The sequence below is a fragment of the Hibiscus syriacus genome, unplaced genomic scaffold (assembly GCF_006381635.1).
Source record: "Hibiscus syriacus cultivar Baekdansim isolate YM2019G1 unplaced genomic scaffold, ASM638163v2 tig00110151_pilon, whole genome shotgun sequence".
NCBI classification, from domain to species: Eukaryota; Viridiplantae; Streptophyta; class Magnoliopsida; order Malvales; family Malvaceae; genus Hibiscus; species Hibiscus syriacus.
The window spans coordinates 2853460-2925548 of record NW_024062603.1 but is presented as its reverse complement, the minus strand read 5'-3'; the positions used below and the strand labels follow the sequence as shown (position 1 = coordinate 2925548).

At 33.2% G+C, this 72089-nt stretch overlaps 1 pseudogene; it reads right to left on the bottom strand.

Annotated features, from left to right (window-relative positions):
- Positions 1–58097: 58097 nt before the first annotated feature.
- Positions 58098–64995, bottom strand: LOC120215665 (annotated as a pseudogene).
- Between the last annotated feature and the right edge of the window lie 7094 nt (positions 64996–72089).

The following is a 72089-nucleotide window of genomic DNA, read 5'->3' as shown; positions in this document are numbered from 1 at the left end:
ATTCAGTGCTAAAATTACAAAGAATAAAAATAAATAAAACATGGGGACAAATTTAAAATAGAATAAAATTGCATGGCCAAATTAAATTAAAAAAAAAAGATTATAGATCGAAATATAAGCATGAATAAATTACAGGGACTATTTCCTAATTAGTCCTTTTTTCTAGCCTAAAACATGCTTTTAAAGAAAAAAAGTGAATTACTAAATCAGTCCAAAAGTATTTAAAAAATTTAAATCATCACTACATATGACTAACATGCAATAACACGCTAAAGTTAGGGGGACTAAACAGAAATTATCCAAAAAATATATAACTTGAATAAGAAATTGGTAAACTACAAAATCGATCCCTATATGTGACTATTTTGTAAAAATACGCGCAAATTAGGGGACCTCAGCGTGATTTCCTCATAATTTTTTCTTATAAATACAACTTTCTTTATTTTTACTTCATTTTAAAAGATTCTAAAAAACCAAAAAATCTTCCTATAAATACCCACTGCTGGCCACTTTTCCACGCCTCCGACCGTCGTTCGATCACCGTTCCATCCGCCACATTCGACAATCCAAACCTCTAAACTTCCCAAAAGCCTTCTAAAGCTCAGATCTAACCTATTAGATGCATATCCGAGGCTAAAACCACCTAGAAAGCCTTCTAAACACCGCCCAAAAGCCTTGACTTTTCGGTTCCCTCTCACTCCGGTTGCCGCGAAAATGAATTGGTTGCACGATTCAACTCTCCCCAGGTAACTAGATCTAACCCTTTCTCTTTGGTTTTTATTACATTCAAGGTTTTTTTTCTTTGTTTCAAAATTGAAAAACTCAAAAAAAAATATACCTCTGAATGCTTTATGATTTTATTGCTTTCAAAAATCTGAGAAGGGGGAACCCTTTTTCTTTATAACTCTCGGGTATTTATAACCCCTGATTACATACTTTTTTAAACATACAAAATAACCATAATTGCACTATTTTCCGTGTGGATTTGGTGTTGTTTGATTTGGTCTTGTTGCTTGCTGACTTGGTCTTGATGTGGCAGGGAACTTGGTGTATGGTTGGTGTCAGTGTCGGAGGCCGTGGAATGGTGTAGTGAGGCCACAAATCTGATTGGAGGAGATGGGTAGCGACAGATGATCCTTGGTGGCAACGACAGATAGTAGCTAACCCTAAAATTAGGGTTAGAAAAAGTTTGTAAAGTATGGGCCTTTAGGGTTTGGTAGTTGGGCCCGAGCATGGGTGACTTGGGTTCGAGTCTTGGGTGTAAGGGGTTATGAGCCGGTTCTGTTTGGATATAAAATAAATAAAATATAATAATAATAATAATAATAATAATAATAATAATAATAATAATAATAGCGGGACGAAAACGTGTGTCGACAACTGTTATTCATTCCATTGTTCTTTCGGGAAGATTGAATCGAGGCATACTTGTTTCACTGCTGCTTAGGGAAGATCAAATCTTGAAAGAAGGAATTTGTTTTGTTGTTTATTTAGGGAAAATCAGATTTGGGGTCGTTGATTCATTCCATTATTCTTCAGAAAAGATTGAATCCAGGCAGACTTGTTCCACTACTACTCAGGGAAGATCAAATCTGGAAAGAAATGGGATATGTTCCACTGTTTCTTCAACGAAAATCAGATCTGGAAAAGTTTATTCATTCCACTGTTCTTCAAGGAAGATTGAATTGAGGCATACTTATTCCATTATTCCTCAGGGATTATCAAATATGGAAAAAAGGGATATGTTCCACGGCTTCTTAAGGGAAAATCAGATCTAGAAATATTGATTCATTCCACTGTTCTTCAAGGAAAATTGAATTGAGGCAGACTTGTTCCACTGTTCCTCAGGGAAGATCAAATATGGAAAAAAAGAGGGATCTATTTCGTGGCTTCTTAAGGGAAAAATCAGATCTGGAGACATTGGTTCATTCCACTGTTCCTCGGGGAAGATTGAATCGAGTTCGATTTTCTTCTCTTGTCTACAAGGTTTTGAAATTTAAACATTGATCCTTGTTAGTATGTGTTTGAGAATTTGAAAACATCATACCACAAAGTCTTGGGAGGATAATCTTTGAAAAATGATTTCTCTTGTGGGAGCTTGTTTCGTAACCTTCAAACATTGGAATCTAAATTGGTTACTTTTATATTGGGTCTTGACATCTCCATCCTTTCCTTTTGGAAGACCGGTAAGTACTCAATTACATTTGTCATCATCATGCATTTTATGAATGTCATGATCCTATTTATACCTAAAATGTGTGCAATGGTGCAATTTTTATGGTATTTTCTTTTTCAAATAAGAACTCTTTTTGTGACCACCTTGTAATTTATTCAAATCTTGGGCTTGAAAATCAATAGCAGCTCGTCCTAGCTGATAATTCTGATTAGACACTCTTTGGTCGATTATGACTTTGATTCTCTTTACTCTTGAACCCGGACACTACTCATAACCAGCTACTTAATCAGCGGCAAACCTCTTGGATTATCCCACCTTGCCGAGCTTTTACGTTTATCCCAAGGCTTTAACTTTCTATAGCCCATCATCACGTAAGCCTCATGCTAAAGCCATTTTCAGCTTCGGAAATACTTGCACTTTTCGAAAACTTTTTATACAAAATACACAATGATCTCATGTTTTCCAAGTTAATCTACACGTTTTTATTTTCAAATTAGGATGCTTGCAACATGGTTTTAACAAGAAAAAGAGCCTCTTTTTATTTATATGAATAAAGATTATTTGGGTAAATACATGGCAAACTTTTAACTAGAATAATCAAAAGAAAATATAGTAGGCATCCTCAGATATCAATAGTATGAATGCTTTTGAACTGGCACACCGTAGAATGACTTTAGCGCAGCTTCTATTAAAGGGATCTTGAGAATTGTGACAATAATCAAGGGTGTGAAGTTCCCCCTGTACTACCAAATTCCACGAATATTGGATGTCTTAAACCATTATTTTATTCTCATGTATTCTTTATTTCTTTTCCGGCTATCCAAGCATTTTTATCCTAGTCCTAACCCTGACCACCATTTGATGTCACTGTTCAAGTATTCATAACTAATTCAGAACCTCCACCATGCACAAATTCTAAATTTGAATAATTCTCAAGCCGCTTTTTACGGGTTTTCAACTTGAGACCTCTTTTGTTTTCAATACGCCCTTTATGGGTTTTTATCTTGAACCCCCTTTTATTTATTCTTTTTTCTTTTTTCTTTCTTTTTCTCTTTTTCATTTTTCTTTTCTTTTTCATTTTCTCTCATTTTATTTTTTTTTCTTTTTTCTTTTTCTTTCTTCAGGCGAAGTATTTCATGACAACGTCAAAATTCACAGGGTTAGGTAACTCTAGTCCATCCATATTGGCGAGGATCAAACCTCCTCCGGAAAAGGCCTTCTCCACAACATAAGGACCCTTCCAATTCGGCATCCATTTACCTCTAAAATCCTTTTGAATTGGCATAATCTTCTTGAGTATCTTGTCTCTTTCCTGAAACTCTCATGCCTGAACCTTCTTATTATTTGCCATCATCATACGTTTCTGGCACATTTGCGCATGATAGATAGCTTTTAATTTTTTCTTCTATATTAGAATCAGTTGGTCATAACTAGCTTGTATCCATTCTGATTCATCCACCTTAACCTCTGATAATAACTGAAGTGATGGAATTTCAACCTCGATGGGTAACACAGCTTCCATCCCATAAGCTAAAGAAAATAGAGTTGCCCCAGTTGACGTTCTGACCGAAGTTCGATAGGAAAACAGAGCAAATGGTAACTTATCTATCCAGTCTTTACAAGTCTTGTCAATTTTTCTATGAGTCTCTTTATGTACTTATTGGCTACCTCTATTGCTCATTCATCTTCGAGCAATAAGTTGTGGAATTATGATGTTTATATGGAAATACTAACATTCTAATTCCACCATCTTATTGTTTAAATTCAAGGCATTGTCGGTGATGATTCTTTCGGGTAACCCATATCGACAGTTAATTTATTTCTTTAAGAACATGTAGACTGTTAACTGAGTGAAATTTGCATATGAAGTCGCTTTTACCCATTTGATGAAGTAGTCTATTGCCATCAAGATGAAATGATGATAATTTGAAGCTTTGGGCAAAATTTGTCCAATGACATCCATGCCCCACATAAAGAATGGCCACGAAACAGTCATCACATGCAATAGATTAGGAGTGGTATGGAGCTTGTCTCCATAAATATGGCGTTTGTGACATTTTCTGGCATAATTGATACAATCAGTTTCCATGGTTAACCAGTAATACCTAAATCTCATTATTTATCTTGCCATTGAATGTCCATTAGCATGGGTACCATATACTCCCTCATGCGCTTCTTTAATGATTGTTTTGGCTTCCTTGGTATCCACACACCTCAATAAAACTTGATCATGACTTTTTTTGTACATGATCTCTCCATCAAGGACATACCCTACAGCCATTCTTCGAATAGTTCTTTTATCATTCTCAATTGCCTACTCGGGATAACTTTTATACTTGATGTATTGCAGGATATCATAATACCATGGATTTATGTCCTCTTCCTCTTCTATGTTGTAGCAATGGGCTGGATACTCATAAGCTTACATCTCCATTGGCATCATATTTGAATGTTCATTGACTTTGAAGGCTGTTACCAAAGTGGCTAGAGAATCCGCCATTTAATTCTACTCTCTGGGAAGTAATGGAATGTCATTTCTTCCAACTCTTTCATAAGCTTCAAGTCAAACTTATGGTATTCCACCAACTTGGAATCATTCATTTACCATTCACCTTTATGTTGATAAATCACCACGACTGAATCTCCATACACTTTGAGTATTTTTACCCTATGCTCAATGGTAGGTTTGAGACCAACCCAAAATACATGCTTCATATTGAGTCATATTGTTTATGCAATAGAAATTCAGTCAACTGGTGAAAGGATAGTGTTCTCCACTAGGCGAGACCAAAATTGCCCAAATTCTATACCCCAAGGCATTTGAAGCACCATCAAAATTCAACTTCCAATGTTCATCAGTAGAGGAAACTACCTCTTCAGCTAAAATAGCCATCAAATCTTCATATGGGAAATCAAAGTTTAGCAGTTCATACTCTTTAGAAGCTCTGTTGTAATGAAATCTACTATAGCACCGCGTTTAACTATTTTTTGGCTTACATACTAGATGTCAAGCTCAGACAATAAATCTGCAAATGAGGTAATCTTTCGGATAAAGCAAATACAACCATTAGATATTTTAGAGTGTGATCCAATATATATTGTATGAGCCTTCGAATAGTCCAAACTAAAGCACATCACAATTTTTCGATTGGTGAGTACCTTGCCTCACAATAAGTGAACTTTTTGTTGAGGTAGTGGATTGCTCTCTCTTTTTTTCTCAATTTGGTCATGTTTCCCTAATACACACCACATTGTATTCTCGAAGATTGACAAATAAAGAATTAATGATTTGCCTGAAATTTGTGGCATTAAGACCGGAGCATTTGACAAATATCCCTTTATTGCTTCAAAAGCTCCTTAGCAATCATCGTTCCATACCCCTGTGTTATTTTTATAGAGAAGGAAAAAAATAAGATCACACTTCCCGGTTAATTATGAAATAAATTTGGCGATGTACTTTAATCTTCCCATGAATCCTTGAAATTATTTTTGTGTTTGTGGGGGTGGTAAATCCTGAATAGCTTTGACATTGTCAATATCAACTTTAATCCCCTTTTTTCTCAGTACAAACCCCAAGAGTTTCCCAGATGGTTACCCCGAAGGTACAATTGCTTGGATAGAGTTTTAGCTAGCATTTTCTTAATCTTTGAAATAGTTTCCTCATATTCTCTATGTGTTCTTCCTCTCTTTTTGCCTTAACAATCATATTGTCGACATAAACTTCTATTTATTTATACATCATGTCGTGAAACAGTGTTACCATGCTCTCTGGTAGGTTGCCCATACGTTCTTTAACCTAAACGACATTACCTTGTAGAAAAATGCGCCCCACTTGTTGACAAACATAGTATTTTTCCCATATCTTCAGGATGCATCTTTATTTGATTATAACACGAAAACCCATCCATGTATGAAAATAGGAGTTTCCATCAATATTGTCCGCGTAGATGTCTATGTGTAGCAAAGAAAAATTATCTTTAAGGCTTTCCCTATTAATATCTCTCTAGTCAACACACATATGAACATTCCCATATTTATTTTGGTACCGAGTTGATATTTTCCACCCACTCAGTATATTTGGCTACTTTGAGGAACCCAACATCATATTACTTATTTACTTCTTTAATTTTCAACAGCATTTTAGGTCTTATCTTTCTGAGTTATTGTTGTACTTGTTTACATTCTGGATGTAACAACAATTTGTGTACTACCAACTCAGTATCTAAACCTGGCATGTCCTCATATAACGAAGAAAACATATTCTTGTACTCTTGAAGCAGTTCGATCAAACTCAGTCGTCTCTCAACATATAGGGTGGTACAAATATTTACTTATTTCTTATTTTCATCTGATCCAAGATACAAAATTTCAATGGTCTCTTCATGACGCAAAATCTATTTATATTCCTTCTCCACCTTTTTTAGCAGTTCAGAAGGAAAGTCACACTCCTCATGATTATCATAACCCTCGATTTCTCTGACATATAGACAGCTTGAAATCTCTCTCCATGTCAAAGTCATCAGCATTCATTCTATTGGTATCGGAGATTACTGAAAAAGTTTTATGAACTTCAAGCAATTCCTCGGCAGTCCAATTATTTAGCACGAAACTTGGCGGTGATGGATAAATGTCTATATCTCTTCCTTCATCAGCCTCATTATCTGATATCGCATTAATGCCCAAACCTTCTGTGTCCTCATCAATTGCAATAACCCCTGCCCCTACAAGGTTTACTAGTAGGTTCTGAACCATATTTGGTTGCTCGTTGTCACCAAAGTTGATGACATCCTCTTCCTTAATCGTTGGACAAAATTTTTAAATACAATGCAATTCTCTATTGAATTCCCTGAAGCTTATGTGTGATATTCGCATTGGGTATTAGCGTTATACCATTTAGGGTAGGGAGACTACATCAACGATGTCTGGTAATGTGACACCATATGCTTATTATATAAGATCTGAAATAAATTCTTGTAGGTCATGGGGATCGAGTCAAATTGAAGCCTTTCCCTCTTCTGTCTTGGTTTTCTTTCCCCTTTTCAGGTAGAGTTCTATGTGGATGATCCTATGGCTTGAGGTTGATTCATAATAATGTTGTTGGAGTTATACTTCCTCACATTACTAATTTTGTTATCTTTCATTTTCATCTCTAGTAGATTTTCCTCCGTCAAGCTTCTCACTCTTGATTTCTATTTCAATCATTTATCCTGCTATGAACAAATCAACAAAATTCTTGGATGGGTCTCCTATGAGGTGGCCAAAGAAAGGAGTTCTTAGAGTGTTTACAAAGAGCATGTTGGTTTCTTCTTCCTCAAGCGGTGAATGAACTTGTATAGCCACATCCCTCCACATTTGGGCATATTGCTTGAAGCTTTTATTAGATATCTTCTCTATGCTATGTAGCATGATTCGATTATGTGTCACGTCTTTTACGTGCTTATATTTATCTAGGAAAGCGTTAACCAAATCCTTATAGGATTTAATCTGAGCCTGACTCAACTGATTGTACCAATAGATGGTTGATCCTACCAGGCTCTCCAAGAAGTAGTAGATCAATAGTTGATCATCCCCCACATAGCCGGTCATTTTTCTATAGGACATAGTGATATGTACAGAGGGACATCTCGTGCCATCAAATTTTTTGAAATCTAAAATTTGGGAGGTATCACTAGATCATGAATCAAACTTAGCTCTTTGACATCGATCCCATACATGTTAGCGTATTCTTTCATGGCTTTGATTTCATCTTTTAGGTGTTTTCATTTATCCTCAAATTGCTTACTCTGTTCTTTTTTGCCCTCCTTATCAAAATCTAGGATATCTTCAACCGGGTGCGGATTTACAGAAGTGCCAGGTAAGCTTATGTGTATTCTTCCTGACTGAGCAGTCGCTGCCTGCGATGTTGTAACATGTAGTGGTGTAAAGCCATGGGATATAAGGGTTATTCGGAGGAGCCAATAGTGGGAGCCTTTCCACAATCAACCCATGGTTTGAAGCCCAGGGGATACGTAGGTTCTTCGATAGTAGCACCGACAATCAGAGTCTCTTCACGACTTGTATTCTTTCCTTGCAACATACATGCCAATTTTTCCATCATATCATTATGAGCTTTCAACATTTGTTCACGCATCTCCTCTTGAGGTTTCCTAAAACTCTCATGCATTTCGAGCTGAGGCATCTCAATTTGGGCATTTCTCTCATCCATTACCTTTTTTCGTGTATGGTATGGATGTTTAGAAGTTTCTGTTGTTCTTTCATACAACCCTTTTGTTAATATTTTTATTTTATTAATGAATATGAAAATATGACTATTTATGAATAAAATACAATGCAAAAAGTAAATGTAATGTAGATGCCATGCAATACGAGATGTTGATTCTGGAACAATTCCTTATAACAACTCTTTATATTGGAAACGATGTTTGGTTGCAAGGCTTAAACATATCATAGATGAATCTGAGCTATCCTCCTAATTGTTGCATATGACCCATTAAATCTAAAAACCTCTGATATTCTTCGGTCTCGGGCTCCAATCCTTCGCTTACAACATTAACTTCATGTGATAGGTCAACCAAGTACTGAGTAATTCCTTAAGCATGTTGCAGGTAGCTAGTGATTATGTCATTTTAACGAAAATTGATGTGTGTGTACCCAATAAGGTCTGACACGTACTCAGTCTATCCCCATTTGTTATCAGGGAGTGCTCGGACCATCGCAGATCGTCTGCATTATCTTCTAGCTCTTTTTGAATCATTTGTTCCACATTACTAGCCTTCTATATGGACATCGATCAGGATCAACACCATGGAATAAATAATGCAATGCAAAAATGAGAACAAAATAAAACAAAAGGACAAGAGAAAATTAGTCAGTAATCATAAAGAAATTAATCGGATATATATAATTTGTCGACAAAACCTACCCACATGATGGCTACCTAATCATGCTTTAGTAGATCCTACACAAACAGGATTTCTACCCATATGCATTGTTTATAGAAAATCCTAACCTCATGCAATCTAGTTTGCATGCTTGCTTTAAAAAACAAACCTAACCACATGATCTCTAGTTTGCATACATTTATTCAAAAATTAAAACTACACTACAAAAATAAAAGGCTAAAAAAATCTTTTTTCTTATGTACTCTCCTCACGAGATTCTTAAGATCTGAGTAAGGCTCTATCCAGATTTTAAGCTCATTTATGTAGGTTTTGGCTTTAAAGAAGAGGTCCTCAAATTCTCCTTGTCGATGCCCCCTTGGGCTACTGAACCATCAATTCTGGCTCATCATAGGCGTCGTAACCGGTTTTTGCCCGGGCACGAATATTTTTTTACTTGGCGGGGAAAATTTAAAAAGAATAAATAAATGATTTTTATAAAATAATATTTTGGGAGTCGCCATTGACCTCTTTTGGGTTAGGTAGGTCAAATACCTAAAAATAATATTTTAAAATAGTTTTGAATAAAACATTATTTAAAAGATAAAACTGATCTGCTTATAACCAAAAATTATAGTAAAAAAGGATTTGTGGTCGATTACGTTTAGGGAAGGATTAACACCCCTAAAACGCCCAAAATCGGTACTTTATTAATTATAAATTGTCTCTATTATCATAAATTTAAAAATTCAAAGATATATTTAATTTATAATATTGTTATTTGAAATTTATAATTTTATGAAAATATATTAATTTAAATATAAATAAGATATTTATTTATTTAGAAATATCAGAAAAGGGCTTCTAGGTGCTTTAAGACAGCTCCTTTCTTAACATTAAAAAATTAAATAAATATTAAAACATTATAAAAATAATTACAATATATAAAGTAAAATATTTGTTTATTTAAAAAATATTAGAAAATGAACATCCAGTTGCTTTAAGACTGTCCTTTCTTAATATTGATAAATATATTAAAACATGCTTAAAATAATTTAAAAGTATTTAAATTTATAAATAGGATTTTGATAATAAATAAAATAAATAAATAAATATTATTTATTATATATATATATCTATATGACTAAGTAATAATAAAATAATAATGAACATAATAATTTAAACATATATAAAAAAATAAGGAAATAATATTGCAAATAACTAAAATATAAAAGAAATTAAAATTATAGAATTAAATTGTAAGATATATAAAACTTATGATCAAAATTAAAATTATATAAAAGTCAATTATTAAATTATAAAACATAAACAATTAATAGCTATAATTATAAATATTATGTAGTATATACATTAAAAGTGTAATTTAACCCTAAATATTAATATGGGACTAAAATAAATTTTAATAAAATTATAAAGGATTAATTATAATATTTACCTAAATTATTAGTTGGGGTTAAAATAAATATTATTAAAAGTGTAATGACTAAATACATATTTTACCTTAATTATTTATATAAATATTCGGTCAGGACTAAATTATAATAAAATAAAATTAAAAGACTAAATTAAGACATATAGAAATTGATTTCAGTTGCTAAAATAAAAATTTACAGAGTCATATTGTCTGCGCGTGTGGTTTACTATTTTGAAATTACACCCAGACCCCTCATCAAAACGACATCGTTTTGATGAGAGTATAAATACCCTGAAATTGGCCCTTTAGGCCAATGTTCTCTCATTTCTCTTTTTTCTTTCTCTCTCCAGACGAGAGAAATTTTTTTTCTCTCAACTCTCTCTTCAAACCTCCAAACGGAGGATGGCCGACCACTGGCCGACAGTTGTACTCCGGAACCGACACCACCGCCGGCCACCACCCACAGTGGTTGAAATATAAAAAAACACCCCAATCTTAAAGATCTAAATACCACGAACCCGAATCCGATCTCCTTTTATCCTAAAAACCCTTAGATTTTCTTTTTCTTTCTGTTTTGTGGATTTGGTTGTTGTTTTGTTGCTCGTTTCTCTCTGCTCTTTCTTTGCAGGTTCGATTGATGGCTTTATAGCCATCACCGATGCTCATCTCGAACCGACTAAAAGGGTTGTAGTTTGGTGAGTCACCAAACTATAGTGGTGACTCGCCGTAGCCCTCAATGTGGACAGTTCTCTTCAAGTCTTCTAGAGGCTCCCGTTGAAGCGTGGCAGCGGCTGGTGAAGATGTCAGAGAGGTGGCTGGAGTCGTGGCCCTAGGGTGATGATACCTTAGGGTTTCATATAGAAGGCTGTGGGCCGTTGGATCAAGCCAGATCCAACGGCTGAGAAGAGGACCGGCGGCTGGAGCTGTGATCAAACTTTAAATGGGTTTTAGGGTTTCTATTAGGTTTGGGCCAGTCTGTTTTGTTTGTAACTGGGCCGGTCCATTTTTTATTGGTCCTGTTTGTAAATAATATTTTAATAATAATAATAATAATAATAATAAAATTAATAATAATAAAATAATAATCAACCGAAAGAAAAACGAGTATCTTCAGCTGCCCCTCTTTGCTTATTCTTGTGTTAGCAAGAATAAGCAAAGATGAAAAGATAATAAGTTTTTTTTCATTTGACTTCACTTGATTATGATGGTTATGCATAACAAATTCTTCTTTGGGATTAGTTCTTCTCATTATGAACTTTTCCACTAGGGATGAGAATTTATCTCCTTCTGTGATATAATCCAGCAAAAAATTGAACAAATTCTTCTCCTTCTTCAGATGAGTTATTCTAATTATGAACTCCTTCTGGAAATGTTGATACTGATCTATCTCTTTCTGTGATAGAATCAAACAAAGGTTAAACAAGTTCTTCTTATTATGAACTTCTTCTTCCTCTTCAGATAAATTCTTCTCATTACGAATTTTCTCTGGAAAAGTTGATCCATTGAGTAATGAATTCAAGCAAAAGGTTGAACAAGTTCTTCTCATATGAACTTTTCCTTCCTTCTTCAGATGCGTTCTTCTCATTATGAATTTTCTCTGGAAAAGTTGATGTTGATCTATCTCCTTCTGTGATAGAGTCATGCAAAAGGTTGAACAAGCTCTTCTCGTTATGAACTTCTTCTTCCTCTTCAGATATGTTCTTCTCATTACAAACTTTATCTGGAAAAGTTGATCCATCGAGTGATGAATTCGAGCAAACGATTGAACAAATTCTTCTCATTATAAACTTCTTCTTATTTTTCATATGAGATATTCTCATTATGAACTCTACCTGGAAATACTGATCCATCAAGTGATGAATGTGAATCTTTGCTAAAATCTTTAAAATTCCTGTCAAAATTCAACATGGATAAAATGAATGAAAATGCACCTATTTTTGCAAATGCCTAAATATGATGCATGAATGTTAAGTTCATCTTTATTTGATTTCAAAGTGGTGAACTCAGTCTTCCTTCACTTGGTCAAAATGTCATTTCAAGCTGGCATTTCTGATTTGGAAGAGTAATCTTTGTGTCTTTTTTGTTTCATGAAAGTCTCAGAAGAAATGTTTCATTCACAAAATTCTCATTGAGATCAGAATTATGACCTTGTTGCCCCATCTTATCATGGATAACACGGTCTTTCTTTGCTTGGACTTGTGTAAAAATCCAATAAATTTTTCTTCTTTGAAGAGTGTAGATGTAGATATGCTTGAATTTTTGCATGATGTCAAAAAACCACTTAGAGAACAAAACTCAATGGTATAGGCTCTTGAAAAGTCCGCACTCATGCAACATGTTGATTCTGATAACTAGTCATCTGATTATGAAGTGATTTTTCAGGATGATTTCACAATATTGATAGTTCTTCTGATACCGAGGAAATCCTGAATTCAGATTATGATGAGGAGAGTAAACTGTTATACTTGATGAAAATGGGGTATTCAAATGTTAAGTCTTCAATAGTCATAGAGATGTGGTCCGGATTCATCAGTTGCAGATTGACAGATTTTATATGTGTTGCTCAAATGGCTAAGGCTACTGACGCACTTCTTCCAGTAGAAGATAGGGAGCCATTATGCAATGATCCCAATTATAAAAAAGGTGAAACTTGGGCTATGATTTTCTTAGAAAAAGAAGAAGCAGAGGTAGCTTGAAAAGAAGCTTCTTAATGAAGACGATAATGCAATTCATCTTCCTAATCCAATGATTGGTTCTGGGGTTCCTACCAAACCATATCAGATAACTCAAAGAACACTTCCATAAAATGCTATTAGGCCTCCTTATTTATACTATGAGAATGTGGTATTTGCTCCAGTTGTATTTGGTCTGAAATGTCACGGTACTTATAAAAATGTAGAGCTAGAATTTGTAGATTCGAAGTATTTTTATGCTGCTGCAAGAAAAAAGGGCTATATTCATAATCTGCCAATTGAGAACAGATTTCCTCTTGTTCCGCTTCCAAATGACTCTATGATGGACATAACTTATTTGTTTTTCAACAGTGATTGCAAATGTCGATAAGACTTACTTTATATTCCATGCACTTAAAAGTATTAACATGAAGTAATGGCTAGAAATATTTTGTTTGTTTTTAAGATTATGTTAATCTATTTACAGGATGTTTATGTGAAAAATAAATTGAATTTCGAACAAAAGGAATTGAATTTCAAAAAGATAATCTTGGAATAAATAATAAATATATAAAAATGTATTCAAAGCCATGGCAAACATAAAAATGATAAAAATTCAAATGACTCAACAAATCATTAGCATAAGTATTTCTAAACTAATCAACTTGATGTAATTTAGAGCAATGAGGTAAGCTTATGTCTGGAAGATTTCAAACGTTGCCATAATACTTGTAGATGTTAAGTTCCTCCCAAAATATCAAGCTCTTAAGAGGGTTTGATTTCCAGATACCTAATATCAATATGCATTTGAGCAGCCCTTTCAAGTTTTCAACTCAAATCCTTCATTTGGTTGCAAGACGCCCTTTGCGGGTTTTCATCTTGACCCTCCTTTTCTTTCATTTCTCGTTTCATCATTTTTTTTCTTCTTTAAGCATAATATTTCTTGACAAAATCCGAGTTTATTGGTTTTCTCAGAACTTTTCCATCCATTTCTGCCAAGATCAACGCTCCTCCAGAAAAGGCCTTTTTTATAATATATGACCCTTCCCAATTAGGCATCCATTTCCCACGAAAATCTTTATGTATAGGCAAGATCTTTTTCAGCACTAGATCACCCTCTTGGAATTATCTTGGATGTATTTTCTTGTCATGAGACTTCATCATCCGTTTCTGATACATCTGTCCATGGAAAATAGCTTTCAATCTATTCTTATCAATAAGGTTCAACTGATCAAATCGATCTTGGATCCATTCAGATTCATCCAATTTTACCTCTCTCAAAATTTGAAGTAATGGGATCTCAACTTCAATTGGCAAGACTGCTTCCATCCCATATACTAAAGAAAAAGGCATTGCCCCAGTAGATGTTCGTACAGTAGTTCGGTATGCATATAAAGAAAAAGGTAACTTCTCGTGCCAATCTTTGTAAGTTTCAGTAGTCTTTGTAATGATCCTCTTGATATTCTTATTCGCTGCTTCAACTGCCCCATTCATCTTTGGGCGATATGCCACTGAATTTGCATGCTTGATCTTAAACTGTGCACAAAGTTCAGTCATCATTTTGTTGTTTAAGTTCAGAGCATTATCTGTAATGATTCTCTCTGGAAGCCCATATCAACAAATTATTTATTTCTTTATAAATTTACAAACTGTAGACCTCTTAATATTAGCATATGAAGCAGCTTCAATCCACTTGGTAAAATAGTCAATTGCCACTAGGATGAAACAATGTCCATTTGATGCTTTTGGTGTGATTTCCCCAATGACATTATTCGCCACATAGAAAATGGCCAAGGTGCAGTCATTACATGTAAAGGTGATGGGGGTACATGAATCTTATTAGCATATACCTGGCATTTATGACATCTTCTTGCAAAATCAATGCAATCTGTGTGCATGGTAGCCCAATAATATCCATATCTCATTATTTTTCTTGCCATGGAAAGACCATTTGCATGTGTTCCACATATCCCACTATGGACTTCCTGAATGATGCTTCTGGCTTCGCTAGTATTTAAACATCTCAATAGCATTTGATCGTTGCTTCTTCTGTGTAAAGTCTCACCATCAAGAAAGTATCCAGCAGCCATTCTTCTCAAGGTTCTTTTATCAATTTCAGATGCATTTTGTGGATAGCTTTGATACTTGATATATTGCAAGATATCATGATACCATGGCTTGCCATCTTCCCCTTCTTCCACACTGTAGCAATGTGCAGGAATTTCATAGACTTGCATTTTGATTGGCATCATATTAACTTTTTTATTTGCTTGAAACATAGCAGCTAATGTAGCCAAAGCATCTATCATTTGATTTTCCTCTCGAGGGAGATAATTGAAGGTGATTTTCTCAAATTCTTTCACTAATTCGAGAGTAAAATTTTGGTATTCCAGCAATTTGGGATATTTTGTTTCTAATGATGAATATCTGTATATCGTGAGAAATTTAATTTTCCTTTCTATGGCAGCCTTCAATCCCATGACACAAGCTTCATATTATGCCATGTTATTTGTGCAAAAGAACTCCAGTCTGCTTGTAAAAGGATAATAAATATTTTCTAGAGAAATCAACACTGCTCCAATTCCTCTTCCCAAGACGTTGGATGCTCCATCAAAATAAAGCTTCCAATATTCATTATTCGTTATGATTTCTTCATTCATGGATATGCACAACAAATCTTCGTCTGGAAAATTAAAACTCAGAGACTGATAATCATCGGATACACGACTGGCCAGAAAATAAGCTATGACACTTCCTTTTATCACTTTTTGGTTGACATATACAATATCAAACTCGGATAATAACATTTGCCATCTAGCCATTTTACCTGTAAAAGCTGGTGATTCCATCAAGAATTTTAAAGGATCAAGTCTAGATATCAACAAATTGGTATGATATAACATGTATTGTCTGAGCCTTCGAGTAGCCCACACCAAGGCACAACATAATTTTTGTATTGGTGGGTATCGAATTTCACAATCAGTAAATTTCTTACTCAGATAATAAATGGCTTTCTCTTTTCTTCCAAATTTATCATGTTGTCCTAGTACACATCCCATCGAATTTTCAAAGACTGTCAAATAGATAATTAACGGTCCATCAGGCACTGGTGATACTAAAATAGGGGCATTGGATAAATATTTCTTAATAATATCCAAAGTTTCTTGACATTCATTATTCCAGACTTCAGGATTGTTCTTTCGGAGTAATTTGAACACTGTATCACATTTGTCAGTTAATTGAGAAATGAACCGAGATATATAATTTAATCTTCCCAAAAAGCCTCGAACTTCTTTCTTTGTATTTGGTGGTGGAAGATCTTGAATTGCTTTTACTTTATCTGGATCAATCTCGATTCCTTTTTTACTGACTACAAATCCCAAAAGCTTTCCTGATGTCACCCCAAAAGTGCATTTAGCGGGGTTGAGCTTTAATTAATACTTTCTCAATCTTTGGAAAAGATTTCTCAAATTTTGAATATGTTCTTCTTCGGTTCGGGACTTGGCAATCATGTCATCCAGATATACTTCAATCTCTTTGTGCATCATGTCATAAAATAGAGTAACCATTTCTCTCTGATACGTTGCCCCTGTATTTTTCAATCCAAATGGCATTACTTTGTAACAGAAAGTGCCCCACATGGTTACAAATTTTGTTTTTTCCATGTCTTCAGGGTTTATTTTTATCTGATTATATCTTGAAAAGCCATCCATGAATGAAAGCCATACATGTCTTGCAGTATTGTCCACCAATGTGTCTATGCGAGGTAATGGAAAACTATCTTTCAGACTAGCTTTGTTGAGATCTCTGTAATCCACACACATTCAAACTTTGCCATTCTTCTTTGGTACAGGAACTATGTTGGCTACCCATTCTGAATATTTGGCTGCCTGTACGAAACCTGAATTGATTTGCTTCATCACTTCCTTCTTTGTGAGGTAAAATTTGTTTGTCTTCTTTTTCTACCAGTCTTAACAATTAAATAGGAACATCACATTCTGCTTCATCCTCACACTCATTGATTTCCTCCAGACATATGGGCCGCTCTAAATTTATCTCATGATTAAATTTAGGAATAAGCATGCTATTAACATCGTGACACCTGCAAATTTAAATCGGATATATTTCCGAAAGGATATAGTAAATTTATGAAATAAATGAATGTAAAAATGTAAAGAATGTAAATAATGATTTCCATTTGAGAATTTTAAGAAAAACTTCTTATATTTGATATTAAGTGAACTTAACATAATTTCCCTTACAAGATAACAAAAAGTTTTTATATTCAAGGGCTAAAACATAAAGATTAGTTCTGAGTATTACTCTGTGTTAATACTAAAAACTACAGGGAGATCTTCAGTAGTCCAATTGTTGAGTATTTCTCCAGGGAGATAAGGGCGAATCCCAGCCAAGTATTTGTCAGTCTTGTTGTTATTGGTGACCATGTTGATAAATAATCCTCCTATAGTTTCTTCAACTATGCTTTGATCTTTTGTCAACTTTCCTTCTTTAAGAGCATCAACAAGCTATTTTTCTACATTAACCGTTCCTCCTGATTTGAAATTGGTGTTCCACTGAGGGAAAAACATGTGTTCCCAAGGGATTTCTTCTCCTTTCAACCTTGCCTTTCTATCTTTGCATCTTCTTTTCATCTCTTTGTTCTTTTGCTAAAAATTGGGCTTAAATCCAAGCCCAAAACAATCTTTCTTCATCTTCATACTTACAGGAACTGAACTCCCTTGAAGATTCTTTCCCAATCCTTTCCCTGTTTTAGCTCCAATGCCTAGAGTCTGTCGTACCGTCATTTTGGTGCAATCAGACAATTTGGGATGTGGAATTTTGTTTCCCTCAGCAATAAAGGTTGTATTAACAAATTCTAAAGCTCGGAAAGAGCATTCAAGAGCATCATCGTTTGTTTCAATATACGTAGCATCATTGTTACAGACACAATGATTTCTTCCTCTGCTTTTACACAGATCAATTGACCATCAACAACGAATTTCAGTTTTTGATACAACGATAAAGGAACAGCTCCTGCATAATGGATTCACGGCCTCCCCAAAAAACAATTATATGTAGGGTGGATATCCATTATCACAAAATCAATGTTGTATATGACTGGTCCGATAAGCAGTGGTATTTCCATTTTTCCAAGCACCTATTTCTGAGTGCCATCGAAAGCTCGCACTACATTATGATAATTCTTCATGTGCGATTTATCTACTGGAATTCTTTGAAGTGTAGCCAGAGGCATTAAGTTAAGAGCAGATCCATTGTCAATCAATACTCCTGGTAAAACATGACCATGACAATGTGTGGTATTGTTCAGAGCTTTCACTGATCCCATTCCGCCTTTTGGTATTTCATCATCTGTGAACGTTATGTAATTGTCAGCGGATATGTGCCCCATAATCCTGTCAAGCTTGTTGAGGGATATATCTTCAGGGATAAAGGTTTGATTAAGCATTTTCATCAAGGCGTTTCTGTATGCTTCTGAATTCATCAACAAATCAAGAATTGAAATCCGCGCATGTTGTTTATGTAGCTGTTCAACCACACTATATTCTCTATGTTTCAGAAATTTCAAAAATTCTTGAGCTTGTTTCCCTGTTACTGGCTCATTGAATGCTGGTGGGGATTCATCATCAAATACCTTTTGGGGTATTACCGTAGCTTTTTTTTTGCCTTTGTCTGTTCTGATGCATTCAATGACTCGGGAGAATAACATCTCCCACTTCTTCGACTTCACTTACTGATTCAGATGTTAAATCCACACTCTGTAATTTTTCTTCTGTTTTTTCCAGAGAAACATATCCTCCTACCATTGAAACATTGGTAGTATAATTCCAAGGTACCCTGAGGGTATCCTTATATGGAAATGGTAATGGAGTTGTGATAACCACCTTTGACTTTGTTGGAGCAGGATTCACTGTAGATGATTTCACAGTGATGATCACAGGATCACTTGTTATTTGTTTAGACATAGAATCTTCTGATGCATAAACGTCATCTTCTCTTTTTCCTGGTTCTTCTTCAAAGAACTTTATCTATTTGTCATTCATTAGTTTTTGTAACAATCCCCTAAATTCAGGGCATAGTTGAATTTTATGTCCTTTTTTCTTGATGATATTTGCAATAACTCTCGCCTTCATCATTCTTTGGTTCGAATTGTTGCTGAATTATACCTGATAGGGAGAGTTGTTGAAATATCCATCCAAAAGGGGATTTAATCTCAGAAACATCAATTTTGGTTTTTCTTCTACTTTCTTCCTAAATCATGTTCACATTTTTGTCTCCTTGATTTGACAGCGGATGATTTGATATAGCTGGTGAATTGAATTCCAGCTTTCCAGTATTAATCAAATTTTGGACCACCCTTCTGAATGCCAAAGAGTTTTCAATAGAGTGACTCGTAATTCCGTCATGATAAACACAGTGTGCTTTCACATCATACCATGGAGGAAATGGTGGTTGCATGGGGATCAAAGGATAGGGCCTTATGACGTCTTTCTTTAACAGTGAATCATAGATCTCAGCATATGGTACTGGTAATGGTGTAAAAGAAGGTCTTTCATTTTCCCTGCGAGATCCTCTGGATTCCGTTCTATTAGTGCTTGTTTCCTCCTTCTTAATCATTGGTATCGTAACACTTTTTGAGGTATCCTTGTTGTAAGCATTCACATTGTTAACTTCATTCTCTTTTTTCTTGTACATGGGTCTTTTGGAACTATACCCCTCACTTGATTCCATTTTGCCACTTTTCATGACATTTTCAATGAGTTCTCCAGATATTACCAGATCTGCAAAATTTCTGGTTGCATTTCCTATTAAATGACTTAAATAGGGAACCTTTAAAGTATGGACGAACATCACTGTGGCTTCTTTTTCTGATAAAGGTGGCTGGACTTAGGCCGTTGTGTCACGCCATCTCTGAGCGTACTGTCTGAATGTTTCATTGTTCTTTTTCTCCAGATTTTGGAGAGTCCATCTATCCAGGACCATATCTGTCACATGGCAATACTGTTCTAGGAAAGCCTTTGCCAGATCCTTCCATGATCTAATGTTGGCTTTGGTCAGTTGAGTATACCACTTTAAGGCTGGTCCTGCCAAACTATCTTGAAAACAATGAATTAATAATTTCTCATCTTTCACATGACCTGTCATTCTACGGAAAAACATGGTAATATGGGACGAAGGTCATGTAGTACTGTCATATCTATCAAATTCATGACCTTTGAACTTGATGGGGAGGATTAGGTCCAGGACCAAACTCAACTCACTGGCGTCAAATCCATAGAATGATTCAGTTACTTCCACGTATTTTATTCTTTCCTCTAAGCTCTTGATCTGTTTGGTCAATTCTTCATTGGCTTTTTCTTTCTCATTCAAATCTGGAATCAGATGCTCAGTATTAAATTCCTCTATCTTCACATCTGAGATAAGTGGATTTTTTCTTGAAGAAGCGGGATCCACTTGTTGACTTTCATTAGGTTTAGTCTCTTGAAGTGCCGATGTGCGAGCATGGATTTGAACTGGTGTGATACCAGAATGATAAACCGGTTCCGGTGTGAAACCTAAAGGATACATAGGTTCCTGATCTAAAGGTACAGGATTTTCATGCATTTTTCCAGTTGTAGCTTGCTTCCTGAACATTTCTTATATTTTCTGCATCATACTGCCTTATGAATTTGCAATGATGGATTCAATCTTTTCTAACTTCATTTTCATTTCTGCTTGTTCTTTATTATGCTGTTCTTCAAGACGTTGTATTTTGTCCTCCATGATTTTCTTAGTAGCTTGTCTAGTACCGTAGTGATGTTGAATTTCTTTTGGCCAGAATAACTGCGATTGAAAACCCTTTTGATATTATTAATTTTTTAATTTATTTAATGAATGTTTATTTTAATGCAAAGTAAAAACTATAACGAAAATAATACAATGAATAATAAATGTGTGCAAAATGAATGTATGCAAAAAGGTATTGATCCCAAAAACTTAACTGTCATAGAACAACTTCCATCGGCATACAAAAGTTTCTTTATAATAGTTTATAACTACAAATACGACATAGATTTCCTATTAAGCTCTATTATTTCTTTCATCAGCCATGACATCTTCTTTCCGAACTTAGAAACTGGATCAACGTGATGCTCAATAATCTTTGCTTCTGTAGCTAACTCCCCAATATATCTGGCAACTTCACTCATTTGTACCATGGCCTCGAATACCATACTACTTCTTTCTTCATGGAAATCAGTAGATTTTTTCCATTGTTCGTTAGTTCCCTCGATAGTCTGCTCTAGTTCAGTGATTTTGACTTGACAACTGTGCAGAGTGTTTTCAAGATCTCGGATTCGTCTGCGTAGTGAAGCGTTCTCCTCATAACTCTCTTTAAGATCACTAGGTCCTAGACGAACCTTCTCTTGGAATAATGATTCTTCAAGTTGTAAGATATAAGTATTAAAATCTGAGTTTTTGTTTCTAGATTGATCCATATCCTCTTCAAGCTTTGTTCGTGCTTCTTGTGTCCTTTGATTAAGCTTCTAGATTTACACATTCTTGTTTCTACATCGTTGCATCCAAGTGCTGGCCACTTCTTGCTCTACTTCAAGTCTGGTGATGAAATTCTTCCTTTCCAGCTCCCATTTTTCTTTTTCAACATCGAACTCTTCAATCCTTTGGCCCCTGACTTTAAGTTCGGCCATCATATTATTCATTTCAGATTCAAATCCTTTGAACATGGTGTTTTTCTTAACCTCAAAACCCTCAAGCATATTGTTCCTCGTATTTTCTAATTCTTTGGCTTCCCTTTCTTTTTGCATTTTATTCATGATCTTACGGCTTTCAGATTTGTTCTTTATAATTTTCTCTCTTCTGTCAACCTCAAAATCCTCCATTTTCTATTTTCATTTCTCAAGGCTTTTGAGTAAACGACTATTCTTTTCTTTCAAATCTTCAACTCGACATTTCTCAATATTTAATTCTTTGGTCATCTGAACTGATGCTCCCCGGGATTTGTGTAGCTCATGGTAATTTTTCTTTAACGTTCTGAACTCACCATCAACTTTTTCTTTGTTTTCCCTTAGCATTGCACATTGCGCTGAATGAAAGTCAATGTCAACGCCCAACATAGCTTTATCTCATCTCATTTGCTATAATTCTTTCGACCAACCTTCTCTTTCTGTTTCAAACTCAGCTCTTAAGATTTCAAACTCTGATGGAACTGACCTAATGCGATCTTCTATAGAGATATCCTCATTTTGATCTGGTAGAGGGATATTTTCATTTTTCCTGACAGACCTCCATTCCTCATAATCAGGAGTTAGCATTACCTTTGCTGCTTTGGCTCGAATACAACAAGTTGTTTTCCAAGCTATAATGACATCCATGATGTTTCTTTTGTAATTTTTTCTATGAAAAGCGAACTCAGACGAATGTAATCCAGCAGTAACAGGAACAAATTGATGACCCTCGTACTGCCTTATAACCAGAAGTGGTGCATATTCGATTTCTCCCCACAAACCAAGTAGCATCACCCAGTTGTAGTCACCACATTTGTAAAGAACTCCCATTGAATTTTCCACGGGACACGCTAAATGATATCATCGCTTTGTAGATTTCGAAGGGCATTGATCCACATCTTTTTCGTGACTTCTTTCGGCCATTCTTGCTCCAAAACTCTTTCAACGATGTGTAGTTCGTACTAAAACGATGGTATGAAACCTTTTTTGTCCTCAAAAAATGGCTACGGATCCATACATATAACAATGGTGTATATCTTAAAAATCGTCCACCTCCTAGCCTTCTGCAAGCGCTTAACGATCGAAAAGTCTCCGCTAGAATTGCAGAAGCATGATTGATCTTTTTTGGAAACTGCTCGAACAAATCAACTACTGCAGACTCAATGTATCCCAATGCTTTCGGGAAGATGACCATACCATAGATACCCAGAGCAAAAAGATCAAATCTTACTTTATCATCTGGATGACTCTGAATAATTTCTTTGATGTTGGTCCAAGCAATGCCTTCTCATTCGCCCTTTTGTTTCGTGCGGGATACCACCCATTCCTCTCGTACTCCTGCAATCTTTGCTAATTTAACTCGAAAAGGTTCAGTTTTAACTGACCTTGAATAAATTCGATTCTCCAAAGCCCCTTCTATATGTAGCAAAGTTGTGTATTCTTCAATAGTAGGAACCAAGTCCTCCTTATTGAAAGTGAAGCAATTATACCTTGGATTCCATAATTGAATTAGGGCTCGAAGTAAGTCATTATCAACTTCGACATAGAGCAAATATGGGATGTCACAGTAAGACTGGTAGAATTGCAGCTTTCTATTTGAATCCCAACTCTCCCAAATGCCTCGCAAATCTTGCATATAATTTCTTTTTAGCGAAACCGGAGCATAACTTGCCAACTCAGGTACATAATCATCATGCATACTATCTCCCCCTTGTCTCTGTAAGTCTTCAGCCCACTGTCTTACTTCTGAGTTTGGAACTATTTGATTTGAACACTTTTTATCCATAGATGAAGGTTTTCTAATGAGACGATTAACTTGAAGATCAATATCTTTTATCCTATATGATGCTATGCAAACAGAAAAAATAAAAGAACACACAAAAAGAAATGAATTAGTTCACATAATAAGGGAAAATAATTTAATAATAATGTCTACCTAAATATTTCTATTTAAACATGCTTTCTACATACTTTAAATAATTTAAATTCACATGCAGTTTATTCAACAAGAAAATAAATTAATTAATTAAAAGGAAAAAGTTAGAATTCATTTCTTCTGTGTGTACACCTATTTTTGAAAAAATTTCGGCATGGCTTCAGATCGGAAGAGTTTCTAGAGTTTATTATATGCAGAGTTTTAGATCTAAGAATAAAGGTACCCGAATTGTCTTTGTTAGTGCCCCTTGGGTTGTTAACCCTCAATCCTAGTCCATCACATACTAAATTGGATCGAGTTTAATTCGAGGGGATACACTTCTCTATGCCTGACACGAAGAATAAATTCTCACGGAGACATAGAGTATATGAACCCCAAAAGCTATTTGCTAGGTCTGACATGGAGAATAAATTCTCACGAAGAATTCGCTTTCACTCCCACTTAAAAGGGACAAACTTGATTATAAAGCTTATGTTATGCAATGGAAGTGTTGTGTGTGAGGAGAAATGTACAAACCTCTGACAGACAATAATGAAATTTAATACTTGAAAAATAAAATAAAACATTAATAAAATAATATATAGAAATATTATAAAAAAAATAATAAGTATATATAAAAATTTTGAAAAGAAAGAATTATAAATTAAATATATGAATTTTTTATTTCTAATTAATAGAGACAATTTATAATTGATTTTAAAAGCTTGACCAGTGTCCCCAGTGGAGTCACCAAACTGTCGTAATCGGTTTTTGCCCGGGCACGAATATTTTTCTTTTTTTTTACTTGGCGGGGAAAATTTAAAATGAATAAATAAATGATTTTTATAAAATAATATTTTGGGAGTTGTCATTGACCTCTTTTGGGTTAGGTAGGTCAAATACCTAAAAATAATCTTTTAAAATAGTTTTAAATAAAACATTATTTAAAAGATAAAATTGATCTGCTTATAACCAAAAAATTTAGTAAAAAAGGATTCGTGGTCGATTACATTTAGGGAATGATTAACACCCCTAAAACGCCCAAAATAGATACTTTTATTAATTATAAATTATCTCTATTATCATAAATTTAAGAATTCAAAGATATATTTAATTTAAAATATTGTTATTTCAAATTTATAATTTTATGAAAATATATTAATTTAAATATAAATAAGATATTTATTTATTTAGAAATATCAGAAAAGGGCTTCTAGGTGCTTTAAGATAGCTCATTTCTTAACATTAAAAAATTAAATAAATATTAAAACATTATAAAAATAATTACAATATATAAAGTAAAATATTTGTTTATTTAAAAATATTAGAAAATGGACATCCAGCTGCTTTAAGATTGTCCTTTCTTAATATTGATAAATATATTAAAACATGCTTAAAATAATTTAAAAGTATTTAAATTTATAAATAGGATTTTGATAATAAATAAAATAAATAAATAATATATATATATATATATATATATATGACTAAGTAATAATAAAATAATAATGAACATAATAATTTAAACATATATAAAAAATAATAAGGAAATAATATTGCAAATAACTAAAATATAATAACTAAAATATAAAAGAAATTAAAATTATAGAATTAAATTGTAAGATATATAAAACTTATGGTCAAAATTAAAATTATATAAAACGTCAATTATTAAATTATAAAACATAAACAATTAATAGCCATAATTATAAATACTATGTAGTATATACATTAAAAGTGTAATTTAACCCTAAATATTAATATGGGACTAAAATAAATTTTAATAAAACTATAAAGGATTAATTATAATATTTACCTAAATTATTAGTCGGGTTAAAATAAATATTATTAAAAGTGTAAGGACTAAATACATATTTTACCTTAATTATTTATAAAAATATTCAGTCTGGACTAAATTATAATAAAATAAAATTAAAAGACTAAATCAAAACATATAGGAATTGATTTCAGTGGCTAAAATAGAAATTTACAAAGTCATAGTGACTGCGCGTTAGGCCAAAGTTCTCTCATTTCTCTTTTTTCTTTCTCTCTCTAGACAAAAGAAAAAAAATTTCTCTCAACTCTCTCTTCAAACCTCCAAACAGAGGTTGGCCGACCACCGCCCGACAGTCGTACTCCAGCACCGACACCACCGCCGGCCACCACCCACAGTGGCTGAAATATGCAAAAACACACCAATCTTAAAAGATATAACTACCACGAACCCGAATCCGGTCTCCTTTTATCCTAACAACCATTAGATTTTCTTAAATCTAAGAAAATACCATCAGTATTTTCGGTTCTTCGGCAAGATGTGAAGGCTTCGATGATCGCGTATACCTATCGGTAAGTTTCTCTCATTTTTCTTTCTGTTTTGTGGATTTGGTGGTTGTTGTGTTGCTCGTTGCTCTCTGCTCTTTCTTTGCAGGTTCGGTTGATGGCTTTATAACCATCACCAGTGCTCATCTCGGACAGGGTAAAAGGGTTGCAGTTTGGTGAGTCACCAAACTATAGTGGTGACTCACTGTAGCCCTCAACGTGGACGGTTATCTTCAAGTCTTCTGGAGGCTCCCGTTGAAGCGTGGCAGCGGCTGGTGGAGATGTCAGAGAAGCGGCTGGCGTCGTGGCCCTAGGGTGATAATACCCTAGGGTTTTATCTGGAAGGCTGTGGGTCGTTGGATCAAGCCAGATCCAACGGCTGAGAAGAGGAGCGCCGACTGGAGCTGTGATCAAACCTTAAATGGGTTTTAGGGTTTCTATTAGGTTTGGGCCAGTCTGTTTTGTTTGTAACTGGGTCGGTCCATTTTTGATTGGGCATGTTTGTAAATAATATTTTATTAATAATAATAATAATAATAAAATTAATAATAAAAAATAATAATCAACTGAAAGAAAAATGAGTATCTTTAATAGGCTTTTGGATCGAGTTCAATTTGAGGGGATACACCTCCTTATGTCCATACGGAGGTGAAAACCATCATGAAAACCATAAGGTGTGAGACCTAAAAGTGATTCACTATCTCATACAGAAGTGAAAACCATACGAGGGAGTAGTTTCTCACTCATACTAAAAAAAGACGGAGTGGGGTTTTAGCTCAGTTATGCAAGTGTAGATGTAGAGTGTGTCAGGAAAAGCGAAAACAAAGCAAACAACACCAAACGGAAAGCTCAAAATCTTAAACAATTATTTTCTCTGAAAACACCAACAAACAAATCAACACAACTATTTAGTTGTAAAACAAATTACAGGTGAAAATTTTATTCGAACCACACAAGGGATCAAAAATAAAATATGAACAAACTTGTAATTTTCATTTGCAAAGACAATTGATTAATTGACTATCAGGCCGACAATTGATAAAATATTTTATCTTTATCTTTGTATTTTAGTTTAAATAGGTTTTATTATTTTAATTAGGATTTAGAATATTATATTATATTTTTAGGTATTTTAGTTTAAATATTTTTAAGTGTTTTAATTAGGATTTAAGATGTTTTAGCTTGTTTTTAGGATTTTGAAGGCTATAAATACCCTCTTAGGGCGAGCCTAGAAACATATATCTCTAATTTGAGAATAAAATCTTCTTTTTCTCTCTAGCATTCTCTCTATTTTTCGTATACTTTTCTATTATGCTAAGTATGACTTTGGTTATGCTTAGCCAATTTTCTTTCAAGCTGAAGACTAAAGCAAAGGCTCAATTCCAAACGTGAGAATTGTAAGATACTTAAATCGCTTCGGATTTTCTCTCTGTTTTCTGAAGCTTACTTTTCAAATCAAAACTATTTCGACATTGGTTCAGATATTGTTATGGTTAATGTTTGAAGAAGGATTTGCTTATTGAAGCATATTTAACTTCCCGAGAACACACTTAGCAAAATTGTTTGCTAAGAGGAAACTGAGATCGGAATCATTTGTTGTTGAAACGACACAATCCGAATTGGCAGCGAAGAATTGTTCTTGTAAGCTTACGTGAATCTTGAAGAAAAAATTTGTTTCAATGATCCGAGGAATTTGAGGCGAAGCTGAAGTCTGAGGCTGCTTTCACAATAAGTTTCTCTTTATCTTAATCTCTTTAATTTGTTTATTTAATTATTATTTTTATTTAATTCTTATTTTTTATTTTAACCATAATTTTTTAAAAAAATCCCCTTTTATATTTATTACTATTAATATTTATTATTATATTATTTTTCTTTTTTTCTTTTTTTTAATATATCTTTTCAACTTCATCTGGAATTCTATCTTTTTCTAAAATCAAGAAAGGGTTTTATTAAATCAGAAACACCACAGTTCCTGTGGATCGACCTTGCTTCTCTATACTAGATTTTCATTTTTATTTATTAAGAAGTCATGAATTATTTTGATAGCAAAACGAAGGTTATCAAAGAGGACATTCATATTTGACATGTCCCTTTCTTTGACAATTGAAGCACATCAGGGGACTCTTCTTCTTGGTTGATTCATGTTTCACTTCCTTGGAAATCATGAATCTCTTGAGTTCTTTCAAGAGCTTGGCCATCACATCTTCTTGTTCATCATCGTCTTTATCCACCTCATCACTTGAATATTGATAGCTTTCATTGTTGGACTTGAAGGCAATGCCTACCTCCTTCTTCTTCTTGTTTTTCTTCTCTTCATCTTTTTCCTCTTCCTTCAACACCATCTCATGAGTGAGAAGGGAACCAATTATCTCGTTGAGAGAGAGAGACTTTAGATCTCTAGCTTTGATAATAGTCTTCTTCTTCGATTGTCACGACTTTTGAAGAGAGTAGATCATCTTCCTCATAAGCTTTGATGACTTCATCGGGTTTCATCTTGAAGTTCTCGTAGCTATGGTTAAGAATACTTTTCTTTGATTCCCTCACTTCGTCGATTCCTTATTGAGTGACTTGGAGCTTATCCCAAATCTCTTTGGCAGTAGAACAAGAGGATATTCTTCCATATTTATTGGGCCTAAAGCACAAAAGAGAATATGTATAGCCTTAGAATTAAGCTGGAACTTTTTCTTCTCTTCATTAATCCAATCGTCGTATTCACCGGGTGGAGTGGAGTAACCCCACATGATTAAGTTTCAAGCTCCTAGATCGTATGCTCAAATAAAGAACATTATCTTATTCTTCTAATGTGCATAATTTTCTCCATTGAAAAAGGGTGGCTTGTTGACCGGTTGTGAATCTAGAATATGTGAATCTTCAATGTAATAGGCACCAGAGGAAAAACTCATTTCTTTTCGGTTGCTTTGGGAATCGGTAGAGCATCTTCTAGGATCGTCTCAAGGATGTTAAGCATTCTAACGAGTTAAGCTCTTATATCAATTTTTGGGATTTGTGGAAGATCGAATCAACAATCGAAATGGTTTGCAAAGAGGGGTCGAAATGATTTTTGTGTATAGTGAGTAAGGAGATTGAAAGATAGATAATTGCACATCGATTTATAGTGGTTTGAATTCTCAACCAAGTCTACATCCACTACCTTAGCTCCTCACTAAGGATTTTCCAACAAATTCACTAATTTGTTCTTTCTTTTTCAAGGACAAAGAGATAACCTTTACGAACTCCCTAGTTTTTACGGGCTAAACTAGAACCTTTCCCTACCTTTTCACGGGATCAGCTAGAACCTTTCCTCTTTACAAAAGGATAAAAAAAGTAAACAAATAACCCTCTCAAAGGTAGGTGTTTACAAGAATTAAGTTCACAAGAACAATATTTACAAGAGAAAGATGAAATAAGAATGAAAAACTTCTTGTCTTGTGTTTGATTGCTTGGATAGTTATTCTCTAACTTCTTCAAGTGTCCTCAGCTTATATTTATAGCTTGAAATGAGATTGAAGTCGTATATAGCCGTTGGGGATGTTTTGTAGCTATTTTGGGTATTATTTTTCTGTAAAACAAGGAAGTCCATAATAGGGGGTATCAGTAGCCCTTCAAAGGGTATTAATACTTCCTTTGTTAAATTCAAATCAAACTAGTCGTTGCTAGTTGTTGGAGCTAGGGGTATTGATACCCATGCAGGGTATTGGTACCTAGGGTATTGATACCTATAGGGGTATCGGTACCTTTTTTTCATTCGAAGTTTGAGCCTTTATTGGGGTATTGATACCCAGTCAGAGGGGTATCGGTACCCAAGGTATTGATACCATAGGGGAATCGGTACACATTCATAGGGGGTATTGATACCCAGTCAGAGGGGTATCGGTACCCAAGGTATTGATACCATAAGGGTATCGGTACACATTCATAGGGGGTATTGATACCCATTCATAGGGGTATCGGTACCCATTTGCATTTTTGCTCAAATCCGAATTTAATGGACTTTGAATTATTTTTCAAAACTTTGAATAAATTCAATTCAAGTAAAAAAACATTTTTCCATAATTTTTATATGAAAACTTAGTACAACATAGATGTAATGAATCGATCTAAGTGTGTATGATATACCTAAATCCATGAGAGCCTGCTTGCTCATATGATACAAACATCAAGATCAAATTATGATAATTACTGTATACTTTGAAATGGAACCCCTGAAGAGCTTTAAAAATAGAATTCCTTAAAGTTTCAAAAGGATCTTGATCGTTTAAAGGAATATGTGATATAAAGAATCTTGAAATCAAGTTTTGTCTATTTAAATTAGAACAATTGAAAAAATGATACATCAAATGAAACACATTTTTCTAAAGTTTCCTCCCTCTTGATCTTCAAAAGAAGAGTAATGTCTGTAACACCCATAACCCGTATAATTATACCTATACAGATTATAGATGTCACCCGAATTTCGAAAACCATTTCCATTTCAAAACGCCATTTAAAATTTATTTTCTTAAAATGGTAAATGATATTATAAAATATCATATCATATGAATTATGTTTCATTATAATAAATTTAAGGTAAAATATTTTTTATGAATAGTGAACTGTGAACAGTGTACCGATGTACTGCTATAGTAACGTGAACAGTGTAGTGATGCACAAAAACATCAAATTAAAATTGTGTATCGATGCACTGCTACAGTATTTTCCGAAAAAATACATAAAACTCATAAAAACTTAACCATTCTTCACTATAAGGTTACCATTTTGTTTCCAAATTTGTTCAACAAAATAAATTGAACATTATTAATTACATGCCACTATCTAAGTCAAATTCCATAAATAGGATGTCTTACTGATATTGAAATATACTCCTCGATGCTTGATGTCCCTTTGAACTTTTTATTCCACTACTGTCTTTTTACCTACATGTGAAAATCATCACACGCTAAGTATATACTTAGTGAGGCAACAATTCATGCATGAATTTAAATGTCAAAATGCCGTAAAATCATTTTTCCAGCATATCCAATATTTTACAATGTACTTACCATTTATCCCATAAGCTCGTAAGCTTATTTTACCAAAATACTTACCATTTAATCCCATAATCTCGTAAGCTTATTTTACCAATGTACTTACCATTTAATCCCATAAGCTCGTAAGCTTATTTTACTAATATACTTACCATTTATCCCATAAGCTCGTAAGCTTATTTGCATGGTTACAATTTATTAACCAATAAACCATAATCCATAGACAATAACCCAATATTAAACCCTGAGGACCCTGGGTGTTCGAGTAAAATACTTGCACCGTAGTGCTAAACCTGTATTAAGCTTACGCCATAGTTCTAATCCGAATATGATACATAAGGTCGTGCCCACCACCTACACTAAGCTTAAGCTATAGTGTTAATCCGGACATGATACCTAAGGTCGTATCCACCTTTCCCGCACTTAGTGCCCTTTCACACTATAGTGCTATTATAAACCTACAGCTGTTATACTCTATGCCATGCCAACTATACCATGTCCCTCAATGACTTACTTGGGCATATAGTCTATTTTATTCCATTCATCCATGACAAAGTATATTATCAATATTTAACATTCGGCAGTTCATACCCGAAAACATTTATGGTAAAATATCACATTTTCATGATCAATGCATTTTAATTTCATACCGTGACATTTCAATGTCATGTAAAGATATAAAAAATGGCATATATCATGTTGATATAAACAAGGTCGACTTATCGCAAGTCTTCCTAATGATGTATACAATATCCATGTATAATGTCATGCATGTATTGCACTCACCTTGACACTTTATATCTTTCAAAATATGTGCCTCACTATTGTCCACAATATACCATTTTTATACTTGACTTACTTCAATCACAAATCAATCATGATCTGTATAAATCACAAATTCATAATGATATATATGTTAGTATTTTACTAACATAAACATATCCCATAATAACTCCTTAATATACTTGAAACTCATTTTCTATAAAAATACTTAACTCTTAATATTTCATTTTAAATTGGAACCAACTTTTCCAATTTACACAAAATGGTCCTTCACCACGTTATCACTTAGATTCTTAATTCCAATAATTCCAGTATTGAAATTATTCCATTAAAATGCTTTTACAAAAGCATAATTACATGTAAGTACCCCAACTATATGAAGTTGTACTTAAATCACTAATCTTTTCAAACTTCTAAAATAGTCATCTTTTACATCCAACACTAATTTCAATTCCAAAACAGCATTTTCCAGTGTAGTACATCAACTATTAAATAATTTTACAACCATTCATAACTTTTCCAACGTCGTAGAATTGGTCCCCCAACTTTTTAAAAATTACAAAATAGTCCCAATTTTTTTCTAAGGCTTGTAGAATACTTTCTACATCATTTCCAGACCTTATATAATTTTCCATAATTTTCTTACTTAAATATATCCTAATCGAATTCTTTTTCCTTGAAAACTATGTTTTCATGATTTTGCTCGATTTTGATTTGATTCAAACATGAAATCAACTTTCAATCAACCTTATAATATCATTAAAATCAAATCCCTAATCAACTCTCATCAGAACACAAAGTTCTACAATTTCCTCTTTTGACCGAATTTTAAAGAATTATTTATAGGAAGATTGAACATGTTATAACCATAAATCAAGCTAGAAAGTGAATCTACAACCTCAAAAACATCAAGATTCATCATCAATTTCATGATCTCTATCATGAATATAAACCCATAGATTTGGGATCTTTTAAATCCAACAAGATTAGAAAGAAATATTGGTACCAAATGATAGTGTTTTTCCCGTAGATCACTTTCCTATTTCACGGCATAACCCGAATTCCAAAGGAATTGACTCAAAAATGGAAAATAAATATTTTCTTACCTTGGAAGCTATCTCACGTCCTTTGCTGGAGACGATGAACATCTTGGCATGATATTTTAGTTTGATATCATGCTTATTATCCTTTAAAATAATATATAATTCATTAATTTGGAAAAATACCAATTTACCCTTAATGAAACTTTATAATTACCATACAACCTATATACTTATCCTTATCATCTTCCAAATCAGACAAATAGCAGCCTTATCATCTTTCAATAGTCAAAGATGAACAAAATAGTTTTCCACTTTACGTTTTGCCCTTGTAATTTCCAAAAATTACAATCCAGTCACTTTAATCAAATGATTCAAATTAAACATGGAATTAAACCATTGAATATTATTTTTCAACATTTTAAAAATGTGAAAACAAATTTTTTATTTTCTTATTTTAGTGATCTATTTGAAATTTTTACAAAATTACATTTTGGTCCCTAAACTTTTCAAAGTTTATACATTAGTCACCAAACTTTACCAAATTTATAATTTGGTCACTAAATAAATCCATTTATGGAATAACATTATTTTTGGGAAAATCAACACTTGATTCCTTAAACTTTTCCTAATTTTTTACTTTGACCACCAAACTTTCAAAATTTGCATTTTGGTCATTATCTAAATTTTGGGGGTATTACAATGTCAATATGACGAATTAATTCAAGTTGTAATTTGAAAAGATGTATTCATCCATATATCTTTTACTTGAACATTTGAAGATTGTATTCAATATTGAGTTGAAATACGCAAGGATCATATGTGATATTATTATGAGGGGGAGTAATTACACGTTGTACTCTTTTTCCCTTAACCATGGTTTTGTCTCACTAGGTTTTCCCAATAAGGTTTTTAATAAGGTAACATATTATACATATTAGAGATATGTGTATTCTTTTTCCTTCATTAAGATTTTCCCCCACATGGTTTTTAACTTAATAAGGTTTTAACGAGCCACATCTTCTTGTTATATCTTATTGCTTCGTTTAGATTATTTCATAACAAACTATAAATTATATGCAGGAACGGAGCCACCTTATGTCAGCCACCAAAATTTTTTTATTATTAAAAATATATGGGAAAATATGAAATTAGGGCTCTAAATTTTAGTTTACATTTTCTATGGCTAATTATACTTCCCCCTTCATTTTTTATTGTTAATTATACTTTCCCCCCTTAAGTTGAAATCCTGGCTTCGTCCCTAATTATATGAGTGTTATTTAATTATGGATTTAATAAATAAAAATATTTCTATAGTTTATAAAAAACACACATTTAAGGTATTAAATAATAATTTATATTTTTATCGTGCTGAATTAAAAATATTACTTGTACTAACACGGTAAAATATTATGGGTACAAATGATTTTGTGTATATTTAAAATCAATAAGGGTAAATTATAGATTTGGTAACTAAGCGTCACTCTCTCTCCTATTTCAGTTACTATACTTTCAATTTTTTCAATTTACTTACTGAACTTTATAGATTGATTTTTTACTCAGTCTGCCATTAAATAATTAAACGACAGTATGAAAAAACATCTTACATTAAAATGACGTCATTTTAAATTGCAGAAGAAAAGTGAAATTTAGACTCAAAACGACGTCGTTTTGATTAAAATACCGTCATGTCACAACGTCGTTATTTATTTAACGGTAGAGTGACTAAAAAATTTAATATATGAAGTTTGTTAAGTAAATTGAAAAAGTTGAAAGTACAGTGATTGAAATAAGAGAGAATGTTTAATTACAAACGTATAGTTTACCCAAATTATAGAAATGAAAGGGTGGGGTGTAGATTAAGGGAGGGATTCTAAAAGGTGAGTGCAGATGTTGAAAGATTTAGGGTTGTTGACTAATTGTTTTTCAAAGCACGTGTTGATTGCCGTAAAAGTATTAATGGGTGAAAAATTAACCAGTAATTAAGATTCAATTATTATAGCAAAATCTTCAAGTCATCACCTAACACAGCAACCCACTTTTAATATGAAAGGAATTTTATTATGAATCATAGGGTTTTAATAACAAATACTTTTTATTAGTTTGGATAAATTATTAAATAGTATTTGTCCTGATATTTTTTAATTAATCGATAATAACACACATGCTACATATGTAACTATTCAAACCTAAAATCTTCAGAAAGGGCAATACTTCTTTTTACTTCTAAGATGGTTTAATAGATTCTAATAAGATGGTCTCTTTTATCCTTTTGAAAACTTTGCCAAACAAAAACAAAAAAAGTATTTTTTTACACTTTTAAAAGTAATTAATATATTACCAACAACCAGTGATTAATTCAATATATATGTATATTATTCAAGATTTTAATATTTATAGTTTGATCTTTTAAATCTATAATATTATTAGCTAGTGTAAATAATTAACATTATTAATTAATTAATATATTGGCCTTGATGTTTTCTTACAAGGTAAGATGATCATTCTGTCCGGTTAGCTTTATTACTTTAGTGATTTTAACTTTTAAGGGTAAGTTGTACTATTCAGTACTTAATTATTTAGTTTTTTAATTTTCTAATTGATCTTTTAATTTTGTCAATTAGATCACTTAACTATTTAATTCATGTGTAATTAAGCCATTTGCCATTAATATCTAACGAAAATATTGATGTGACAGTTAATAAAATTAGTATAATTATACATTTAGTCCCCAATACTTATACATTTTATCAATTTAGTCCTAAATTAAATTAATTCAATAAATTAACCCTTTAACCAGGATGTGACACATGCCAACACATGATCATGACACGTATCACCACCCGATTGAAGATTTTTTAAATTTTTTATTTTATTTAATTAAATAAATTTTCTATCCAGTATAACAATGATACGTGTCAACTTTGATTGGTTAGAAAATATGATAGTGTGAAAAATGATTTTTGAAGGGTTTGAACTAAGAATCTCTAGGACATCAACCAAAGCCTTAGTCTCTGAACAGATACCTCATTTGGTTACTTTTTAACACTAACGTCTCTCTATTGTACAATATTGTTAAGGATAAAGAAATAAAAATATTCAAGTGATATTTAACTTTAAATACTTTCAAGATTTTATGATAAAATAAAATAATTTTATATTTTGAAACAAACTTATAAAAAATGAAATATATAAACATATTTTGTTATTTTTAAACAAAATAAATTTAATATTTATATGATTATGATAACTAAAATAAAGAAATAAAAACATTAGACCTTAAATACTTCTAAAATTTCAAATAAAATAAATTAGCTGACCCTATTCTCATATGTAATGGGGTAAGGGGGAGGTAGGGTAGTAGGCTGCCCCCAACGCAAGGTTGAGAGCAGCTTCCGTGAAAGACCTCTTTATTTTTAAACAAATTAAGTTTAATATTTTATAAGAGCATAATATAACTAAAACAAAGAAATAAAAACATATAAATGATATTTAACTTTAAATACTTTTAAAATTTTAAAATTAAATAAATTAAGTTGATGTTTTGTTTTGTTTTTAAACTAAGTTTAATATTTTATATTTTAAAAAAAATATGAAAAATTATATTATGCTCATATAAAATATAAAATTTATTTTGTTTAAAATAAAAAAAATTGTATTATTTGATTTTTTTTCATAAATTTTGTTTAAAAATATTAAACTTATTTTATTTTAATTTAAAACTTAAAAGTATTTAAAGTTAAATATCATTTGAATGTTTTTATTTCTTTATTATTTATCTTTAATAATATTGTACAATAGATATAAGTTAACGTAAAGACTTTCTGTATTTGCTTTAGCGGCTAAGGCTCTGGTAGATACATTGGGCATCCCTTGTTCAAACCCCCACGAAAAGCATATTTCACTCTACCTTAATTTCTAACCAATCAAAGGTGACACGAGTCACCGTTTGATTGGATAAAAAATTTATTGAATTAAATTTAAATTAAGACCAAATTGATAGAATATATAAGTATTGAGGACTAAATATAAATAATATAATTTATTAACAATGTCAATATTTTTATTAGATATTAATGAAAATTGGTTTGATTGAATTAAATTCAATAGCTAGCTGGTCTAATTAACAAAATTGAAAGATCAATGTTAAAAGTAAAATGGCTAAATTGTTTTTTTTTAAAAAAGAGTTTTGTATGTCATAAATAAAAATACATACAAAAACGAAAACGATAAGAGTCTGGTTAAAAAAACTTCCCCAACCTTAGTTGGTGGAAAAAGTGTGCCTTGAAATTGTCAATTTTACACATGACATGTATGAGTCCATACACAGACCAATCCATCACACTGAAGAACTAGAAAGAAAAATACATAAATTAACAATAAGTCAAAAGAATGATCTACCAACCAACTACTTCAACCATAAAGATATTCAAACTAACATATTCGAAAAAAGACTAACCTCAATCAAGCAATCAAAAGAAAACTTTATCCAACGACGTAATTAATTACACCACAGCAGCATAACACATATATCACAAAGCAACAATGCACGTCAACGGTTGCATCACGATAAGGTGCATAAACTCGGATATTCCAAAAGTAATACAGCACTGTTCTAACCCAACGAACAACCAAGCATGCTAGATTTAGTAAACATTAAATATGCACCTCCAAACATCATTAATCGAAGTAAATAAAGCAACCAACTTACTGTTGCACCATAAGCCAATCCTAAGAGTAATTATATCAAACAGTTGGTTCTCACAGCAAGCTTTATTATTAAAAAGAAGCTCATTTTACATAACCAAAAGCTTCAAATTATCCCAATAAAACAAATTTCCATGGAGGTTTTTGAGTTTTTTTTTATCGGTTGATTATCCCAAGTAAGAATTAGGTTTCTCAAAAATCTAGGGCATACAAATGTCAGCATCCAACAAGAGCACCATCTTTGCCACACTCTCCACGATACCTTATATTTGCGAAATAGATGGTTAGAAGATTCCTGCTCTTCACCAAACAAAACACATATGCAATGCCCCAAACTCATAACACCAAAAAATGCCTCAACTTTGGGCGGAACAAGTTTAGCCCGAACCAATTTCCACACAATGTCCCTTTTCCACCGTATCATTAACCACATTATCGCAGAAACTTTAGAGCGTATATAAAACACATTTAGATCTTGTCTAATAGATACATCACAAGGCTCACATAAAAGGAAGATAGACTAACACTTCCAATTGATTCACACGACCAAGCCTTGGAAAAGAAGAACATAATAGCAACAAAATTACGACTACTTTTTGAATGGGATTCTGACGTTATTTGTTAGACATGTCTTTTGGAGATACGACCGACTGTCTCTTAGCTTTCTAATAGTTCTTGAATTGCATCATTCCGATATTGAGAACTCATGATGTGTCCATTTTAGTGAAGACAACAATTGCAGAAATCCCTAGACGAGAATAATATGGGATTTTGTAATTATTTATGAGTTTTCAACATTTTCATCTTAGGGATAGTTTAAGTTAAGGTGAGAAAGATAATTTACTTGTAATGACAAAACCCTAGGATACCCCCATCTTATTCACCAAGCTACCACCTTTCAAATGCTTGATATAGATCATTCATCACATCTAACGGCTAAGGACCAAGTCATGCATTCAAACTCCTAGTTTCCATCTCCACCATCGGACCAAGCACTACATCAAGGGCCCAGATTGATGTTGCCCATATCACTTGGATTAAGATAGTATTTTAATATAATTTTATTATTATTTTTAGGTGTTAGTCGTATTACAACAAAGACTCATTCACCCAATACAAAAATGTTCCTCCTACCATTGTAATTACATTTTTTCTTTAGTACAATACATTGAGAGTCTTTTTTTGCAAGTGTTGATACTTGTACCTTTGAAATTTTTCCATTGAATTCTTTTCAAGTTCTTTGTGAGAGAGATCTTCACACTGTGGTTTGCTTCTTCATTACGGTTAAAAGGATAGTTAGAGCCAATCAAGTTTGCCTAGTTAATTGTGATTAGGAGGGAATGTAGGACATTTTTCCATTATCATAATCTATATCATCAGCTACACACGCCCACCACCTCTATTATATTAAGTTTGCGTTAACCCATACCTACGGGGGAAATTTCAATTTTAGATTTTCCATTGATTCTTTTATCTTTTTTTAATTCCGTTTACATATCTTGAATCCTTATATTCACTACAAGAAAATATACCTTAATGACACAAGAACGATGACACACGCTAATTTATGACTTGCAAAAATGTGTCATAAAAAATATCATGTTTTTAAAAATATGAACGATTTATGACTTACAATAATGTGTCTTATTTAATAGTCATAATCAAAAAATTTGCAAAAACACGAAGTACAGTTTTAATTCTGTGTCATCTGTAAAAGTCGTGTTTTAATTCCCCCCCCCCATTATTTTCATCCTTTCCCGCTTCTTCCCCCTCGATAACAAAGTTCACGCTCGCTTCCCCCATTTTTTTCTCTTTTTCCCTTTTTTTTTCTCTTTGCAACCTCCCCTGGTTTGGCCATTCACCACAACGCAGATGAAGGGTTTGGGAGGATTCAAGGCTGGGCAACTCTGGATTTGGAAAATGGCAAAAGAATACAGAGAAGAAGATTTCGTAGGAAATTAAAAGCAGCTGCCTCTCTTAATTTATTTCTTCAATTGTTTTACAGGGCTCAACGGCAGGAGTAAGCAGAATCCTGAAATTAAATTGCATATAAATAAGGTTTTCTTCTCATTTTTCTATCCAAATTCTAATTATTTGTTGCCTTTTGTTTGGATCCGACAATACTTGCCATGGAATCTAATTTATTTATTTACTTATAAGCTTTATAAGCTTGCGAAGCTGTTAGGCTGAATTCATATTTTCTCCCTCTTTTGTTCTCTAGGATGAGATCTCAGCCTTATCTTTCCACTGCTAGATTGGATATAGTTATTTCACCATTGTCAATTTCGAATTCCTTAAAAATTGAAATTCAATATTTTAAGCGATCGATTGTGTTAATTTGAGTAGATTTGGATCGTTAATTTTTTGGTAGGGAACATGGAATGTTGAATGCTTGCTTCTAGAGATTTTAGATTGAATAGTAGGAAAAGCTGAAAAAGATGTGATTGTTGTTTTGTTATACATAATTGTCGAATAACAAGCTTCTGATATGATTTTTCTGGCCATTTATAACTTGTATAGATTAGAAGAGTTTTGCTGAGTGCTGAAATAACTTTAGCAATGTAAACTAGAACTTGATACAATGTTTAGTGGACTTAACTATGCTGAGTTATTTTTATTTGACTCATGGGCTCGATCTTTTGGCTAATTCCCTTTTAATGCTGGAGTTGTATCCATTTAATTTTGGGTCTCTTATTTACCAATGCATATGTATTTTGATGTTTGGTGAAACACTTTTCCTGGGATAATGGTTATAATGATAATTAATTAATCAATCAATGTTTCTATTTTTTATATTCTTTTCTTCTGGTGTATGGGGATAAAGAAGTGCTATGAATTTATTTCATTTTCTTTGAAGTTAATAGGATAAACCATTGCTTATGCTTTTGGATTGAATTTGTTCACTTTTACTACTAAATTATACTCCTGGAAATTTATCGAGAAATGTTAAGATATTCTCAAGATCGCACAGAATGAAGTAAATTTCAGTACTGATTCTAGCCTCTCCAACGATAATTTACTTGTTTAGAATTCTCCTGCGATTGGACCAGAGCATGAACTATATTTTCTATTGGAACTTCAACAAGTTTGATCCGGTTTTGAACTGTATAATTAGGCCATTTTGAATCGTTTACCAATCACTTAAGTTCTTTAAAGTTTTTCATCTTTAGAATCATTTATACTAACATCAAAGGGCATATTTTTATGTGTTGTTGATTGCTTAATTTTTCATGATGTTTTTATCCTTTTTGTTGACTCCGACATCTGGGATTTGTTAGCTGTTCTTATATAATTGTGGTCACTCTATTCTTTCATTTTCTTCATTGTAGAAAGCAGTGAGAATCACTCCCAATGGCACATCAATTAATTATGGTAAAACATTTTCCTATGATTTTTGCTCATCATGGAAATTTAGAATATTTCTCATACATGTTCTATTTAAATCCTTTCCAAACTTATATGCTTCTTTTTTTAGATCCTGAAATCAGAGATTAAATTTGTGGTAGCTCTATATGAGGATAGGGGGATTTTATTTTCAAAGGATGTCTACTTAAGTACTTAAGCCAGGAAGCATATGCAAGAGAAATTAGTGAATAAGAAAGTAATTGACTACTAATCTAATGGCCTTTCACGTAGAAAAACAATTGCATGCCAGAAATACATGGAAGTGTTTCTTTGTATCTAGAACATTAAACTAGCATGTCATTTACTTGTTGAAATTGTTGATAATAAATGGTACGCTCCCATTAATGGCAGCTATATGAGCTTCGGTGTTGGAAAATCTAGATAATGTATATGATCTTTATAGTCAGGTCATTAGTATTTTCAAGTCCATATTTTGTTGATATATGTACATGTTTTCTCAGTTTTGAAGATTGAGAAGGTAGTTAAATGCTAGAAGATTACCCCAAATCTTTCAAAGAAGCAGTTACAGTATTTCAATATGCAAAAATGTTCGTATGAAGGAAATAGAATTATTCATTAATCCATTTTTTTATTTTATAAACTTTTGCTTTCAACTTCTTTTGCAGATATGATGTTGAAATCAAGGAGTTGCAACATCTGAAACCTCTTACAGAACAACTTCTGCAATATCTAGATGAAGGGCTTGATTTCCTGGGACTGTATCCTTTCTTTTATTTTTGTTTTCCATTTTTTTTTCTTTGATTCTCAAGTTACAATGAAACTTCAAGTGATGCAACCAAGAGGTGATTACCAAGTATGAGGAATAAATAAGGAAATTGAAAAGTGGTACATGCATAAAGTGGTACATGCATAAGGTGAAATTATTTTGCTAATAACTAGCCAAGGTACCCAGAGCTAGTTCACAACAAATTATCATTTTTATTTTTTTTACATTCTTAATTTCAATTATTTCTTGTTAGTTTGTTGATTTTCATAAAAATGAAAAAAAAATAAAAAATGCAAAAAATATAAAACGCCAAAAAAGTAAAAAAAAATCCACAAATCTAAAACAAAGAAATTTGAGGTTGATTTTTATAGGTACATTCTTCATCCTAAGAGTAATGTGCAGTCCAAAATTCATGTTAACTGGATTTCATTAGACCCCTAAAAACATCATTCAATTTTGATCGATAGATTTGGGACTTGTCGTTGACGAATTTTCAGAGAATTTTACGGAAGGAATTTTGTGTTGAAAATTTTCATATTGAAACTACATCCATTGAGGGATATTAAAAAAAATCAGAATCTTTGGAGATCATAAACCCCCTCAAAAATAATTCTCAAGTTGATCACATGTTTGATCGGCATATTTGGGACTTGTGATTGACAAATTTCTAGAGAATTCTAAAGAAGAAATTTTGTGCTAAATATTTTCCATATTTAGACTACGCCCACTGAGGGACTTTCAAAAACAATTTAGAATTTTTGGAGATCAAAAAACCCCCTTAAAAACATTGTTGAAGTTGATCTTATGTTTGATTAGAAATTTTGGGACTTGTAATTGATGGATTTCCAGAGAATTGTACATAAGGAATTTTGTGCTGAATTTTCTATATTGAAACTAAATCCACTGTGGGACATCAAAAAAATTATAATATTTGGAGATCGACAACCTCCTAAGAAATGTTTATCATGTGTTTTAGGTTTTCTTGGGATTAAAAGAGTTTGCATACCTATTCTTCTTTGTATTCTCGTTCACTTCGAGTCATACATTTGTTTGACCTCTTAGAGCTTTCTAAGTATTTCTTCTCATATTTGTTAGCAATTGAACTCAGATTAGAGCATTGAAAGACGTTTGTTAAGAGAGTTTTAAATAGTATATGATCAACTTGCTTGCCTCTCATTGTATTACTTCATTGGAGTAACTTGTGCGGTTTCTTGTTTTCTTTGATTTTTTTTTCACTTTACAATGTTCTATTGAGAGTTGTGATTTTTCAGAGTATTCGAATCATCATAATTTTTTAGACCTAATTGTATGGTCATACGTCGACCTTTAAACACCGAAGATACAAAAGATGTTGATATTCAAAGAACAAACTTATTCCCCAATGATTGATACATGCCAAACCTTACTCGAATCATCGAGTCATACATTTGTTGACCTAGAGCTTTCTAAGTATTTCTTCTCATATTTGTTAGCAATTGAACTCAGATTAGAGCATTGAAAGACATTTGTAAGAGAGTTTTAAATAGTATATGATCAACTTGCTTGCCTCTCATTGTATTACTTCATTGGAGTAACTTGTGCGGTTTCTTGTTTTCTTTGATTTTTTTTTCACTTTACAATGTTCTATTGAGAGGTTGTGATTTTTCGAGTATCGAATCATCATAATTTTTTAGACCTAATGTATGGTCATACGTCGACCTTTTAAACACCGAAGATACAAAGATGTTGATATTCAAAGAACAAACTTATTCCGGTCCCAATGATTGATACATGCCAAACCTTACTCCAGAATCATTGATAAAGAAGTTGTGCGACATGGTGAGTAGCTACTTGGTAGAGGTGTGGTGTGTGTGTACATATTTTTTTATGAAAATCGTTACACGTTGAACAAGTAATATAGTTATGAGTAAGCATCTTCTCCATAAAGATTTGAGGGAAATCAAATAAAGTATGTACACTTAAAATATGAACAAATATGTTTGTGTAATTGTATGAACAATTGATATGAATATTATGGCAATATTAGAAGAGTGTGAAATACTGCGACAAAAAGATAAATAAAGAAATGTTGCAGCAAAATTGTTCTAGGAAATGGATATGCAAGATAAGATAACGAAATGACTCACACGTGTGGAACTCTCAAGAAAGAAAATTGTTGGGTTATCTCAAAATCATGTAATGAATGCTTAACATCTTCTAATTAATACGATGCTCGACAGAGTTTTCAAATTTGTTTCTAGCTATCTCTAAGAAACCTGGCAATGAAATGCTAAAACAATAGCTCTCAGCGTTAACCCTAGGATGATACTATTGAATAAGTTTTACTCTTTTATTTGTTGAAACCCTTGCTTCACATCTCAACCTTTTGTCTATCTCTCGAAATCTCTTACAATCTAAGCAGAAAACAATGGACAAAGCTTGTATATAAACTGGAAAATCTTCAACATTCATTCAAACAAAAACATAATCATCTAAGATATACCCTAACCAAGCTAAGTTAGTTCATGGTTGAGTAAAGAGCAACCATAATCATTCTTTTAATACATCCATAAAAGAAAAGATGAATAAATAAAGAGTAACTAAGGAGGAAGAAAACCCAGATGTCGAATGTCGTGAACCGCTTGAGAGTTGTTACTTCTCTTAAAGGCCAATAAGATATATCATTTGAGGAACCAACAATAGTGGTCGCAAAGATGAAGAAAAGTATAGGTAAAACACATACACCTTTGTTTTCTCTTTCTTATCACATTTCCACCCCTACTTAAATGTGTTCTCCTTAGCTATTTATAGTGGGGGCTTATAAGGTTTTTGCATCTTGCCCTAGGGAAATATTCCCTTCACGTGTAGGACATAGCGGTAGGGGAGTCACATGTGGGCTGTAAAATATCTTATCATTTTTTCCTTTAGTGCACCGAGAAATGTTTTCCATTATGTGCAGTAAAACTTTCATCCCCTAGCAGTTCTCCTTAAATTACATTGCACATCACCACACCAAAACAAACCCTTTCCCTCAAATAACATTGATTTATAAAATAATAAAATAAAGTAAACACCACACATGCAAATAAATGAGATACATACAACTATATGCAGCTAAATGAGCTATAGAACAATAATAACCCAAGTAAAAGGGCATAAATGTAATAAAATGTACCTTTTTTATGGTGTTAACACCGCCCAAACATGAGCTATTGCTTGTCCTCAAGCAATGATAGTAATCAACAAGAATATGTCATGGGTGTATCAACGTATAGGCTTCAATAGGCTAGACAAGTTTGAGATTTAAAAACTTTTCCCGAAGATATGCTTTTTTACATATGTGTATAATTGTATCAAATCTATGCTTAACAAGGTTAAAAAAATTCTAAGACAGTTCTTTATTCTATCTTAGCATTTGATCAACCTTTAAAAACACATTTACTCCCATTTCCTTATTTTTTAAAAAACTGATTCAAGTGGAGTCAGCCTATCACAATGCTTTCATAGACTTGAAAAAGAAGTGCAACAAACACCCCATCCTAGCCTATTGAGCAGAGATATCATGTGACTACTTTTATCACTCATATGCTATTACTACCATTTATTCAACGAGTTCATCGGGCAATGCAATGTAAAGAGAAGTTTTCCCTCTACAACTTATGCCACAACATTTATTCACTATTCAAAATGTCAATTAAATTCACTGTTCAAAATATCCATTAAATTCAGCCTTTCATTGATTTTGTATATCAATTACAATCATTAAATTCATTCATACTAAGGCATGCAAGAGTTATTTCATAAAGAGACTTCTAACATTCTTAAGCATAGATTGATACAATCGTGTATCGAATTCAACACAAATACTTAAGTCATAGTGTTAGTTCTATCAACTAAACAATCATATACATTAAATCAATCACAACCATAAAAAATTATCATCATTGGAAATTTCAAAAACTATCTTTAAACCAAACAAATGTTATAACAAAATATGCTAATAACTACAAATATGAATGCTAACCTATGAACACTACCTCCTAAACATGAAGCATACAGTGTCCCCAATCTATTAAAATTGAACTACCTAGACTATATGGTATGAAATAGAAGTGCCTCTCTTTGGTGGTAGTGATGTCTTGGTTGCCATGTGTTCATGCGCTTCTTGCATAGGGCGGCGATGGGGGTGGTGTTGTTGGATTTTCCTCACCATAATCTTCAAGATCCTCGATGGGCATGGTCCATACTCGTCTAGTGCTATATTTAAGTTGATGTCTTGTCCTTGGTGTTGCTTCCAAATATGGTGATGGTATAGGATTAGAAGCGGTGTTGACAATCTCTTTATCGTCACTCTCCACAACAACTAGTTCTTCATCATTCACTTCAATTAGTGAGGCTTACATGGAGTTGTCTTACTGGAAGAAAGGTTGGCTGTTAGTAGCTTCAGTGGCGGTGGGTTCCTGATTTGTTATTTCTTTAGGGGCTGGTGATTCTTTTGGTCGATGTTGCTTCTTTGGAACAATAAGTAAGGACTTCGGGAATGGTGGAAAGTCTATTGAAATTTGTGGCAGCATCTCCTGGAAATAGGAGTTTAAAACCTCATCTATATTCTCCATATAAGTAAAAAAGGTTTGGAGGATGTTTTTTATCTTTTTTAGCTCCCCTTTTGTACATCATGAGGTTGCCACCACTGAAGCCAATCTTGCTGCAACAATTGTATCTGATCCCTCGTCAAGTATTTCTGCTTGAGCATCTTTATTAATTCCCATCATGCTTGGGATTTTCCCTAGCATGACCTTGTCAAAATCATCTTCATATTCTACCTTCATCCTGCAAAAGGTGCTGATAAGGTTGAGGAATATCAAGGGGCTTGATTTCCTTTTCAGGCATGCATTGATTTGTTCTACGATGAATTTCACCACATCAATTGGCCTATCCATTACTATAGAAAGCAACAGTAACATTCTCTCGAGTGAAATTGTAGTGTGGTGGGAGGTTACCTTCAAGCGTTTTCAAAAGTAATTCAACAGTTTGGCATTATTCAAGCTTATCCACCATCTTGTTTGTTTCTGGAGAAATATCCCACTTTGATCTCGCGAAACATAAGTCTTGCAAAATCTCTTGATATCTTTGAGAATCAGCTTTCTTAGTAAATATGGTAAATTGATCGAAAACATCCTTCAGACCAAAAAAATTGTTGATCGACGTAGTTGTAGACTTGATCTTTTCACCCCTAACGAACACACTAGATTGTGTGGGTCTAGTTAAATGGGCGTAGAACTCTTTTATCATGGATGTTGACATTGAACCAGGATGTGTAACAAATGTCTTCTATATTTTCTTGTTTACCACATCCATGATTTCATTATCGGAGCCATTCTTATCGCTTGGAGAAAAGATCGATCCCTACTCAGGGTACACTTTCCTCTCCTAGATAATTTGGAACTGATGTTTTGTTTCTTCATCGATAAACTTTTTGACATATACAGGTAGAGCTACTGGCAGAGTAGGTGATATTTTTGCAGTGCGACATTTTGAAGGTGAAGGCATAAAATGTGTTAGTGTAGGGTTAGGGTTTTCTCTTTGTTCTATGAAAGAAGAAAATGGACTGAATAAAAACAAATTATAAAGGAAAGATAAAATAAGACAAAGGGATTTTTAAAAACTAAAAAATAAAGAGGGATAATTAATGTGGCTGACAGTTATAAGGTGTGGGAAAGAGGGAAAAATGTGATGGGGAGTTAATGAAAAGATAAAAAAGATGGAGATAATGAAAAAACTGGAATGATTGTGTGGGGCTTTAAAAATTAAAAAGAACAAAATCGCCCCATTTTAGCATTAGGATAAAGACAAACCCTAAGCCAAATTAGAAACAAAAATAAGGTTCTTTTTTAACTTCTTTCTTTAGGGTAAAAATAAACCCTAGAGCCAAAATGAAAATACCCTATTTCCTTATACCATGATTCCACATGTAGCTAGGAGAAAAGATTGGCATGCAACACTAAAAAGATACGTAAAATACATAATGTGAAATAAAGAAAAAAGCAAAGAAAAATGAGAAAAATAAATAATAATATATTAAAATTATTTATTAACACAACAAAATAAAAAATGTTATAGAATAATAAGAAAAATGTGGGTTGATTAAACTCTTATGTGTCTTGAAGAAGTAAGGAGGACTTATCACGCAAGATGAGGCAGTGTAGGCCTTTAGTCTTTGGCCATTGACCTTGAAAATTGTTTCATTATCAAGGTTCATGAGATCAATAGCACATGAGGATAAACCTTGTGCAGTTGAAATGGGTCTAGCTATCGTGATTGCAAGGGAATATCTTGAGCTTTTAATTGTAGAGGAGGATTTGTTGTCATTCATGAAAATATTGTAGCAAAAGATGTTTATCATGCAACTTCTTTGTTTTCTCCTTATACAAACATGCATTCTCATAAGCTTGAGCCCAAAATTTATCTAAACCATTCTCTAATAACCTACTTTCTCCATCCAGTTGGGCGTCTATTGAGCTTTTTGATAACCCAATAGGCCTTGTACTTTATCTCAACAAGAAGGTGACATGCTTTTCCAAAACAAGCTTGAATTGGGACATTCAAAAAGGTGTCTTGAAGGTTGTTCGATATGCCCGTAAACCTTCATCAAGCTTTGGAGACCAGTCTTTCCTTTTGAGGTTGGCCACTTTCCAGTACTTGTTTTATCTCTCGATTAGAGATCTTAACTTGGCCATTTGTCTGTAGATGGTATGTTGCAACAATTTTGTACCTCACCATATATCTTTGTAATACTTTAGCTATGAGCTTGTTGTCGAAGTGAGTTTCTTCATCACTTATGATTGCTCTGGAGCTTGTAAATCTTGTAAAAAATGTTCTTGTGAAGAAACTTTAAGACTAACTTGGAGTCATTTATTGGTGTAGCCACTGCCTCGACCTATTTAGACACGTAATCCACTACTAATAGGATGTAAATATCTCAAAATGATGAAGGAAAGGGTCCCATGAAGTTTATTCCCCATACGTCAAAGAGCTCCACCTCCAATATATTTTGTAATGACATTTCATGTCTTCTAGAGATGTTCTACATTGTTTGGCATCTATCACATGCTTTGTAAAATTCATGTGCATTTTTAAAGATTGTGAGAGAATATAATTCGGATTGTATGACCTTTGCAGTAGTCCTTGCTCCTCCAAAATGGCTTGCATATGAAGATGAGTGGCAATGGAATAAGATCTTTTTTTGCTTCTCTTCGGGGACACACCTTCTAATTATTTGATTGACACATTGCTTGAACAAATAAGGCTTGTCCCAATAATAGAATCGCACATCATGCTTGAATTTTCTGTTTCCCTAGTTATTTAAATCAGTAGCCAAAATACCACTAACAAGAAAGTTGACAATATCAACATACCACAAAATTGCCGCAGAAAATAAGATTTTATCATGAGGAAATTCCTCCTTGATTTATTGTTTTTCATCACATTCACCTTTGTTTTCTAGCCTAGAGAGAATATCAGTAACTTGGTTTTCAGTGCCCTTTCTATTCCTAACCTCTAAGTCGAGTTCTTACAAGAAAAGTATCCACCTAACGACTTTAATTTTAGTATCATTTTTGTCACTAAGTACTTAATGGTTGAATGATCGGTATGTACAATAACCTTAGTGTCTATCAAGTATTCCGTAAACTAATCAAATGAAATACCACAAGTATCAATTTTTTCTCCGTGGTTGTGTAATTGATTTGTGCTTCATTTAAAGTACGACTAGCAAAATAAATAACATGAAAAATCTTATCTCAATGCTAGCTCAGCATTACTCCCATAGCATAGTCACTCGTGTCATACATCAATTGAAATGGTGAGATCTAATAAGGGGGAACAACGATGGGTACTAAGATAAGTCTCTCCTTCAGCTCCTTGAATGCATTGTAGAAAATTTTATTAAAAATGAAGGCTAATTTTGCTATAGAAAAATGCACAGCGGCTTGAAGACATTGGAGAAGTCCTTTATTAGTCTCCTATAAAAGCTTGCGTGTTCCAAAAAAATTCTAATGTCATTCAATGTGGTTGGTGGATATAGCTTCTCAATCACTTCAACCTTTGCTTTGTCCACCTCTATCCTTTTTTGTTAAATATTATGACCTAAAATAGTCCCCATAGTCACCAAGAAGTCAAACTTTCCCAATTCAACACTAAGTCATCTTTTTTATACACCGAAGTCACACGTTTCCCAATTCAACACTAAGTCATCTTTTTTCACACAGAAGTCACACTTTTCCTAATTCAACACTAACTCAGCTTTTTCACACCTTCTATGCACATTTGCTGGATTACTTAAGCACGAGTCCAAGTCATCTCTAAAGACATAAATGTCATCTATAAAGATCTCAAAAAACTCTTCTACCATGTCAGAGAAGATAGCCATCATACACCTTTAGGGCTTTCTCTAAAAGGTGTAGGTATCATAGGGGCATATGAAGGCTGCCTTCTCTTGGTCCTATAGCACTATAGCAATATGGTTTTACCTATAATATCCATCGAGAAAGCAATAAAAGGATTTTCCCACAAATCAGTCCAGGATTTGGTCAATGAAAGAAAGGGGAAATTATCCTTCTTGGTTGTCTTATTGAGCTTGCGATAGTCATGCAAATCCTCCACCCCATGAAGGTTCTTGTAGTTAGGAGTTTTTTGTCATCATTGCTCAACACAGTCACACCTCCTTTCTAGGGTACACATTGTACAGGGCTAACCCACAAACTTTTGGATATCAGGTAGATAATTCCAGTGTTGAGCCATTTAATGATCTCTTTATTCACCACCTTCTTTATAATTGGATTGAGGCTTCGTTGGGGTTCAATGGAATTATTGTGGCATTCATCAAGCGTAATTATGTATACACAAATAATATGGCTTATACCCTTCAAGTAAGCCATAATCCAACATAAAGCTTTTTTATGTGGGATAACGCATTTATCAAGCTATGTTCTTGTCCAGGCTTAAGACTATAAGAGATTATCACAGACAACGTTTCATTGCTACCCAAATAAGCACATTTAAAGGGAGATGGCAAAAGCTTTAACTCTAAAGTAGGTGCATGCTCAAGTGAGGGTTTTGGAAGAATAAATTCAGCAAAATCTAACGATTCAAATTACGTACTTGGTCTAACTATGAGTAAGCTAGACTACTCCACCTCCATTTAGAACTCCTCGAGCTTATCTTTTTCATCTTCACTAAGCTTCAAATAGTTATTAATCTGCAACAAGTTACTGCAGCAAAATTTTACAGCTTCCTCTTCCACCATAGAATCCATGTCTAAAACACATTGACACTCCTTGTGATCATCAATATATTTGAGGATGTTAAAGATATTTATGGTCATACTCTGATCAGCCACTCTCATGGTAAATTCACCATTCTCATAGTTAATTAAGATTCAGTCAGTGGCTAGAAATGGCCTCCCCAAGATTATGGGTGCATTATCATTAGCCTCGCAATCAAGGATGGGCAAGTCAGCTAGCAAAACATTATCCACCTTCACCCTGACATCTTCAATTCTTCTTTCAGGTCGAGCATGAGATCGGTCGGCCAATTGCAAAATAACAGCAGTCAATCTTAAATTTCCCATACCAAGCTTCATAAACACTGACTTGGGCATTAAATTCACACTTGATCCAAGATCTCAAAAGGATCCCCACACGTAATTATCACCTATATAACATGGGATGACAAAGTTGCAGGATCTTTTCTCTTTAATAGTAGTTTGTTCAGCATAGAATAACACTCTTTTGATGTAGCAACAATTTCATACTTTTCAAACATTCTTTCCTTAGTTGACTATATCCTTGAGAAACTCCGCATATGTTAGCATTTCATCAATGGCCTCAAAGAATGGGACATTGATAAACAACTGGTCAAGGATGTCTACAAATTTATTGAACTGAAGGTCTTGATTTTACATCTTCAATCTCTGATGGAAGGGTGGTGGAGGTTTAACTTCTTCTTCTATTGGTGTGGGTATAGTATTTATTGTAGCAATATTCAGTCTACTATTGGTAGGTTCATTCATAGAGTTATCATTTTTATCCTTCCTAGTAGATACATCTTCTTGCAACTCAGGTTCTTCTTGAACAATCTTGAGGTTGGGATCATCTATTTTATTCCCCCAAACTTATCACCTTTGTTAAGTTGGGTGTCACTCCTTAGAGTGGTGTACTACATTGCTCCTTGCCACGAGTCTTAGTGACTTCAGTAACACTTGGTAGACTACCTTGAAGTTGAACATGCAAAGCTTGCATGATTTGACCCACTTGGGTTTCCAAAGCTCATAAAGATGAACTATGACCTTGCAATAATGCTTCTTGTATTTTCCAAAGGAAACAAGGGTTGACCGAAACATCATGTAACCATTCAGTTATGCCTCTTAATTTCCTATAAAATTCCAAGCATTTGGAATTTGTAAGACATCGTCTTTTGTATCCATATACTTGTGAGTTTTTTTCTCTCTTTGTTAAGTTCTTTTGAACTCTATCGACTTATCAAGCTCTTGTACTGCTTTCTATCTTGAGACTCTTGTTTCTTGACTTTTTATAGTTAAAGGGGCCAAGTCCTTGTTTACCACCCCTTAAGCAAACTTATAAAGTTCAGGCTTAGACTTTTTCATAGCCTAATTGCTTCCTTGTTTATTTAAGATACTATCAAACTCCATCACCACTAAGCCAAACATCACCAAAACAGCCAATTTCGCTTTTATTACTTACTTTCATACTAAAACATTCTAGCCCACCCTATTTCCCTTACAATAACCTACCTAGCCAATTCTTTTTTGAGCCTATATTAGTGTAGGAAACTTGCTCCTTCACTAGATCCATAATCAAGGTAGTTCACGCTACATCATGCTATGAATTTGACTATATGTCAAATAACATTGTCATTTTACTTATATAATATTATTTTGATTGAAAATATATTCAATCAATAATTGTATACTCAGGCTAATGAGAGAAATTTAAAGACTATTTTTTATCTAAGTGTTTAAAAATATTAATATTTTAATTATTTGCTATTATCATTTTATAGCTTTTTATATTCATATTTTTAATTTTATAAATTTTTATAGTATTTTTAGTATTTTATCTTTTAATAATATATTTTTATTTTTAGAATTATATATATAGGTATTGATGTTTTCATATTTTTAATGTCATTATATTTTAAATTTGAAAAAAATCTTAACTTTAATTTTATTCTTAAATAATTAATTAAGTCTTCAAATTTTTTATTTTCTAAGAACCAATCAAGCATCAAACTTTATAAAAAGAATTAATTAAACCCTTCACTCGTATCATCATTCACTCTAGACCACAATGTCAGCACTATATATTATTACATCAGTATCATGAACTGTCACATCTACAGTATAATAATCAATGTTACTTTTCACTTGTCGAAGAATCATTTGCATTTTTCCTCAATTTAAGAGTCACATTTTAAACAAAGTAAATTTAAAACTCATTATTTTTTAAAAAAGTTGTAAGTCCTCAATTACCATTAAATCATTTCTTTTATAGTTAGAAGAATAAGAGAGAAATATATTAATAATTGAATGAATATATGTGTTTGTATATCCAGTTTTCAAACCTGAACTTTCCCCACCTACCCAACCTGCTTTTAAACAAAATAATATAGGGACACTAAATAATTACTTTCAATAGGGAGTTGTGAGTTATTTGTCAAAGGTAAAATTGTCATTCAACAAACTTTAACAATTCCATTCTCTTAAAGCCAACTCAAGAAATTTATAATATTTTATCTCTCAGTCCTTTTAACAAGGAAAATATTGTCGTTGTCAAAGATTGAGTTTATAGCTTAGATTTGAATAAATTAGGGTTACCAATATATGAAATCACACGTGTAAACATGGATGTAGTTGTCATCAAGATTTGAATAGAACAGATTATATAAGTTTAAAATAATAAAAATTTATTAGATATCAAATCTCAAAAACTAAAAAGAATAAAAATTTAATTTAACTTAAGTTTAAACGGATAAAAATCTTAAATACTGTTAATCCAAAAATTTTAAGAGAATCAAGAGTTTATTCTACTGTCTTATGTACTTCCATGCAATGGCAGAGCTCTTGGTGAGGGAGGACATGAAATCTGAATTTTCTTCGATGAATTACATATTTTATCGATAGTTCCCACCCTAAATTTTTTCGTATCTACCCTAAAATCTAAGTTTTCTTCTATTAGTTACTTATTCTACGGATGGTGTCCACTCTGAAATTGTATTTGTATCTATTCCATAAATATTTCTTCGCCTTTTCATATATGTGTATATATATGCGTAGATAAAAGTTTATAGTGGAAACATAACGAAATAAAATAATAATTATCCTAGCTTGCTTTTCTAAAACTTGAATCCATTTAATTTCTTGTTCAATTGAATTAATAATCAAAATCGAGGGTTAGAATAGGGTAAATCTAGTTCGCTATGTGCTCACCGCAACCCTAAAATAAGACACTCAATCTCTCTACTAGTAAAAAAAAAGGAGAGAATATGAACGATTCTGCAGCAACTCAGGTAGTTTCGTTGTTTGTGGAAAATATCCCAAGGGCATTACATTCAAAGGGTCTGTGGTTCACATTTTCTCTGTATGGGAATGTCGTTGTTGCGTTCATTGCTAATAAGCTAAGTAGAAGAGGTAAGCAATATGGTTTTGTTAGGTTTGGAAGCAAGGTAGAGGCAAAACGTAGTATGGAGAAGCTTAACAGTTTTGTGCTAAATGGTTTCAAAATTATCGGTTCAATTTGAAAAGTCTAGAGGTTTACCAAGAGTGGGAGGTCTAAGAAACGTTGATAGGGAGACAAGGAGAAGGGGGGAGGTTCAATCAAGCAGAGGCATCTAAGGAGGCTTTTCAAAGGAACTTGAACCAAGAGCATGAACAAATTTGTAATTTTCGGGCTAAAAATAAATAAGGTGGAAAGTTGGGCATAAGTGAAGTGAGTTCAGTGAAGCGAATAAAAGGCCTTGTAGATAAGGTCTTGTGGAAATTGAAAAGATGCCTGGTGGGAAAGATGCAACGGTCTGCAGCGTGAGGGAGATTAGTTTTTGTTTGCAGAAACGGGGAATGGAGAGCATCAAAGTCCAGTGAATCAAAGGTAAATCCTTTCTATTAAGCTTTGAAGATGACGAATTGTTCATGATGTTAAAATACTTGAACTGGTCATATCTCAAATAAATATTCTCGAAGGTCGAGCTCTAGTCAGAATCGTTGGATAAGACAAAGAGGGTGACCTGGATTAAGGTCCTGGGTGTCCCATTACAATTTTGAAATCATATTACCCTTAAAAAGATGGCAGAGTTATTGAGAGATTTTGAATCTTTAGATGAGAATGTAGATCATTCCATCGATTGTGAGAACGTAATGATTCTGATAACTACAAACCAAGGTAAGAGGGTCGATGAAACAATGAAGATAGAAATTGGAAACTATATTCACTTGATTTGAGTATTGGAAATCGGCATTTCAGATGATGTTGGAATATTAAAGCAATGGAGAATCAAACAAAAATTGAAGAGAGATTTGAATGATCATAAGGAGGATTCTGTATGAGCTCATCGAAAGAGGATAACTCTGGCACATCTACGACTAAGGTTGAGAGAATTGAAAATGTGAGAGATGCTGCATTAATTGCGTGTTGATTTGGGAACGAATTCAATAGAAATGATGACCTTCATTCACCATAGAAAACACGAAAAAGTTATTATTTCTGAAGATTGGCTTTCAACTAAAAAAATTGACTACAAAAATTGTTCCAATTCAGGAGGGGAGTTGGGTTGTCCTTTTGAAGTTGAAGCTAAAAGAGTTGAAGGTTCAATATAGAAGGTTAAAGCTTTTCTTGAGGAGACTTTGAAAACAATCGAGAAGCCGGCAAGAATGTCGAGTGTAGTGCCTTGAAAAATGGAGATGTTGGTTTTAATATGGGTGGAGGCATAGACTCTTGCAACTAATGATGTTATGAATCACTCACGGAATCTAAAAGTAGTGGCTAGTGAGAATTCATATTCAGCCGCTGGTTCAGTTGAGCCAAAAGATAAAAACAAACTTGTGGGTCCAGTGGATAACGAAAAATAATTGGTATACCATAACAAATCAAGGGCTCTTAAGGACATAAAGGGGCTGGATAATTTTGTGACGGATGATTTGGACAATTTCTTTCCAGAAGTAGAGCAGTTGAGAAAACAAAATTGAAAAGATGTGGATCTCTTTCGAAACTACAAGATCATGTTATGTCGAATCCATGTAGAAGAAAAAGGGATCGAGCATTTAAGAATATCAAATTGATGATAAAAGATTTGGAGTCCTTTGAGTTATCAAGAAGGTCGTTATCTGATTCAAATTTAAAAGGTGGATGGTTGGTTGCGTATAAAGAAGGCGAGGAAACTTTGGCTTTGGGAAAAAACCTTGGAATCTAAATAAACAACGAGGAGCTTGAGGTGGTGAAGGAATTATCATTGTTATAAATGAATTAAACTGGTGTGAATCGTGTTAGGGTATGCTGGCAGTTAGTAGTTTTGTGATAATAGTTCTCTCTAGGTTTGTTAGACGTTTAAGGTGGGAGCAAAGCCTATTTTTTGCTGCTTGTTATTGTAGGAGTCTAGAGTATAGATTTTTTTTGCTTCATGAGTATGAAGATGAGGCATTAGATGATTCTGGCTTTTTTCACTTTTGGGTGGATATCGTCTCTCAATTCAGGAATCTAGCTCTGTTGGAAGCGCAGGGAATTTCGCATAAAATTGGTATGTTTCCTTTTTTTGTGTATTCGGGTTGTGTATCATTTATGAGCAAGTAGTGTTCTGAAACGAACTTTTATTGTTGAAGAGATATGTTAGGCTCTAAAGATGTTTCAAATTAACAAGATGCTATAGTATTGGCGATAGTCTATTTAGGTGGTGTAGTGAAAAAAGTGTATTAAGGTTTTTAGTTGGGGTTCGAATGTTTGAGGGTAAGTTTTTATATGTAGGTTATGTGGTCTGCAGTTTTTGGTTCTGTGGTAACTGTAATTTTTGCTGTTGATTGCTAATTTAGAGTAAGCGAAGCCGAGGTGGGTCGATTTAGTGGGGATTAGTGGATCTTGTAGTCATTGATGAAGTTAGTTTTGGGTCGTTAGCTCCTTTGGAGTAAACAAAGTTGAAGCGGGTGGTTTTATAGGGGATTAGTGGATCATGTAGCCATTGTTGAAGCTAGTTTTAGGGGTTTGATGTTTTTTTTTAAGTCTAAACAGCGTGTAGGTGAAAGTTTGATGAATTTTGGGGAACAATGTTAACATTCTTTGTTGTTTGAATGCATAAATATTGTTCGAAGAAGAAAATTTTAGAGTAGTTACACACTCTATTCGAATACCTCGTCTTTGTTGAAAAATAGGTTGTCCACTAAGTGAGTCTATTTTCAAGGTGAATTGCATAACCCTTTTCAAATTTAAAGATAAAGAAGTTGAGACAGATTCCCAAGTGGCGTTGATATGGTTTGTAACCCATCTTTGAGGCCTTGGCGTTGGTGAGATACTTTCGATGAGTTTGATAAGTTATATCAATATTCCTAGGTTGAAGGGTGGCTTGGTTGTTTTGTGATGTCCAAAAGGGCTGCTGCGCTCTTGGTTATTGTTGATGGTGCGGTAGGTTACAGTCTTCCTTACAGCTTGGTTGTAGGAACCTTGGGGAATTGGTGGTTAGCCGAGTTGTTTACAAGGAGTCTGTGCACTCATGTGATTGGGTTCTTGTGTCTTGAGGGTTAGAGATCTTCGTTGTTTGCTCTACTTTGTTGCTGCAATTTAATTAATGTTGTGTTTGATTCTAAGTCGGGTTGTGTTTCTCTTGTAAGGTTGTTTGTTGAGAATCACACCTTGAGTATTAATGTAGGAACCTTCCTAGACGTGGTGTTGTAGTGTTATTGTTAGATTCCCTTTAGCGCTGTAAGGGTTAGCAGATCGGCTGGTATATTATAATGGTTTTGTCAACACCTGGTTGTTTTTGATCCTTGTACCTAGTTTTGAGTACCCTTTCCTCCATTTAGGTTAGGGAGGTTTTTAATTATGAGGCTCTTAACTTAGGTTTGCTAATTTATTTATAAAATGTAATTTGCCGAGCAAAAAAATCAAAAGAACACAAATGAAGCACTTATGACATAGAAGCCAGATAGACATTGAAAATAGTAGATGTAAACAAGAAAGCGAAATTGTGCTCAACGATTTTGTAAACCCCTAATTCAGTTGGGTGACATCATTTGATTTAAACAAAAAATTTCGAGTAATCCTCCATGGTGGTGTACTCCACTTAGGGATAAAGTTGTGATGCTTCTTCACCTCCTATTTCAAAGTTTGTTAAGCATCCTTCGTAGAATATGTAATAGAAATGCCCCAACCCCACCTGTCCTGCTAAGTCCAGCTCTGCGAAGTCCAGCTCTGCATGCATCCATCCATTTCATACATACATACATACATACATGCATACATGCATGCATACATACATACCTTTCATGGAGGCTAGGAAATCATCTATAGAGATGTTGATTTTTTGCAGTTTCCTCCCAGAAAGGGTCTCCCATTTCTGGATAAGCTCTGATTGTGTGAGAATATTATCCAGTGGCCTAATGTACAATATTTTATTCAATGTTCTTTGATAGTGTATGTGGCGACGTCATTTTCGTCCATGTACCATTTTATACATACATATGATGATCATTAACAAATTAACGAAGAACTGTCTAAACTAAGAGGGACTAGTTAATGTACCTTTAACATTTCCGTCACCATAAAGAAAAACCTTGTCTTTAGGTGGAGTGAACCTTTCAAACTGGGAAAGTTTGCCAATAAAGTTACCAGCAAAACAGTTGGCAACAACGTAGGTGAAGGGGTTGTTGGCCTCTTCAATTACCTTTCTCACTGCCATCTTCTCATCAAATGTTACTCTTTCTGGTTCCAGTGCATGTCCCATTAGTGCAGGATCCATACCAAACTTTGAAGGCAAAAATCGATGTGCAAACCCATAAATTTTGAGTTACTAGAATGTGATTTTAATGCTATATATATTTATACATGGATAATGTTGAGTGGATGATGAAAGAGAAGAGGAAGTCTTGTATATTCCTTAAAAGGAAAAGAAGAAGGGCAAGTATGTAAATACCTCACATTCCCATCTTCTTTGATGGCATCCACAAGCTTGACTACAACAGAAGATTGTGACTGTAGAAATGCATACCAGACATGGTGCAAATAACGACATCCACTTGTTTAACAACCTCTACCAGTCTTTTATGATCATTAAACGATCCCTCGATTAGATGAGCCCCTTGCCTCTTGAATGAAAACAAGGTCTCCAGCTTTTCAATATTGAGCCCCGATCTCTTAGCATTGAAGGACATGGGTTTCATGACCCTTGGCCAAGTTCGCCTTAACTGTAACACCCTAAACATCGGGTCAATGATAAAAATGTATGAAATTAAAATTTAGTGGTTAAATTGAAATAAGTTGAAAAGTTTAATGATTAATTTTGGAAATTTTGTTTATGACTTATTAATGGAAGATTGAAAGGGCAAAGAAGTCTTTTGGCTGGAAATGAATTTAAAATTCATTTTAATGAGATATTTAACATGTTGGATAAGAAAGATCTCTGAAAGCTTGGTTTCTTCTCATTCTCTGCTCGTGAGCCTCCTTTGCAATGGTGAATTACTTTCAAGTTGGTTGTTTATTCAAATTTTGGTTTGGTTTTGAAGACTTAGATGATATATAAGCTTAAGGAAAGCTTTAGATGGATTAAAACTAAAACATATTTGAATTAATGATGAATATGTAAAATGGGTGTTTAAGGGAATTGTTGATATGGTTTAGTTTTTGGATTTCTATTGATAAATTTAACTTGTCAAGGGTGTAATTAAGGAGTTAGAAGGATTAGGAAGGACTTAGAACATGTTTGAATAAATGACATGATTTTTATTTTTAAGAATTCCATATGGAAATCTGGATGTTATAAGAGGATTATTGGAAATATGTTGATTAGGATAAGTGTTAATGAGTTTGAGCAGTTGAATGGAGCTAAGAGTACGAAGTTTAGACGAATTTTAGTTAAATTCGATGTGAACTAAATGAAATCTGGGTAAGGGGTATCGGTATTGGAAGAACAATACTGTAATACCCCAAATATCATATCAAGGACTATATCAAAAAGATTTGAAATTTTAAGATTTAATTGAATAGGTGGTAAAAGATGAGAAAAATAATTTGGAATAGAATTTAGACTAATTTGTATCAATAGATAAGTTAAGAGGGCACTTTGGTCTTTTAAGAGGGAAAATGAATTTAAAAATATATTAGGGATTTTAAATAAAAGGAAAGAGGAAAGTAAAGCATTTCCTACTCTTCTTCTTCTTCACGTTGGTATTGATCTTCTCTCTAGCATAAGGTAAACTTCCATTATCTAGTGTTTCCTTTAAATTATAGGTTGCTTTGGTAACATGAAATGATATATAAGCTTAAGGAAGGAGTAAAGAAGATTAAAACTAAGTGGTGGACGTTTTATAGCATATTTAAAGAAATGGGTTTTTGAATGATATATTGATATATGTGTTTTTATTAAGGATTATTAGTAGAATTGACTTGTCAAAGGATTGAACAAGAGATTAGAAGCATGAGATATGATTAAAAACATGTTTAGAAAAATGATATGATTCTTGAGTTGTGATGTTCTATGAATATGTTAGATGTTAAAGGTGGAAAATGAAGTAAAGTTAGTAGGATTAAGTAAATAGGAGTTAAATACTATTGTTAGAGGTAAAAGTATAAGATTAGAAGGGAAAATTAAGTGAAAATCAAGCTGAAAATGGTAAATATGGGCAATGGTATCAGTATTGATAGAACAGTACTGATACTATAGGTATAAATGGGATGAACAATATTCATACCGATGTAAGTGGTACCGATACTGAAGGGGTATCGATACTAACAAAGGGAAGTATCGATACTAACAAAGGGATGTATCGATACCATGGATCTATAATGTCAAAATGGTATCGATATTGAAAGAGAGAATCGGTACGATAGTATAGTAGTATCGATACTGAAAGAAGGGTATCGATACCATGCAACACAGAATATAGAAATGGTATCGATATCAAAAAGGGGTACCAGTACCATAAAATAGAAGTATTGATACCAGAATAGTAGTATCGATACTATTGAGATTGGAACGACAAGATAGGTTGAAATTGTAATAGAAATTGAAATAATGATACTTTGAATATTATTAAAGTATAATGCTAAGGAATATACTAACGTTTGGTATGGTATATGCCTTGAATGGATGATTGTGTAGATCATAACCAAGCTCCTGAATCTAGCAAGAAAAAGGGGAAAAAATAAAGTTGTTGATTAGCCAGATATCTCTACATCTTATTAGCGGGGATTATTAGGTGAATACATTTATTGTATACAATTGAGATGAAGATGATTCGTAATGAGTCAAGTTAGAATGTTTTAATTTTAATATATGTTGTACAATAGTTAATATGTTTTTATATTCATGTATGGAAAGGATATTGTAAATAAGTTTTAGAGTATGAACTGCTCTAAAACGAATGAACAGAATAATAATGCATATGGGTGCATTATCGGCATGAAAGGATGCCAAAATAATAATGCATATGGGTGCATTATTGGCATGAAATGATGCCAAAATAATAATGCATATGGGTGCATTATTTGTATGAAAGGATGTCATAACTGAAATGCATGAATAGATGCATTAAAGCATGAAAGGATGCCATAAATGAAATGCATGAAAAGATGCATTAATGCATGAAAGGATGCCATAACTAAAAATGCATGAACGGATGCATTAAGTCATGAAAGGATGCCATAACTGAAATCCATGAAAGGATGCATTAAGGCATGAAATGATGCCATAAATGAAATGCATGAAAGGATGCATTAAGGCATGAAATGATGTCATAACTAAATATGCATGAACGGATGCATTAAGGCATGAAAGAATGCCATAACTAAATATGCATGAACGGATGCATTAAAGCATGAAAGGATGTCATAAATGAAATTAATGAATAATTACTAAAGAACAATGAAAAGAAAAATGTACAAGAAAGAACGGCATGTTGGATATACTAAAGATGTTTATGATAATAGTACGAAGAAGTTTGGTTTCAATAATAGGGAATTATTTAATCCTTATGGATGATACAAATTAGTGCAAAACTAAGAAATTCCTAATAAGTTTATGAATTACCGTATTGGTAGTGGGTGTGCAACCCACGTAAATTATAATAAGTTTGTGAATTATTGTATTGGGACGACGTATGCAAACTACATAATTTTTAATGAATTAAAAGAGTTAAATGATATTATGAATAATTATTAGAGTAAAATAGTTTTAAAGTAAAAGATTAATGGCCTAGCTGTGCAATTAGTCAGAAAGGTGTCAATTATACCAATTAGAGGAAAGGTTAAATACATTTGAGTAAAATATTAATGGCCTAGCTGTGCATATGGCAGAAAAGTATCAATCATGCAAGTTAGGTGCAAGGCTAAAGGCCTTTGGGTAAATGACTAAAGGAATTTTAATGCATTTTGATATAAACGGTGCATAAGTGGTATGAAAGGATGCCCCAAATGAAAATATAAAATAGTATGTTAACAATGCTTAAGGTGTCGTCCACGATGATTATAAAAGATACATGATCAATTGGCACTTTAGTGCAATACATGTATAGTATTTTCTCATTCAATGTACCCAGGGCAAATAATGAATAATGGAGAAAAATATACAAAATGATAGGTATGTCGGGCCTACTAAGAAAAATTTTGATAATTGTATGAAATAATTATGGTTTAATTGAGAAAGGCTTATCTGGTCTTTATGGATTATGAAATTTAATTTCGTCATTCAATAGTCATAAAATAATGATGTATAAATTGTGATATCATTACAATATTATGTCTCACTAAGTAAATACTTAACGTGTGTTGATTTCACGCGTAGGGAACAATCAAGGTTTTGCCGAGTAATGAGTGCAACAATAACAACTTTCATCAATTAAAGGTTGATTCATCAGTAATATAGGGATAATCTTATTCATTTTGAAAACTTAGTTGGCATGTAATGGAACTAAAGTAAATATTTTATAACGTATTTAAAATGATATTTTTAGTATTTTGCTTCTATGAACATCATACTCTGTGGTTGTTAAAATTGAAACAAAATTTTATGAGTTTTCAAATGACAAAATGTTTTAAAAAGTGTTGTGACATCCGAATCTCGTATATAGAAAGGTATACATAATATGGGTGTTATAAGTACCGATACTATAGTGTTAAATCGAATGAAAAAAGGTTGAATTTGTTAAACAATATCGGTACTAATTGAATTAGTATCGATACTGAAGTGGAGTATCGATACCAAGAGTAAGGTATCAATACTATTATTATGTTTGAGATTCCAGGATGCCAAAATGGTATCGATACTGATGGGGGTATCGGTACCATAGACGAGAAGTATCGGTACTGCAGGAGGGGTATCGATACTAATGCGTTGGAAATATAAAGAGAGAGTTTTAGTTTTATCTTTGTAAATGTTAATTTGGTTATACATTAATGTTAAGTGGTATTGATATTGGATATATCTATGTGTTGATTTGGATCAGAAGCGTATCGATCAAAGGAATTTGCTGAAGTGATTTAGTGAAAGATAAAAATATATCGTTTAGGACTTTAGTGAGGGAAAGGTGAGTGTAACTCATTTGTTTTATATTAGATTTGAGGGAGGCTTGTGATAAGCCAACCTCAGAGTTTTTGATCGAAAATCTTTCTATTTTTTTATGTTATATTTTTACAATGTTTTATTCAAGTTATACTACTTAAGCTATGTTTTGATGTTTATATGCACATAATTATGAAAATGTGATATGTGGATATGTGTATACGAAAATGCTCGATGTGAAAATGCTTCTGTGAACAACATACTCTGAATAAGGAAATGATAAAAAAAATTATGTGGTTAAGAAGCCCAAGGTATATGTATGAGAATTATAGGTATAGTTGGCATGCCAAGAGTCGAGGGTTCTATGTGGTCCTTCAGGACAAAACTATGTGTTCCTTCGGCATAAAACTATATGGTCCTTCTGGACAACCCTATATGGTCCTTTGGGAAACATATTTGGCATTTCGGTGCAAATTATGTAAGTTGTGGTGACAGCATTAGTGCACAACCTTAATGTACTCAAATACCTAGAGTTCTCAGTAGTACGTATTGTGCTATTTTTAAAACAAAGTTATATAAACAAACAAGATATAGAAGTATACATCTTATTATGAGACGAGAATTGAATCTAATATGATATGTGTTCTACGAAGTTAATAAGAAATTATTTATAATGCTTTATTGGACTCGTACTTGCCTCACTAAGTCGACAACTTAGCGTGTGATTGTTTCGCACGTAGGTTCAAAGAAAGAAGAAGATTAAAGCTAGAAGATGACAACATACTCTTGAGGAGGGTCACATCAGATCAATTTGAACGTAGGTTCTTAATTTTGGTAATATTGTTGGCATGTACTATACGTTGTAAATTGAAATGCTATGGTCTATTTTGTAAACTTATATTTTTTTTAATCATGTAAATTATTAAGTATTTTATTTAAATATGAATGTGTGTTTTCATTATTTATTTTAATTCAAGGGTTCCACCATTTTAATAAAAATAAAAATCTAAATTTTCCACTACTTTTTAAGAGTTAATGATTTGAAAAGTCAATGTGACACCTCATATTCGTATCCGGGTCGGGTACGGGTTAGGGTGTTACATTTAATGGTATCAGAGCTATGGTTTAATTGATTTTTAGTTCGAAATGAAATTGTTTTTGTTTTAAAAAATGTACATGCCAACTAAAAGTTAAGTCTCTCTGATCTAATAAGGTAATTAGTATGATGTCCTTACTAATAGAATAGTGATTTGATCCTAATAGATGTCAGACTATGAGGGCTCTCGAAGTAAAGCGGGAAATAGGAATGAATGTAGCAGTAACTCACCTGCCCCAAGTAGGCAAGGTGAGGAACAGACGCCTCAGGGAGTGCTTGTACAAGATCAAAAGATCTTTTTCCACACGTTGGATGTGATTCTGACATGTTTCCAACCGTCTGCTGCCTCAGCTCCTAACATGAACATGGCTAAGGAGCTTAGAAGTCTGGGAGCACCATAATTTAAGGGAGAAAGGTCCCGTTGCTGCTGATCTGCGACTTAATGACATTAAGATTATGCTATAGAGTCTCCATTGTTCTGAAATGGAGAAATTGGATGGGGTAGTTTAATTACTATGTGGACAAGCAAGAATACGGTGGACGAATGTGACGATGCAAGCTAAAAGGGACCAGGTGACATGGTCGTTCTTTTTGGAATAGTTTAAGAACAAGTATATCGAGGATCGGTTCATTCGTTAGATGAAGCAAGAATTTATAAGTTTAAAGAAAGGGAATCGTACTATGTATGAATACGCGTGCGAGTTCAACAAGCTGAGCAGATTTACATCAGAGTTGGCCTCTATGGAAAAAGATTCATATGATTCCTTTGACCAAGTTGTTAAGAAAAGATTGTCTTTTGATAGGACCCCTGATTGTCAAAATATTTTTGAAGCGTTGAAGAAAATTTTGACAGAAGCTTCGGTATTCCTCCAACCAGAATCTGGCAAGGATTATCTGGTTTTCAGTGACGCATCTCACAATGGCTTGGGATGTGTATTTATGTAAGAAAATAAAGTGGTGGCATATACATCAATGTAATTGAAACCGCACGAGAAAAATTATCTGACGCATGACTTGGGGTTGGCTACAGTAGTGTTTGCTCTAAAGATATGGTGTCACTACTTATATGGTGAGCGTTGCTACCTCTACGCATCACATTTTTGCATCCCGTACTTTACACCATATTCTTTATTCTATATTCTTCATTCTTTGTATTCATATTCAAACACATCCGATCCAAATTTTATGCAAAAGGCACAAAAATACTAGCATGAATGTTCCTAAGGCCAGTTACAAGATAAATTTCGAGTGACCTTTGTGTCTGGAAGAAGTCAATGAGTACGAAGATGAGGAACACTATGAAGTTCTTAATGAGCTATTAAGATTGGTGGAAAAAGAAGAGAAACAGATTCTACTTCACAAGGAAGAAACATAGCTTGTGAATTTATGAACAACAAAAATAAAGATAGAGATAAAAATTGGCACTACTCTATTCACAAGAATAAGGCTATAATTGATAAGTTTGCTCCAAGAAATTAAAGAGTCATTGTATGGTCGTATCAAGATATGAATGGTTTAAGCATTGATATTGTGGTCCATTAGCTGGCAATTAGACTAGACTGTAAGCCAATTCAGTATAAAATTAGGAGAATGAAGCCAAAAATGTTATTAGATATCAAAGAGAAAGTGATGAAAAAGATCGATGCAAGTTTCCTTTAAGAAGCAAAGTACCCTGAATGGGTAGCCAATATTGTTGTCTGAGTTTGATATTGTTATGTGAGCCAAAAGGCAATAAAAGGGAGTGCCATAGCCGACTTTCTTGTGAGACGTACCTCAGAAGATTACAAGCCTCTAAACTTCAATTTCCCAGATGAGGATTTGATGTGCATTTCTACTGAAGAAGAAAGTGCAACGAGCGATAAATCCTAGAAATTGTATTTTGATGGAGCCTCTAACGCTTTAGGGAAAGGAATTGGAGCAATGTTGATTTCCCCAGAAGAAATCTACTAACCTTTCACAAGTAGATTGGAATTTCTTTGCACCAACAACATGGTAGAATACGTAGCATGCATTATATGGTTAAAGGCAGCCATTGAAAGAATGGTCAAAATGCTTAATGTATATGGAGATTCCTCATTAGTAGTGTATCAACTAAGGCTAGAATGGGAGACAAATGACCCAAAACTAATTGAATATAAAAATTGGGTCCTCAAACTTTTGAAAGAATTTGAGGATAATACATTCAGATATCTTCCTCGAGAAGACAATCAAATGGTCGATGTTTTGGCTAAATTGGTCACAATGTTTAAGGCTAATAAGAATACAAACGTGATGCCAATAAAGATGCAAGTATATGAAACCTTGACACATTGCTATCTTCTAGAAGAAGAAGTGGATGGCCATCCATGGTACTATGATATCTTACATTATATGAGATACTAAACATATACCCCAAGTGAACTAACAAAAAAACAATCATAAGAATGGATGTTGGATACTTCCTTTATGGAGAGATCTTATACAGAAGGGACAATGATCAAGTTTTGGTAAGATGTGTGACTGCTAAAGAAGTAAAAAGTAATGGAAAAGGTACATGGTGGAACATGTGGAACACATGCAAATGGTTTATATATGGCAAAGAAGATCATGAGGTATGGATAGTATTGGGTCACGATGCATACAGACTGCTTTAATTATATAAGAAGCCATGAATGCCATATTTATGTCTAAAAATTCAAGCACCACCTTCATCTTTACATGTTATGAGCTTACATTAGCCTTTTTCCATGTGGGGTATGGACGTCATTGGGGCAATCACACCAAAAGCTTCAAATGGGCATCGATTCATCTTAGTGGCAATTGATATTTCACTAAGTATGTAGAGGTTGCTTTTATTCCATTATCATGAGATCTACAGTTTGCAAGTTTATAAAGAGAAATAATCTGTCAATATGGGTTTCCAAAAAGAATCATCACAGATAATGCTACTAATATGAATACAAAGATTATGAATGGACTATGTGTACAGTTCAAGATAAAACATGTCAATTTTGTGACCTACCACCTGAAAATGAATGGGGCAGTAGAAGTAGCAAACAAAAACATCAAAGGAATCAATATCGAGACTACAGAAACTTACAGAGATTGGCGTGAGAGAATACCCTTTGCCCTATATGGATATAGGACAACTGTGCGCACATCGACAAGGGCAAGGCCTTTCTCTTTGGTATATGGAACAGAGGGAGTCGTAACCATTGAGGTTGAGATTCCATCACTTTTTGTCTTGAAAGAAGTAGATTTAGGTAAAGCTGAAAGGGTTCAGTCTCCTGTTGATCAACTGAATCTTATTGAAGAGAAGAGACTGAAAGCTATAAGTCATGAATAGATGTACCAAAAAAGGATAATGAGAGCCCATGATAAGAAAATATGCCCAAGAGAGTTTTGGGAGGGTAATCTAGTGCTTAAAAAGATCTTACCAATCTAGAAAGATTTCAGCGGGAAATGGATGCCTAATTGGGAAGTTTCATACGTTGTCAAAAAGGTTTTTTCTTGATGAACATTGATTTTGACAGAGATGGATGGAAGAGTGCTGAGGAAACCGATAAATTCAGACTCTATGAAGAAATATTACGCCTAAAGAAAAGAAAAAGAAATAAAAAGAAAATGAAAAATGAAAATAAAAAGGAGGGTCCAAGATGAAAACCTGCAAAGAGCATCTCGAAACCAAGGGAATGATTTGAGTTGAAAACCTGAAAAAGGCAGCTGAAATGCATTTTGATGTTGGGGCATCCAAGAAATAACTCTCTCTAAAGCCTAGTTGTTCGTGAAAGACTTCACATCTGCAAACAGCTCCGCTACATTGAGATCTCCCAATCAAAGGATCACCGCAACATGTCAAATTAACTGATTTATGAACACTTGTGCTAGAATTCATTATAACATATTCTTTTTGCTTCCAAAGTCTCTATTCCATTATTTCGATTGCCATTACTTTGTGTAAAAACCTATATTGTGTTAATAAATTTCATGATTATCATTTCAATCTTCAAATCATTCATTTCTTCTTGTTACAAACAACCTAACATAATTTAATTCCAAACAAATAATTTTTCGGTATTACATTTGAATAAACCTATAAAATAATGGGAATCCAAAGCAATCCACCATGTCGATATTTACACCCATTGAAACAAGTATTTGATAAAAGGTGACACAAGAGATGTCATCAATAGCCCGAATGAAAAAATAAATAATGAAAGATAATTACTGTTCGTTCGGGGGAATATCTCCGGCTGCTCCCGGGCATATGCACGCATAGATTATTTTAAAATGAAGAATGTCAGGATTACGGATCAGACCATGATTCAACAAAGACAAGGACTCGACGAGGATAAAAAATAAAACAAAGATTTACAAGAACTTATAACTCAAAACACGAAAATCACATCAAGCATATTCAAGCATTTGCAAAATAAGAGCATACACATTCATTTCTCATAAAGTTTTGAATATATGACGGGAATTCAAAGAGTTAACAAAGATTTCATGAGGAAGAAGATGATTTCAACAAAGAATCAGTCCATATTGTTTCACCATTGAAGGAAATTGATCGCAACAAATTTGAGGGTCATCTGGTCATTACCTTCGGGTACTTTAAATACAAATCACTGACATATGATAATCTTTTGCATGTTTAAATCTTTTCAAAGAAAGGATAAAGCACTCAACATTTTCAGTGCAGAGTTCATAATGACAAAAACAAATCCAACGAGGGAGAATAATATTATAAAGAGAAGAACTTGTTCAAACTTGGCACAACATTTCCAGTGGAGGGATCATAATGAAAAGAACTCATCCAACGAGGGAGAAGAAGTTCATAATGAGAAGAGCTTGTTCAACCTTAGCTCATTCCATAATATAAGGAGTTGGAACAACACCAATAATTGGCTCATCTGTCGCATTTGGAGTTGGATCAACATCCTCACTTTAGTTGAATCCATCACTGAAAGTGGTCGATCAACATTTCCAATTAAAGGGTTTATAATGATAAAAACTCGCAGATCGAAGAGCAGAGATTGAGCTGGAAAATGGTGCTTTATATGTTTGCTTCATTCCCGTTCCACAACAATATGCAAAGAGGGGCAGCTGTAATCACCATTTTCTCATTTATATATATATATATATATATAAATGAGAAAATGGTTATTCTTATATTTTTATTTATTATTATTATTACTTAAAATATATTACAAAAACCATTTTACAAATCGAGCTCAAACTGAACCTAAACTAGGCCCAAACCAAACCCAAACCCAGGTCCAAATTAAAACTAACATGAACCTAACCTGAACCTAACCCTAGCCCTACCATTGTAGCCCTAAATCCCCATCCACCGTGCTCTACCCCAAACAAGGAGATTATTGCTCCAACACACCACTCCACACCAACTCATCAAGCAACTACAAGTTACAAGGCAAATGTCATGATTTGTATCTTCTGAAAAATCTGTAATATGGTATAAAACTCAAATTAAACACAGAGTAAAGGGGATTTTCCCTTTTTTCCAGAAGTAATACAAAAATATCTTTCAAGATATTTTTTCTTCTACCTTTTCGGTTTCGAAAATAATAATAAAAAAACTAAGTATTTACAGTACCAAAAAAAAGAGAAACGAGGAGAGTTTGACTGGTTACTTGAGAGTAAAAGATGAACCGAAGGATCGGTTCATTCACGGTGGTCACAACTAAGAAAAAAGAGGAGTAAGAGTTTTTCCTCGTGTTTAGGGGTTGTTTTCAGTGGTTTTAGCCCCAAATAGGGGTCTAGGGTAGTAGGTATGGCAGTTTAGACTATCTTGCGCTAGGTTTAGGTTTTTCGACCGTCGTGTGTGGTCGTCAGAACGACGGTGTGAGGTGGTTGGCAGTAGGCCGACCGAGAGAGAGGGGGGAGAGGTGAAAGCATTTTTAGCCTTTTTTTTGGGAATTTTAGGTTGAAATGAAGGAAAAAATAAAAAATGGGTTTTATAGGGGAAATATAGGATAAAATCACATATAGGTCCCCTTAGGTTTAGCGCGTTTTTGTATTTTGGTCACTTGTAGGGACCAAATTTGGTATTTACCCTTTTTTCGTGCATGTTACGTGTTTATAGAGTTAGTTGTTGTTTAGTCCCTATAAGTTTAGCATGTTTTTGCATTTTGGTCGTATGTCGTGACTATTTAATTTTTATTCTAATTTGGTTTCATAATTTTTGCATTTTTATTTAATAGTGTATTTATGTTTTGAAAAATATGGATAATTATTTTTAGCCCCTACAACTTCCGCGTGTTTTTGCATTTTAGTAACTAACCAAATTTTTATTTTTGTTTAGATTTACACATTAAATTTTTAATTTTTTTTAATTTTTTTTTTAATTTAGCCCATTGTTACATATTTAATTTATCTTTTTTAATCCCTGTAATTTAATATTAATGCAATTTAATCCTTGTATATTTTTTATTCATTTTTGTTTTTAACATTTTTTGCTTGTTTTTTATTCTAATTAATTTAATTGGGTTTATATTTGAATTTGTATTTCTAGTTTTTATTTAATTGGTTTTTTTTAGAATTTGTCCCTAGATTAGATTGGTAAACCAAATTGGATCTAGTAATTTGGATGGCACCCTAGTTTTAATTAGGAAGCAATTCGATTCAAGTTTTCGCATAAGATGCCCGAGTACTTGAGCCGATTGTTCGAACTCTTAATTTGTTAATCATCAACTAATTTTAAAAACTATTTCAATTTAATCCCTTAATTTCTAATAGGTTAATTTAGATAATTATTAGAATTTTGATTTGTTGATTAATCCTTAAATTTTAGGAATTATTGATTTAAGTCCTTGAACTTTTAGATTTGTTATAACTCTGGATTTTAGTTATTTTGCACTTTAGTCCTTAAAACTTTGATTAGAATTTTAAATTAATATAATTAAATAGGTTAAATAGAGCATCCACTTTTAGGTATATTTCAATATAGTGCTTTTAATTTAGTGAATAATCCGAGTTGGCTCTCGCCTAAATGCTCAAGGCACCATCTCAATTATTCGATTCAGTAATTGATTAAAATCAAAATTATTAATATTAGAACCTATATTTCTAGGTTTATGCCTCTAGGTTCTTTAATTTTCATAATTTGACACTTTAAGATAGAAAAAAACCTTAACCTACCCTTAGTTAATTAGGATTAATAACAAATTGTTTGATTGCATATTATTTTCAAACACAAGGCAATGTCCATCTATTAGGGAGTCAATAGTATATCTCTCGTAAGTATGCTCAAGGGGTGACTACTGGTGATTTCCGAAATAGGTCAACATCCATTTCAAGATCACATTATGATTTCTAAAATCGAGGCAATATCTGGTTATTGGGCACAATAGATGATCTCCTGCATTCATGCTAGGGGCGAATGTTATTGGCTTTAATAAACGAATACCCTTTTCAACTTT